The following is a 72,089-nucleotide window of genomic DNA, read 5'->3' on the forward strand; positions in this document are numbered from 1 at the left end:
TAACGTAATTAGTCTAAACCGATATAAGAGAAAGTTTTAACAATTTGCTATTTAGAATTCACCTTAGGTCTGTTATTTTCATGAAAATTTATTCAACATACAGTATATTATATGACCGCGAAACTAGTAGACAGTGACAACCAATTCGTGAAACTTGTTTTGTATAAGAAAGAGCAAGTGGAAGTGTAGAAAAAATACGTCGCAGTTTCTTCACCAATTCGTGAAACTTGTTTTGTATAAGAAAGAGCAAGTGGAAGTGTAGAAAAAATACGTCGCAGTTTCTTCAGAGATGAGCGCTCAGAGTCTGAAGATGTTGAAGTGGGTGCAGAGATTCCCAAGGATAATCTGGAGAAAACCCTAGATCATTAAAAATCTGGCAAAATAAATAAATGTAGAATTGCTTAAACTGATTGGTAGCCTAATAATAATAATGGCTCACATTTGAGTCTGTTCAACCACATACACAATACTGGATACATCCGCACAGACTGGCTGTAATTCACCTCCATCAGCCTGTCAAAGAAATCTAATTCTAAACGATGTCGTGATTAAAGGCTGTTAAATATAACAAGTCACGTTCTGAAAGAGCTTTGAAGAATTCTACACTCTCATATATGGAGAAAAACAGTACACAGTTTCAGTGAATCTCAGTTCGGTATGGAAACCAAGAAAGCCTTGATGTCTACCCAAATTTTAGTTCAAAAAATGTGTGGATAAAACCAAACTGTATTTGCTTGCTTCATTGAAAATGAACTTGGTTTTTGACAACGATAACATGATAATCTTATACATCGGCTGAAACAGTAAATATGTTACCATTGTAATTATGAAGCTGTAAAGGAACCAGGCAGCTCACACCGAATTGGAGACCATATTTTTTGAAAGAAGGTGTGAGACGAGGTTGTATCCTCCCTTCATTTTTAACTTATTCTCTGAGCTACATTTAGAATTGCCCTTGATGAAATTGACAAAAGAATCAATATCAACGGGAAGGAAATAATCACCTCTGCCACCGTGATACCTGCTGGTAATTTCGAGGACATTCAATATTTGAATAACTTCACCGAGGTAAGCACCGGATTTTACTTTAAAATAAAGCCCAGAAAACAAATTTCAGGGTAATCAGTAAGTAGAGAAACACCAACGCTGTTATCACCAAGGACTGAAACCGCTGAAAGGGTGCCACATTTCAAGTACCTAGGATGGAGTCACGATGATGAGAACAAATCTTGAATTAACATTGCAAGAAATGTGTTTATCAACATCTTACTTGCAACCCCACCCCCGATAAGAAACTCGGTGGCGTTTCGTGAATGATTATATCTTATTGCTGCTGCTTTACAGTGTCAAAATATTTCGGCAATGAACTGACTACAGGAGTTTGAAATGTAGATATATCACAGATCCGATGAGTAGACCACATCATCAAATAGGAGGTACTCTGTCGTGCCGGGAAACTGTGCGAGGTATTGTTGTTGTTTGAGTCATCAGTCCATAGACTGGTTTGATGCAGTTCTCCTCCATGCCACCCTATCTTGTGCTAACCTTTTCATTTCTACGTAACTATTGCATCCTACATCTGCTCTAATCTGCTTGTCGTATTCACACCTCGGTTAACCTCTACCGTTCTTACCACCTACACTTCCTCCAGAAACCAACTGAACAAGCCCTGGGTGTCTTAATATGTGTCCTAACATTCTATCTCTTCTTCTCGTTAAATTTAGCCAAATCGATCTCCTCTCACCAATTCGATTCAGTATCTCTTCATTCGTGATTCGATCTATCCATCTCACCTTCAGCATTCTTCTGTAACACCACATTTCAAAAAGCTTCTATTCTCTTTCTTTCTGAGCTAGTTATCGTCCATTTTTCACTTCCTTACAATGCCACGCTCCACACCAAAGTCTTCAAAAACGTCTTTCAAATTCCTATATCAATGTTTGAAGTGAGCAAATCTCTTTTCTTAAGAAAGCTCTTCCTTGCTTCTGCCATCGTTAGTTATTTTACTACCCAAGTAACAATATTCATCTACTTACTTTAAGACTTCATTTCCTAATCTAATATTTCCAGCATCACCTGCCTTCGTCCGACTGCACTCCATTACCTTCGATTTGGACTTATTTATTTTCATCGTGTACTCCTTACCCAAGACTTCGTCCATACCATTCAACAGCTTCTCGAGATCTTCTGCAGTCTCAGATAAAATAACAATATCATCGGCACATCTCAAGGTTTTGATTTCCTCTCCTTGGATTGTGATTCCCTTTCAAAATTCCTCTTTGATTCCATTTACTGCCTGTTCTGTGCAGCCTTGCCTCACTCCTTTCTGGATTGCTGCTTGTTTTTCAAAGCACAGACTGATTTTTATACAGATTGTAGATAATTCTTCGTTCTCGGTATCTGATCCCAGTCACCTTCAGAATCTTAAATAGCTTGGTCCAATCAACGTTATCGAATGCCTTTTCTATATCTACTAATGTGTTCATGGGCTTGTCTTTCTTTATTCGATCCTCTAAGATCAGACGTAAAGTCAGGATTGCTTCACGTGCTCCTACATTTCTTCTGAAGCCAAATTGATCTTCTCCCAACTCAGCTTCAACTTGTTTTTCCATTCTTCTGTAAATAATACGTGTTAAAATTTTGCAGGCTTGAGATACTAAACTAATGTTGCGATAGTTTTCACACTTTCAGCACTGGCTTTCTTGGAAATAGGTATTAAAATATTCTGCCGAAAATCGGGTGGGACGTCTCCTGTCTCATACATATTACACACTAAATGTAATAACCTTGCCATGGTGGTTTCTCCTAAGGCAGTCAGTAATTGAGAGGGAATGTCATCAATTCGAGGTGCCTTGTTCCTATTTAGGTTACTCACAGCTTTGTCAAACTTTGATCTCAAAGTTGGGTCTCCCATTTCATCAGCATTAACAGCCTCTTCTTGTTCCAGAACCAAATTATCTACATCTTTACCTTGATACAACTGTTGGATATGTTCCTGCCATCTTTCTGCTTTGTCTTCTTTCCCTAGAAGTGGCTTTCCATCTGAGCTAGATTTCCTTTCTCCAAAGGTTTCCTTGATTTTCCTGTATGCAGCATCTACCTTTCCCAGGACCATACAACCGTCGATATCCTTGCACTTCTCCTTCAGCCATTCCTCCTTAGCTACCTTCCACTTTTTATCCACTTCATTCTTTAATCGCCTGTATTCTTTCTGCCCTCTTCATTTCTAGCATTCTTGTATTTTCGTCATTCATCAATCAGGTCTAGTATCTCCTGAGTATTTATCCCTGTAAAACTTTGTTAAGCTATTTCGCTTACGTCTTTTTGAATGACAAATGTAGCCTTAATTGAACATAAAGATAGAAGAAGAATGTGGACGTGGGCGGAGAATATTATTCTGGGCACAACACCTCCGACAGTGGTTCGACAATCGACGATACGGCAACTCCGCATATGGGAAACGCAAAAAAAAAAAAAAAAAAAAAATCAGAAATAAAAATAAATTAGTCGCTAACCTTCTGTGAAGGGACGACATCAGAAGAACAAGAAGAAGAATAACTGTGTATTATTATTATTATTATTAAAGTATGAAGGCTTTCACGGCCGGTGTCAATATAATAAAATTCTTCCGGGCTGTTATGCCGTGGTCCACTCCTCTCGCTTCTCCCAGACTGGCGACTGGGCCAGCGGGATACAGGAGAGCGTATCTACACGACGCCACAGAAGATGACTACCGCAGCAGTAGTCGAAACGTCTGGGAGAAGCGAGAGGAGTGGACCACGGCATAACAGCCTAGAAGAATTTTATTATATTATTATTATTATTATCGTTATTATTATTATTATTATTATTATTATTATTACCGAGAAAGCGGCTGTGCGGTTTGGTCACGTAGCTAGCAGCTTTTATTCGAGAGAAAGTGAGTTCAAACCCCGCTGTCGGAAGCCCTGGAAATGGCTTTCCTAGGTATCCCATTTTCACACCGTGCAAATGCCGGGGCTGTGCCTTAATCAAGGCCACGGTCGCTTCCTTCCCACTCCTAGTCCTTTCCTGTCCCATTGTCACCATAAGACCTATCTGTGTCGGTGCGACGTAAAGCACATTTTTTCTTCTTCAAGTGCCATATCCGGTTGCCCAGACGTCGGCAATTACTCTGGAGAAAGTTTTTCTGTCTTCTGCCAGTCGGAAGAGTCTCTCAGTTGTCTCAATACCGGTCCACTGCTTGATGTTGTGTAACCATGTTATCTCTGGTCTGCCAACTCGCCCTTTGCCCTCTATTTTACCCTGGAGAATGAGTTTTATGAGGCCATATTTGTTTCCTCTTAATATGTGGCCTAGAAAAGTTATTTTGCGAACTTTTATAGTTGTTATTAGTTCTTGCTTCGTCCAAGCTCTCCTTAGGACTTCATCGTTTGTTATCATATCTGTCCAGGGTATTCTTAGCATTCTTCTGTGCAACCACATTTCAAAGGCGACAACTCGTTTGATACTTGTGGCTTTTAAGATCCATGTTTCTGCTCCATATAACAGTACATCCTGCGAAATGCAGCTCTAGCGTTCTCAATTTTGCATCTGATTTCCTTATCTGGATCCATACTCTCTGTTATTATGCTGCCGAGGTACTTGAACTGGTGGACTTGTTCTATTTTACGGTTGTTTAATAACAAAGTGATATTTGCATTACACATTGTAAACAAATTATTATTATTATGATTATTATTATTATTATTATTATTATTATTATTATTATTATTATTATTATTATTATTATTATTATTATTATTATTATTATTCCAGAACTGATCCTGAACTCTTCTGTTGACTGGAATGAATAATGAATCATAAATTACGTCAAATAATGGGCTATAAAAGTGTTTCTGGGTAGGGATACGTTTAACAGCAAACAGTGCCAATGGAAGCATCCTGGAAAGTAACTGAGAATGCAGTGGAAATTATTTAATGCTTACATTAAATTGATCCGTCAACAGCCCACGAAATAGACATATCTGATAGAATGCAGTCCTTGTTTAATCTCTAGTTGAAGGTTCCACTTTCTCACAGAGCAGTTTCTCTGTTTTCAATACCTGTCACCACAGACATCACCAGCGGGCTGTTGAGGCGACGAATGCAATTAAGCGAGCTATCTCACACTTGACTTGGCGACGCCTCCACTTAAAACGCTAGCTCTCGTCATCAACTTCTGCTTTCTCAGTGCTTCAGGATATTCATTACTCCGAGCAGACCTGGCCAAGCCGAAATTTATCGCGGGAATATGGTCGCTCAGGATTACACGTCATGATACAAAAATGTTATAGGCATTTGAAGATTCCAATGAAGAAAAAAAATAGGCTAACACGTAAAATTACAACAAGGGAGGTTTCAGTGTGACCTGGTAGCTCTTTTCGGGTACTTTAAACATTCTCAACAACCGATCCAAAATTTGCGCCCGATGGATACATCAGCTAACCTTCAGCGCTCATAAACAAACACCGGCTAATCGTCTTCATGGCATCAAGCAGAAATGTTGGTAAGATAAATTCCTTTACTGTTGATATTTTGACAAAAATTGTTCTCTCTGTATTTTTATTACTTTATATGACCTCTACATTAGACAAGTCTTACTTTTACATTCCAAACATATTTCCAACTTTCAAACTTCAAATTTCCACAGATATTAAGTGCTCTTTGGTTAGCCTGGTTTTCCTTTGGATCCTTCTTCCTCTCCTTCTTTTCTTCTATCGATATTCCCACATATGTGGGGACGCGGGTGCGATTTGTGGCGTACATGTGGTTTGGTCCTGTTTAACGGCCGGATGCCCTTCTTGACGCCAACCCTATATGGGCGATATAAAGTTTCTGTAGTGGTTGGTAGTGTAGTGTGTTGGCTGAATATGAAGAAGAAAGTGACGGAATAAACACAAACACCAAGTTCTTGTTGCGGAAGAATTAATGAGACGCTATTAAAATCCCGGACCTGGCCGGGAATCGAACCGGGGCCTCTCTGTACAGAAGCCTTCAACGCTGACCATTCATCCAAGGAGTCGGACTTCGTTTGGATTATCTTTGTACATAAAGGGGTATAAGTTATTTTTAACTAACCTCTTAACTTTTTGCCTTCGATCAGCCCGATTGCAATTAAGCTTGATATTATGATGATCAGTTGAGATACCATAATCTTAATGTCGGTATCACGGCCACAATTTATGACGTACGATATATAGGTTTCACTACGTGATAGGTGCAGTCAAAAGTAGGGATGTGGTCAGACAAGGTTTGAGTTTCATTAAATTACAATTGGCACGCAGCTGTGGGCTTGCATCCGGGAGATAGTGGGTTCGAACTCCGCTGTCGGCAGCCCTGAAAATGTTTGTCCGTGGTTTCCCATTTCCACACCAGGCAAATGCTGGGACTGTACCTTTATTAAGGCCACGGCCGCATCCTCCCGACTCCTAGGTGCTTCCTATACCATCGTCGCCATAACACCTATCTGTGTCAGTACGACGTAAAACAATGTTTTTAAAAATATTTCCTTAATGCATTACAATATATTTCTTAAAGATTCCTTTCATTAGGGACCGATGACCTCGATGTTAGGCCCCTTTAAACAACAAGCATCATCATCATCATCAATTCCTTTCATTAACCGAAGCGTTTCATTTAGATATTGGATACCACGCAAGACCCGACTTGGGATTTGTTTTACAGGTCGATAGGTTAGTGCCCTTCAGTGGAACAACGTGTAGTCCCAGCGAGGAAGCAATCAATTGTAACCCAGTTGACACTGAACGAGGTCAGCTAATCGTAGAAAAAGCCAGTGTCTGGTTAACCTACACCATGTGATCATAAGTTTCATATAATGTATATTCATAATGTAGTACTTGTTTTTATGTGCTTGTAATTCAGTTATCAACACTTGTAACAAAGGCATGGAGTGCGTTCTTCATTTGATCCTGTGGCCTTCAAGACAGAGCAGGAGTTACCAGAGCTGGCAAAGAAAATTCAATGCAGCCTTCACAGAAGAAGTAATAAAAACAGAATAGACATACATATTTCTTTGATTTCTCCTTAGAGCTATTAAGTTATTACAAATATAGCTCACACACATCTTCTGAACCGAGCTCAATAGCTGCAGTCACTTAGGTGTGGGCAGTATCCAGTATTCGGGAGATAGTGGGTTTGAACCCCACTGTCGGCAGCTCTGAAGATGGTTTTCCGTGGTTTCCCATTTTCACAACAGGTAATGCTGGGGCTGTACCTTAGTTAAGGCCACGGCCGCGTCCTCCCCACTCCTAGCCCGTTCCTGTCCCTTCGTCGCCACAAGACCTGTCTGTGTCGGTGCGACTTAAAGCAAATTAAAAAAAAAACTGAACCGAGCAAATGGTTGCACGGTTTATGCATTTACGAAATAGTGGGTTCGAACTCGACTGCCGGCAGCCCTAAAGATAGTTTTCCGTGGTTTCCCATTTCCACACCAGGCTGTACCTTACATAAGGCCACGATCGTTTCTTTCACACTCCTAGCCCTTGCCTAACCCATTGTCGCCATAAGACCTCTCAGTGAGTGCTTATAGTATCGTTGCCAGGTATCCCGTATATGTGCGAGACTACCCAAATCGCGTACAGTGAAACCTGCCTAAACCGGAACTTGACCATTCCAGTATGTACGTTAGCAGAGGTTTTCCGGTTTTCAATGGGTATTATAACAGCACTGCATTAGTTAACAGAAAAATGAAAAAAATAGGGTAGATTTATTCTCTGAATCTACGTATATGCTTACAGTCCCTTCCAGTGTCTCCTCACATTTCTGTCAAGTAATAACATCGTTCAAAAGGGAACGGTGTATGAGCTCCTTCACGTCGTGCAGTTAGTTCCAGAACATTTTTACAAGCAGCAAATTTGTTCATCTTCTTAAACCACTTCATCCAATATAAGCGTCTTATGTTTGGAAGATATTTTTACTGTATCGAAAAAAGACAGAACGAGGCTGAATAAATCAAGAAATCACTTGGCTATGGTTTCGTTCAATTTTTACTCTACTAATTCCTTGACAGCACAAAACTGAGATGAACCGTAACTACCCTACATTGCGCAATGCGAGACGAAAACGGTAAACAAATTAACGGTACATTGTTTATAGCCCAGCAGGGTCAGCGACCTTTCGTAATCTTCTGCAGTACAAAAGGGAAAGTTTTTTTTTTTTTTTTTTTTTTTTTTTTTTTTTTTTTACAGTTTGCTTTACATCGCACCGAAACAGATAGGTCTATTGACGACGATGGCATGGGGAAGGGCTAGGAGTGGGAAGAAACGTCAGTAGCATTAATTAAGGCAGAGCTTCAACATTTGTCTGGTGTGATAATGGGAAAGCACGGAAAAACATCTACAAGTCTACCGACAATGGAGTTCGAACCCATTATCTCCCGAATGCAAGCTGGCAGCTACCCGACTCAAACCACCCAGCCACTTGTTCGGTAGAGAATGTGCTTTATCAAGGATACTGTATTGTGGAATCTTTCAGGGTTTTTGAAGACATCCCAAGAGTGGGCTAATAGTTCCTGAAAGTCCTAGTACACTCAATCTCAAAATATTGACTTATTTGCCACGATCGTTCAAAAGTTGGGCGCGCAGCTGTGAGCTTTAATTCGGGAGATAATGGGTTCGAACCCCACTGTCCGCAGTCCTGTAGTTTTTTTACCGTGCTTTTCCATTTTCAAACCAGGCAAATGCTGGGGATGTACCCTAATTAAGGCTATGGCCGCTTCCTTACCAGTCCTAGCCCTCTCCTATACCATCATCGCCATAAGACCTGTCTCTGTCGGTGCGACATAAAGCCAATTTGTAAAAAAAAGTAGGATGGAAGTTTAGAAGCAATCACGCTTAAATTGTTTCATTCCCATCAGAATATTTACGCAAATGGCACCCTAAACAAGATCCTCTTCCGCGCCTAGATAGTTTCACGTTTGGAAGCTTTATTTAAGAAAGGAAATACCTCGTTCTGAAATGTATTTTCCGTGTTTACAGGTTTCCGGTATGTGGAAGCATTTTAATTTGATGTCCCTTAGAGTGCGTGTGCGTCAATTTCGATGTTCCCTTTTACTCTCCCAGGTGACAGAGTAAATTGGATATGTACGGGCCGAACTTTGGCGGAGTTAATTTTATTTTGTTGGGTAAACACCAAATGTGCCACCAGAGAAATGACAAGCTAACCTTATACGACATGGAGTGTGAATTCACTTTTGCCCACCCTTCAAACATCTGTCTACTTCTGCCGGGTTTGAACCCGCGATCTTGGGATCTGGAAGCCTACGTTATACGACTGATTTGCAGAGTATGATATGGAGAATACTGTTGTCTGGTGTGTTAGCTGAGGAATGTTACGACCAGCACAAACTCCCAGCAGCTAATCCAAGGCGCTTAAAGTCCTACGACCTAGCCGGGAATCGATTCTGGAATCCCGAGTACCCGAAGCTGACCAGTCAGCTAAAAAGCTGGAGTAAAATGTTACAACAGTACCTAAAGCTATAAAAATGATTGTTACAACATTGTTGAGGAGAGAACCTTATCTCTGAGAGAGGTGCGCTCTATTTACTTGGGGAGTGCAACAGGAAACATTTTTATTATAGGAAATGAGGTAATATATCAGTAATTAGCATATCAACAAAATCAAACATGGGTGAGAACAGAGTAACGGAACTATAAATGATTGTGTGCGTATCACCGTATCCCTCCAGCCAGTGCTGACGGGCGGGCGCAGCACTCGCTGGCAGGCAGGTTTTTGTCATCGTGCCGGGATTACACGTGTCCACGATCTGGCACGTGAATACCGAGTGGTTACCAAGTCCGGCGTCTTGCCGCTGAAACTTAATACTGTACGTTAGGCACTTAAACAATGCAAAATGAGCAGGAGAAAAGGGACTACAATTCAAAACAAACAAAAAAAAATTGACCATGCACAAGTCTTTAAAATCGGTATTAAAATAAATGCTATAAAGTCTTCCTTCAGCTTATCCCAGGTATTTCAGGGGCTCATTTGGGTTTTTCCCGGGGGTTTGAGGCCGGATGCCTTTCCTGACGCCACGTGATCCTTAAGATGAAAGTCTCGACCCAGGATCGACCGGGATTCGATCCTCAGCCTTCCGGGTGGGAAGCCAACAGCAAGCCACTGAGCTAATCACGCCACCCCCTTTTAAAATAAATGCCATAATTATTAATCCTTTCAAAGTTAGTAATACTACTAGATTATACGTCTTCGGCGTTCACATCTCGTGAACAAAGTGATCAGAATTTCTTTCGTCCCTCCTCCTAACTTCCTTTATACAAAACAAATATTTCCTGGCTTCTGCATGTTGTGAATGTCTGCTGGTGACACCTAGTGTTTAAAGTCTTATTATTATTATTATTATTATTATTATTATTATTATTATTATTATTATTATTATTATTATTATTATTATTATTTTTCTACCGCTGTTCCCACACATGTGGGGTTACGGGTGTGACCTGTGTAGTACATGTGGATTTGGCCCTGTTTAACGGCGGGATGCCCTTCCTGACGCCAACCATCAACGGAGGGATATAATCACTATTGCGTGTTTCTGTGGTGGTTGGTAGTGTAGTGTAGTGTAGTGTATTGTCTGAATGTGAAGAGGCAAGTGTTGGGACAAACACAAACACCCAGTCCTACGGGTCAGAAGAATTCATCTGAGACGATTAAAATCCCCGACCCGGCCGGGAATCAAACGCGGAACCCTCTGAACCGAAGGCCTCAACGCTGACCATTCAGCTAATGAGTCGGACACACCTCGTGTTTACAATGCATTTTGTCTTTTTGTATGGGCTAGAACTAATTTTAATTGATATTTTTTTGTAAATTATATACCAGTATTATCCTTACTAATACAGTAGGTACATAAATTTGAAGGTTGGTTTGTTCTTCTGGCTTCCTTTCACTTAAAAATCTACTGCACCGATTGAGTTCACATTAACCTATTAGCCGAACGTGAAGAGTTAAATCGTTATCCATTGTCCTTATTTATTCGGCTAACGAAGAGTTAACTCGTCCTTGCCTTGTAAATTATTCTCTAATGGGCGAGGCGAGCTAACATGTCCCATTATTCTGTCAAAACTAATTCGATGACCGTTTTAGAGATGCTAATAGTTTACAGATTTTATGCACAGCGTTGTGTGGTATTTTTTCTATTTCACACGTTTATTCCGTCGGCTATACTTCCCATCGTAAGGACTCCATGCTTCAAGGCTTACTATTGTAAATATTGTACTATTGTAATTTAGGCTGGGAAGACGTGCGAGTGTCCGCCTCTGTTGTGTAGTGGTTAGTGTGATTAGCTGCCATCCCCGGAGGCCCGGGTTCGATTCCCGGCTCTGCCAAGAAATTTGAAAACTGGTACGAGGGCTGGAACGGGGTCCATTCAGCCTCGGAAGGTCAACTTAGTAGAGGTGGGTTCGATTCCCATATCAGCCATACTGGAAGTAGTTTTCCGTGGTTTCCCAGCAACGGCCGCTTCTTTTCCTCCTCCTTGTCTATCCCTTCCAATCTTCCCATCCCCCCGCAAAACCCCTGTTCAGCACAGCAGGAGAGGCCGCCTGGACAAGGTACTGGTCATCCTACCCAGTTGTATCGCGACCCAGAGTCTGAAGCTCCAGGACACTGCCCTTGAGGCGGTAGAGGTAGGATCCCTCGCTGAGTCCGTGCGAAAAGCCAAACCTGGAGGGTAAAAAGATAAAGAAGAATAAGAAGAAGATTTGAGATTAAGGAGACGAGAAGCTCGACCATGTGGTGTTTTGAACTGTTAGGGGTGAATTGGCATGGAATGATATACAGTAACTAGGAGAATAAGCTTGAGTGGAGCTTTTAAAATAGGAAAGATTATATGAAGATAAAACTGGAATTCAAGAGGACAGATTGGGGCAAATATAAGGGACTGGAATACATTTCCAAGGGAAATGTTCGATAAATTTCCAAGTTCGTTGAAAATATTTAAGAAAAAGCTAGGGAAAAAATTATAAATAAATGTAAATATGAAGTAAATAATTGATAGGGAATCTGCCACCTGGGCACCTGCCATACATGCAGATCATTGATGATTGTTCATTGATTGAAACAGAGCATCGTTGGAAAAGTTAAGTTGTAATCGTTCCAGACTCCTTTACTAACTTTACAAACATACTAATCTGAATTTAAATTGAAAAATATGAAAATTAATATTCATTAAATAAAATACTCAATCATTGGACCTTACACTCACACTTGGTTCTTACCTGATTACTTACACATACGTTATTTGAAGGGCGCCAGCTACAACTCAGTGCAGCAATAAGAGAATTACATTCTTGAATATCTCTAGGGTGTGGGGTAATAAGCTTACTTTTGACAACATACCATATAAGTTCTGGGGAAAGGAGACTGGCGTTCGGTTTCCCCATTAAATTTGAGCTTATCTAATTCTGTCATCGAAATGAAACGAAAAATTACTTTGATAGAACAAAATATATTCTTTAAATTGTATAGAAAAAAATAGTAACTCTTGCTGCGATAAAACAGATGATAATATGAAATTATGACATTGCAACTGAAAGAAACTATGCATGAATTTGAATTCTTCTTGACCGGACATTTAATAATTATACACGAAATTTATACCTCACTGGTTCACTTGACTGACTTGACTTGACTGACTTCACTTCAACACTTTGAGTGTAATTACGACGTATTTCTTTGATATGGTGTTTACTGTAGATGTATCAAGCCTAATTTGGTGATTTATCCTTTTTGTTTCACTAACAACTAAGTATCCATGTGACTGTGTCGTCTCCATCGAGAGGACTTCTTGGTAAGTCTGTCCGGTATGCCTTCATGGTAAGTGTATCCCTCTAACTGAACTGACCGACTGAGATCTCACCATCCACTTGACTCCACCACTGTTCACCTTCCACTTGACTAATAACTAATGACCGATTGAGGCCACTCCATCTCGTTGACGAAATGACCGACTGAGACCTCTCCATCTCGTTCACTTAATGACTGTTCACTTATCCATTTGACTTCTTCACTGTTCACCTTCCGTTTAACTAACGACCGACTGAGGCCTCTCCTTCATGTTGACACTCCGACCAAGTGTGGCCTCTGCTTCCAACTGAATAATGACTGACGCTACAATATACAGTCACCTTATATAGACATTGGTTGACACACCTACGCAATCTCCAGGAATAACTATGATCTACTCTCACCTCGCGACAAATGTTACTCCCTATGGTGAAACCGCCGGCGGCACCCTAGGTATCTTCAAGAAAGTGAGCTCACCGCTAAATGCTCACGATAACGTAGCAATGACGCGGAAGATACTCCAGCAGTATTTCGCAATATTACAATGTCACAAGTTATTGCACACACTACATCCACATCTGATATACAGCACCTCTTACTGTGCGTGTTTTTAGTGTTAATCTACACAGGCATATATACGTAACAATTTGACTACAATCACGCAAGCGACAAGTATTGCAGAATTGAATTGAACAATAATAATAGTTAAATAATAGTAATAATATCACAGATGAAATAATAATAATAAGAAGAAGAACAAGAAGAAAAAGGAGATTGCTATTTCTTGGACACATTTACAGAATGGATGGCAATAGACTAACTAAACGAATCTTCAAGTACCTTTGGGAAAAGAAATCAACTACCACCTGGATTCAAGAAGTCAAGAAAGACCTGGAAAGGAACAACAAACGAGAAGAAGAATTATTGGATTATTATTTTAGGAAGAAAGTCTTACAAATGGAAGGATTCAAAGGGAGGAAGGAAAAGAAGACAGGCACATTGACTGAAGAAGGGAAAAAGAAACACAGTGAAACAATGAAAGAATACTGGAAGAAAAGGAAAGAACAACTAAGGAGGAACAATTGAAATTGTAACGTGGTCCTTAGAAGGCCGGAACACAAGAAGAAATAATAATAATAATAATAATAATAATAATAATAATAATAATAATAATAATAATAATAATAATAATAATAATACAGATATCACTTTGTAACGGGATTTCAACCGTTGCAATGTCCATATTGCAAACGAATGACTTACTGTGTAACTTTACGTACAGCCTTTGCAGTTTACAGTGCTTTACTTCTTACATGTTAACAATTGTCACAACATATATTCAAATATATTATAGGAATGCAGAGCATTATAGGACAGTAGCATTATTTTGTTGTTATTGTTTACTAGTGTGAGAATTACTCTCATTGCAATATACGGTAATTCAAACAAGTCGAACAAAACGTAGAATTATAGTTCGAATCATGACATATATCAAAATGTGTACAACTACCTAAATCATCTTCCGCGGACGGATGTGCGCATCAAAGTGTTGTTCGTGAGGAATTAACCCGTTTTCAGTCAAAAGATATACCCCATCACAAATAATCATTTCTTAACGGAAACTTCCAGGTAAAGAGGTTAAGCTACTTACTATCATACTGTCTCTGATAGAGAAAAGAAACTATGAAGCGATAAGAGGAAAATTTACGCCTGCGACTCCGAAAAGTGATTACACTACCTCAATGGTTAGTCCTATTATCTACCAAGTGCACTTAGAATATTCAGTTCCCTGCGAAAAACGTTAATGTGTACTGTATTTTCTTCCTAGCTCGAACAGTTTCAAGGAAAGAAGCGTTCGTGCTTTTCGGCTTTACTTCATCCAATGAAAACCAACTTAATGGGTGAACTGTTAGACACAAACAAAAAGAGTCTTCATAAATCGTACAGTGTTAAATTTCCTTAACAAATGCGTATACGAATTTTCTTCATTTCCAACAAAAAAAATTTCTTAAATGTATTTGTGTACATGTTAAAGGAGTATTTCTAGCACCGAGCTCGATAGCTGCAGTCGCTTAAGTGCGGTCAGTATCCAGTATTCGGGAGATAGTGGGTTCGAACCCCACTGTCGGCAGCCCTGAAGATGGTTTTCCGTGGTTTCCCATTTTCACACCAGGCAAATGCTGGGGCTGCACCTTAATTAAGGCCACGGCCACTTCCTTCCCACTCCTAGCCCTTTCCGGTCCCATCGTCGCCATAAGACCTATCTGTGTCGGTGCGACGTAAAGCCAATAGCAAAAAAAAAGTATTTCCAGCAAGCGACCAAGGGCACTCACATGTCCGACACAGAGTCGCAAAAACTGTATTTAGGATGCATGGACCCTAAGTTAAAAAAGCCACCAAGTGGACTGCACAGCAAATAATAGAATGTAATAACGATCAATATTCTATGCTACAATACGTTTCCTCGATCAGTATTATCTGTTTAGGAAGTGTTTAAGAAATTGCATGTCCTTTCTCCACGGAAGTTTCAGCTCGCTTGCGGACAGGTAAGGAAGAGAGTTGAGGCGGAAGGATCACCCCTCCTATTCGTGTGGTGGTGAAGACAAAGAATGAGAAAAGGTTATACCGCTACTGCAGGGTAGCGAATTTCCTTGAATCTGGTCGAGGGACTGTCATGCGTGTCGCTTCTGTCAGCTACCCTTCATACTGACAAGCTTCACACACTGTTCGCATGGAAAGCTGGAGCACTGTCGTCTCACGGGTAAGCTCGCACGTACTACAATCGGATGAAGTTCATACCAAAGTGGAAAGAATTCTGTGTGTGCCAAGCCGTAGGTAACACTAGTTATATTATAAGCTACTGATGATTGAAGAACTAGTATTGCCTCACCTTGATTACTGTAACGTACACAAGGGCTCTGGATTTGACCTACAAAATCGACTGCAAAGATGACAGAACGAATGTATGCGATATATCTGTAACTTGCGGAATTACCGGGCGAGATGGCCGTGCGCTTAGGGGCACGCAGCTGTGAGCTTGCATCCGGGAGATAATGGGTTCAAATTCCTCTGTCGGCAGACCAGAAGATGGTTTTTCGTGGTTTCCCATTTTCACATCAGGAAAGTGCTGGGGATGTGCCTTAAATAAGGCCACAGCCGCTTCCTTCCCATTCCTAGGCCTTTCCGATTTCATCTTTGTCGTAAGACTTATCTGTGTCGGTGCGACTTAAAGAAAATTGTAAAAAAATTGTAAAAACACTTGCGGAATTTCGTCATCGTTTACTCGTTTATCATGGTCTCCTTCTTTACATGCGACGCAATTACCAAGCACTAAATGCCCTTTATAAAATACTCTGCACTTCACAATCCAGACACATGAGACTTTTCCTAAAGTACCTCTCCTCACATGAAGACAAAAACATTCGATCTTACAATACCACCCTCCTAGCCGTACCTACTCACAGATATGCCATGTAAGACAACTCCTTCACTGTTTTCACATCCCATGAATGCAATTGAGTTACTGGTCATTTCATGGCTATACAAAATACAAAGCACTTCTACGAGACTTCTTGTGTGACTAAGCAGAGTAAAGCTACTAGTTGTTTTTAGATAATAAATGATTTGATTAATAAAAAGCCGCAATGTTACCCTAACTGATGTTAAATTCAAACCTACAAATTTAAGTTTATTGTATATTATTGTAAACATATATCTTTATTAATCAAACGTCATTTTATTATTATTTTTGTTTACTTGTAATCATTTAAAACATGGGGAATAGGTTCTAAAGATGACCATTCCTACACGATACAAAGCGATCGAACATCGTCATTTATCAACATCGTGAAGTCAGCGTAGTTCCATATCACCTTATTATTACATTAATAATTAATAGACTTCAACATTCAAAAGCAAATAGAAAACATTTAATAGTCATTCAGCTAGGTTCATTGCGATAAACTAAGTCATCTCCGTACAGATCATGATGAACAAACGAAGCTTCATGAGTAAAGGTTCCCATTATGGATTATCTCGGTACGTAGTAAGACGGAGTGGTTATCTCTATGCTTGACCGCCTTTAGTTCGAAAATTCAACCTGGTTCTCATTGTTAATATAGGGTCAACTACAGCGTCATATGCGCCTTCAGATGTGTAAGTCTCACTTCCCAGTTCCTCATCGGGAATCTATCCTATTTTCTTCTGGGTGACCGATTACTCCCTTACCACCATCTTCCCTCATTAGTCGCAATGATGATCGCAATCGTATCCCAAGATGTAAATGGGAAGAGGGGCCGAGCCGATATGATAGCTCGAAGACAGGGGCTCAACACCAATTATTAATGACTTAAATATGGAATTGTAAGTGATGATTATTTAGGGAAATTAGATTACTCGACTGAGTATTCAGTCCATTGGGTTCAATAGGACAATGTCCACTTGCTCTGACATCCAACTCTTATTAGGCCTGCTATCTAAAAATGTGCTCCAGACAACGGTTTGTTTTTACTCCATATCCAATGTCCCACCTGCTGGTCAATAAGTTTCTTCTATACCTATGTGAACACCGGCTTTGTTAAGGGTAATTCTTCCTTTGATTTCGAAGGTTCTTCTGTTATTATGCGTAATGGTATTACCAAGGTAAAGGTATTGATTCACTTGAGTATCCAGATACAGTGTTTGCGTTCAGAACGTTGGCTTCTTTACTAATTTCATTTTTATGTTAATGTTAAGCCTTCGATAATTCCTCAAACATCCTGTTCATTTCCGTTTCTGTGTCAGTTCTGAGTATAATACCATCCTCAAATCTAATTTGAATCCTTTTTCCACTCATATATACTCTTTTAGTTTTAGCTTTCATGATTGTAATAATGGGCTCCTCAATAAACATAATAAATTTTGTAAGAGTGGACACTTGTAGCACACCTTTTCTTTGAAGTTTTCATACTTCTGTCAACTTCTACGAGATAAAATCATCTATTATATTTTGTGATCAATCCTTATTCTTTTCATTGTCTTGAACGTGATTTTCTTCATTGAAAGTTTGATGAGTAAATGACTGAAACAGCTTTCTCAGCCACCGCGGACTGAAAAAGAACTGACACTAGGGAAGCATCAAGCATAGGTCACAATTTCGCAGGAAAGGTTCCAGGTTTTATGCCACGAAGGATTCAGTAATATATTGCTGCCGGAAATGGTCACATCCTGAACTGACTTATATCCAGACATGAACACAGAAGAACGGGAAAATACTAAGCAATTGCGTACGTGACCGACTGATATTTACAATACACTTCAGCAAGAAAATGTCTATATAAACGGTGTGGTATAAAATGAAAATTCTAATAACCCGATAGAATAAAGTAACACTGGGCAATTACAATGATATATAAAATACGGCTTAAAAATAAAAATCGTCCTAAATACTTGGTTCCAAAGTTTCCGTAACTGACTGACATAAATGTCAACGCTCTATTCGCGTGGACACGTTTCTTTGCATATTTCTCTGAAAGTTTATTTCGAATACTGATTTCCAAAATATTGTTTGGAGTGATAGGTTTAAGGTGTTCCTTCATAAAAAGAATATATATCTGAAACTCAATTTATAAGGTTGAAATAGGTAAAAATGTGATGTGTGACTGGCTGACTTCGTTATGTGACTGACTGACATCTCTGAAATTATACATTTAATACTGAGTTAGTTTACTGATTATAATTCAGTATTCACATTATTTTACTATCATACAAATTTACAGTCATCGGTTTATTGCAAAAAGACCTAATCAAAACACTGTCAATAATATAAATGCATTTCTTCACTTTGAATAACAGAAAAGAAAATATCATGAATGAATAACATAAAATAATATTTTACGAGTAATAACAACACAATGTAGCTGTCTATTAGTAAACTGACATAATGCTGTGTTTTATTTGTAGTTTGTAATTTACGCCATAACCTTCTCCACTATCTGTGCATGTTGATTGAACACATGACGCAAAATCCGGGCATATGTCACTTACACTACTGCGAGGAACGCTGCCTAGTGCAATCTTTAAAGGTAGCACTATATTGTAGGATAGTTTTTGTTTTAATTGCGAAGTTTTTGAATCCTTTTCACTAATTGTTCACACGCGCACGCAAGATGTGCATATTCTATAACATGCTCTTTCAATACTCGTACATGTGCGGCCGGAATAGCTGAAATATTATATTGAAATCGTTTTTCAAGATATCTCTTTACTTCTTCAATTTCGAACTGTGGTACGTCGTGAAAATATTTGCTTGGTCTTATTGCTCAAAACGTTAACAAAATCTTCAGCTCTCTGTACCTTCTTTCCTGATTTCACAGCCACCCACGGCATTCGTTTTACTGTATTTGGCCTCCAATTTCATCTACTGTCCCTTTTCCATCGTATGATTCGAAAAAGTTCCATTGAATTATAAATCCAAATATGGCAGAAAGTAGCGTCAATTTTATTAGGGTATATTTTTGCTTAAAATGGCTCGCTGCTCCATAAGAAAACAATTTTACTACTGCAAGGTTCGAATGAATCTCCCAACACTTCTGAAAACAATGGTGTATTTGTTAGTGTGATTAATGTCACAAGATGTGCTATTGCAAAATGTTTTCCCAATGCTTCTGTAATAAGATATTTTAAGATATATGCGGGGTTTCCCATATAAACTAAGACCGTCCAAGCGCCGTTTTTACTTTCCGATACGAAAGCTGCAGCGTACACGTGTTCGACCTGGCAAGCATCAGTCGCCAGTCTGAATCTCAGCTGTTAACGTGGTGAGACAGAAACCATTGCAACACCGTATTTTCGTATGCAAAATTTAAGTACGAGTCGGCTCTACGGGCACGCGATGCATTTGTTCAACAAATTACTGGTGAAGTGTCACCTTCACGAGCACAGATTCACGTAATTGTAAATAAATTTGTAACTACTGACTCAGTGATCAAGAAAGACTCGCGCGCACACGAACAATTTTAACAGAGAAAAAGCTAGATAACATTGGTGCAAATCTTGAACGGTTACCGAATAAATTACTCACAAAAGTAGCACAACAAGTATGGGTTTCGATTTCTTCTGCATACAGAGCTACAAAGCTGTTACACATCAAACCGTACAGGTTCACACGGACCCGTTGTTTAAAACCTACCGATCCAGCCACAAGACTGAGATATTATGAGTGGTATCTTGCATCATTGAATGATCGTTTATTGGAACCACAGCTTGTGTTCCTTCCTGGTGAGGCCTGGTTTCATCTTAACAGTCACAACTCTCGCTATTGGTGTGCAAAAAATCCTAATGGTATTTGTGAAATCCCTCATTATGATAGGAAGATTGGTGCTTGGTCTGCTGTTAGTGCAAGACGAATAATTGGACCTATTTTTTTCGAGACGACAGTGAATGCAGAGGGGGGCCAAGATTATATTTTGACGCCGTTCTTTTGTTCAATTAACGGAAGAAGAAAATCGCGTTGGTGGTGCATAAACCGCGCAACCATTTGCTCGGTTCAGTTTTTTTTTGTTCTTTTTTTGTTTTTACAATTTGCTTTACGTCGCACGGACACAGACAGGTCTTGTGGCGACGATGGGACAGGGAAGGGCTAGGAGTGGGAAGGAAGCGGCCGTGGCCTTAATTAAGGTACAGCCCCAGCATTTGCCTGGTGTGAAAATGGGAAACCACGGAAAACCATTTTAAGGGCTGCCGATAGTGGGGTTCGAACCTACTATCTCCCGAATACTGGATACTGGCCGCACTTAAGCGACTGCAGCTATCGAGCTCGCTGGTATGACATTTCATGGAATCATTCTACTATCATCACATCACTACCCAACCTCCACCCTATGTGGGTGGATCAAAAATAAATGAGACGTTTTAAACTGGTGCGGTATACTTCTACGCTCGTTAATGCAGAAACAGTTCTTATGTGAGCTCTATACTGCACTTTGGCTTCTAAAGTCGCTTAGCTTAGTTTTATCTCGATGAGTGAACAGGAGGTGCATGTCTCTGATGCACAATCAGTAATTAGCTTGTTTTCATCATTTGAGGGCTATAATCGTACAACAATCTAGCAATGATTGAGTGCACGTTTCGGAACTGATATACTTTCGAAGCTTCAAGTACACAAGTGGCAAAAATCATTTCGTGAAATTCGGGCAGTACTATTCTATACGCTTTCTGAGTTCTCATGACCGTGTTTTGGAATGATAAAGGGGTGGTGTACATCGATTTTCTACTTGAACGACTTCGTAATACTGTGAAGTCTTGGGCAAGGTCAGAAAAGCCTATCGTTCCAAAAGACGCCAAATTCTGATCCATAGCGTCCCACTTCTTCACGATAACGCGAGGTCCCACACTGTAGCAGCAGCAGCTGCTGCTGCGAAAGCCTAATTGCAAGAAATGCTCTGGCTAACCCTCAGCATCCCCCCACCCCCACCCTTATAGTTTAGTTGCCTCAAAATGTGCCTACCATATTTTAATTGACTTTATTTCTTCAAAAATACAACGAGAAAATGATCGTATTAGGGACAGTACAATCAAATGTTGACACAGTTATAATATTGATAGCAAATTAAATTAATGTTCGTACACCGCTTAGAGTTCTACAAATCACAACGTTTTCAAGGATACAATTTGTATGTTAAAAGTATGTATATATAAAGAGAATCGTACAGATAGAAATAAAACCTTATAACAGTTTAATCTTAATAGGCTAACTCCAAGGACATTAAAATATTATCCATAAGTATTTCTTAACATTTCTTTTGAATTTGTTGAAATTCTGGCAAATGGAATGACTCATTCCATGACTCATAGTTAGCCTAGATGACATCAAATAGATATGCGGGCACACTATAATTGAGACCGTAAATTATTATTATTCTTCCATCGCATTGTCAATTTCTTTATTCCTACTTCACAAAAACAATATACGGTGTACCACAGGAATCTGTACTGGGCCCTGTATTATTTATTATTTTTGCCAATGACGTTTTTGATCTTGATCGTGAAGGTAATCTGCTTCTGCTCTCAGCTAATAGCGGTCTTTGTTACTCAGGCGAAAATCAAGATAGTGTGCCACATGAGGAAAGGAATTAAATGCTGTTGTACCCCATACCAGGAATAGCAAACCTTTTCTGACTAGTGTGTCAATTAAGGTCTTGTTTATTACTCTCTACTGTCTAGTGTGTCATCGGTTATCGCCCCACTCATTTGTCTTCATTTAGGTATTTGATAGCTTGCATATGAATCCATTGGACTGAATAATTCATGAATTTATTTTGCAAACAACACTGAAAATTACATTTCAAAAACAGGTAAATTTTAAGAATAAGATACATTTTTGCTTTAACCTAATAATATTTGGGGGCTGCCTGGCCGAGGCGGTAAAGGCGTGCTCGGTCCGCCCGGAAGGACGTGGGCTCGAATCCTCGTCAGGAAGTCGTAAAATTTAAGAAATGAGATTTCCACTTCCGGAGGTGCATATGGCCCTGAGGTTCACTCAGCCTACACGAAAAAATGAGTACCAGGTTAATTCATGGGGGCAAAGGCGGCCAGGCGTAGAACTAACCACTATACCCCATCACGTGCCGAGGTTAACAATGGTGGAAGCCTTTACCTTCCACTCCTCCAAGGGCCTTCATGGCCAGTACGGAGGTACTTTGCTTTTTTGCTTTGCTAATAACATTTATAAAAAGATGGTCATAGAATTTCATAGTATTTATTTATTAAAGCGTAATGTCAAAATATGCTCTGTTGCTAGATTTTCGACCTATTTACTACGTGTTAAAAACATTAATATAAGTTGATACGTTGCTTGACGTGCCACAGAAGTCGTGTTCGCGTGTCACTTAGTGATACGCATGTCATAGTTTCGCCACCCCTGCCCTATGCAATACGCCATTAATTCAATACTTCACCGTGTGCATTCTTGGGAGATGTGAGTTTCCAGATTAGCGCGGTGCATGATCATGAACTGATGAATTATTGAAGAACTTCAGTTTTATATTAGCCCGGAGTATATTATGTATAATTTTGAAAGCAAATGTTACCAAAGAGAATTAATCGATAACCTAATCGGAGGAATGCCTGTTGATGAGTACATTACTTGTCTGGACATTAAGAATGGAAATCTATAAAGTGCTCTGAATGCTTTATTTTGAATAATTTGAAACTCCGTTGTCTGACCTTGAGCGCAGCAACGCCATACACGTTAGTGCATTATCGACGGCTATGAATTAGTGCGTAGCAAACACTTTTTAAGTTAGATTCAGGAATTATTCCACATTGTCTGTTCAGTACACCTGTAGTAGGTACTACTTTACTGTTAATAAATTGAAAATAGTGGTTCCAGTCTAGTCTGGAGGTTATAAAAGCATCTAACTTCAACTTGTTTAACAAATTCATCATTAAGAATAATTATCCAGCTCTCTGGAAAAAGGTTAGAAACAGTTTTTTGAGTTGATCATAATATAATTACAACTAAACCATTCCGCTAATATAGAGAAGACATTCCTCATTTCATGTGGTACAATATCTTGATTTTCGCCTGAGTAACAAAGACCACTATTAGCTGAGAGCAGAAGCAGATTACCTTCACGATCAAGATCAAAAACGTCATTGGCAAAAACAATAAATAATACAGGACCTAGTACAGATTCCTGTGGTACACCGTATATTGTTTTTGTGAGGTAGGAATAAAGAAATTGACAATGCGATGGAAGAATAATAATAATTTACGGTCTCAACTATAGTGTGCGCGCATTTCTATTTGATGCCATCTAAGCTAAGAGTTAATTTTGATGTTTATTTTACTGTATTAGATGGATAAATAAACCGGATCTCTCTCTGAACGATCTATGGCTGAGTTCTAATCATTTTGTCGGCTAAACATCGAACTGTCATCATAGATATTTTACAAGGTGACATTGAGTGCCGAATGGATTTTTAGTGCGATAAAAATAATTGTAAATAGTAGTAAATATATTAGTAAATATGGTTGACTGTGGAACTGAACCATTGCAGCTTTGCAGTCCCATCTCTTCATACAGTCATATTTTGAATTTCAAGCAGTGTATCATACCACGCCTTTGCATTCCCCCTAACATTATTAAGGCACATCTAACCTCCTATTTCTGTGAACTATGGTAACTAGTATAAATACAGATAAATAATTCATTCCAATGAAGAACCTAGAAAATACAGGCAAAATCGCAGATATATTTTGATTAGTCGTTTAACATGATTTTACGCAGCTTCTTCCACCAGAATGTAAATTGTTTGATTACCAATATATAATTTCAATTTCTCCTTTACTTCGGCTCTATGTATCACTTATTGGTGAACATTTCGAAACGTGTTAAAACACGTGCAGTGATCACTATGATGAAAGGAGTTGTTAAATTATTTCGGCAACTAGAAAACTAACCATTCTTCTTGGAAAACCTACACACACGTGTTCCGCTTCATTATGTTTCAACTTAAAAAATATAAATCTTCTCATAAAATTGCTTTCAAACAGCACATTTATGGCATAGTTTGACTCCATATACGTTCTACAACAGGAATTATTGCAGACCGTTACTGATAGGAAGCACTTCTCAATTACGGAAAGCCATAACGGAAACCTTTAAATGACGCTGCACTTTTAACGAGATAACAGATAAATACTGGAAAGCCATAAAGATTAAAAGGAACATTTTTTCCCCTGATAAACAAAAATCACATTCAATCTAGAATTTTTAGTTGAAAATTCCAGTTGTAATCGTTACGTCGCTTGCTAAAACAAAAAAACACCAAATATGGAATTTGTCATGAAAATGTACATCTTGTACCATTAAATACCTCGAGAGACACACACGGCCTTAAGGTTCACTCAGCCAATACCAGAAATGACTACCAGGTGGTATAGGTGATTGGGATAGGGATAATCTGTCTTTCCCAGTTAGAAGTGAATAATTGAAGCCCTAACCTTACACTTCGCCTAAGACAAACAAAGACAAAGACACCTCCGTACAGGCCATGAAGGCCCTTGGAGGAGTGGAAGGTAAAGGCTTCCACCATTGTTAACCGCGGCACGTGATGGGGTAGAGTGGTTAGCTCTACGCCCGGCCGCCTTTTCCCCCAGGAATTAACCTGGTACTCATTTTTGGTGTAGGCTGAGTGAACCTCAGGGCCATATGCACCTCCGGAAGTGGAAATCTCGTTTCTTAAATTTTACGACTTCCTGACGGCGATTCGAAGCCACGTCCTTCCGGGTGAACCGAGCACGCCTTTACCGCCTCGGCCAGGCAGCCCCTTTACACTTCTAGGGTATTCATAAGTTGTGAGCGGATTGTTTTCTTTTCTCTTCGCCCGGCTGAGTAGTTCAGTCGGTAGAGCTGTCAATAAATTTACTGACACGTACAGGAACTCCAGCGGGACAAAATTCCGCCACCTCGGTGTCTCCAAAACCCGTAAAAAAATTAATGGGACGTAAAAGAATTATTATTATTATTATTATTATTATTATTATTATTATTATTATTATTATTATTATTATCATCATCATCATCATCATCATCATCTGTTTACCCTCCAGGTTCGGTTTTTCCCTCGGACTCAATGAGGGATCCCACCTCTACCGCCTCAAGGGCAGTGTCCTGGAGCTTCAGACTCTTGGTCGGGGGATACAACTGGGGAGTATGACCAGTACCTCGCCCAGGCGGCCTCACCTGCTATGCTGAACAGGGGCCTTGTGGAGGGATGGGAAGATTGGAAGGGATAGGCAAGGAAGAGGGAAGGAAGCGGCCGTGGCCTTAAGTTAGGTACCATCCCGGCATTCGCCTGGAGGAGAAGTGGGAAACCACGGAAAACCACTTCCAGGATGGCTGAGGTGGGAATCGAACCCACCTCTACTCAGTTGACCTCCCGAGGCTGAGTGGACCCCGTTCCAGCCCTCGTACCACTTTTCAAATTTCGTGGCAGAGCCGGGAATCGAACCCGGACCTCCGGGGGTGGCAGCTAATCACGCTAACCACTACACCACAGAGGCGGCCATTATTATTATTATTATTATTATTTACTCTTTCTGTTACTAAACTACAATTGTCTGAAAAGTCCTGTGGACTAAGAGAACGGTTCATTCACGACCGAGAATTATGGACATGATATCTTTTGGGTTTATGTCATGTTTATGAAACAAATTGCAGGAAAACTGTACTTTTCGCGAAAAGTTTGCTCCACCTCCTCAGAAGTCACCACAACTGTCTAAAATTTTAATTATTCCGGCCCTTAGGCTGAATGATCAGCGTAGTGGCATTCGGTTCAGAGGGCCTCGGGTTCGATTCCGGGCCGGGCTGGGAATTTTAACTTTTTTGTTGTTAATTCTTATAACTCAGGATCTGAGTGTTTGTGTTCCACTTAATACACATCTTCTTTAATATAAAACACATCACACTCTAAACCACCGCCGAAACACCCAAAGTGAATACATCCCTCCACGGAGGCTTTACATCAGGAAAAGTGTACCAGGGATTATAGGTAGTTGGAAAAAGGGCTAATCACGCTTCCCCAGTTAGGCCGAGGTTATGGGTAGTTACCAGTTAACCCCCCCCCCCCCCTTCTCGTGTGGTCAGCACCATGACGAATCCTCTCGGCCGTTATTCTTGGCTTTCTAGACCGGTGCCGCTATCTCACCGTTAGATAGCTCCTCAATTCTAATCACGTAGGCTGAGTGAACCTCAAACCAGCCCTCAGGTCCAGGTAAAAATCCTTGATCTGGCCGGGAATCGAACCCGGGGCCTCCGGGTAAGAGGCAGGCGTGCTATCCCTATACCATGGGGCCGGCAGTTACCTGTTAACATCCACACAAAATACCGACCCCAGGTAATTGGGAACATCTCATGAAGAAGAATAATATAGTAATACAGATCATTTTTCAAACATTCTTTTCCCAAGAGATAAAAATAGGTGCTAATTGGCGAATACTAAACGCAGTATTGTAGCCAGGATCAGCCGATGAGGGGGAGGGGTGCGGGTTGGAGAGGTGTGTTAATAAAGTAGTGAATATTCAAGATAAAATATCATAACCAAGTGGTCCGCCTATTCAGTACAATATATAATTTATTATATTTAGTACATGTTTCGTCCCCTAAGGGACGTCATCACCTATAATAAATTAGCATTAATATATCTGAATACAAAATAGATAATATTAAAATTGGAAAGACACATTAAGAGACATTAAAATATTGATGTATAGTAAGGTAAGGGTTATTCTGTCCGAAGGCAGATCCGAACCTCCGCAGAGGTGTTCCTGAGCCGGAGTTTACGTGCGGTAGGGTGGCCAGTTCCTTTCCGCTCCTCCATGCCCTTACCCCCATCAACAGCGCGTGGCAAACCATCCAACTCCTGACCACGCCCAGTGTTGCTTAACTTCGGAGATCTCACGGGATCCGGTGTTTCAACACGGCTACGGCCGTTGGCGATGTATAGTTACGACATTTAAAATAAGATCTTAGAAATGTTGTTAAAATTGTAAGTCATCATCTTCATCATCATCATCTGTTTACCCTCAAGGTTCGGCTTTTCCCTCGGACTCAATGAGGGATCCCACCTCTACCGCTGCAAGGGCAGTGTCCTGGAGCTTCAGACACTTGGTCGGGGGATACAACTGGGGAGAATGTCCAGTACCTCGCCCAGGCGGCCTCACCTACTATGCTGAACAGGGGCCTTGTGGAGGGATGGAAAGATTGGAAGGGATAGACAAGGAAGAGGGAAGGAAGCGGCATTGGCCTTAAGTTAGGTACCATCCCGGCATTCGCCTGGAGGAGAAGTGGGAAACCACGGAAAACCACTTCGAGGGTGGCTGAGGTGGGAATCGAACCCACCTCTACTCAGTTGACCTCCCGAGGCTGAGTGGACCCCGTTCCAGCCCTCGTACCACTTTTCAAATTTTCGTGGCAGAGCCGGTAATCGAACCCGGACCTCCAGGGGTGGCAGCTAATCACGCTAACCAATATTGTAAGTCATACGATCTATAAAAACAGTTGAATTGTCCATTATACCCTTGTAAGTATGGTAGATCACAATAGACGTACGTGAATGACTTGTCAGTATAAGGATACTGATATAAGTACATTACATATCTGTTGGTTCTACAATTATGCCTCTGAATGTTTATTTAGTTTATTGTTTATTTTCGGTTTCTGTTCATTTTCTTTTTTGTAAAAAATCCATGGTGGGGGTTTTCTAACCCACAGTAACCTCCAGTAACACCCTGTAAGAAAATGTGAATGTAAATCTGATTAAGGGACTCGTGTTCTGGAACGTCAGGAGGACTTCACAAAGAACGCAGTTGCAGGAGATTTAATAATGAGTTTAATAAACGTTCTAGGTCACACACACACACACTTGTCAATAAGCGTTTAGGTCACCCTTGAATGGGGCCCATTCATATCGGAAATGGGTCAATCTAATGAGCAACGGAAATGAGATCATCATCATCCGCACCCTAGTTGATATTATTACTGTCAGATAATCATCACAATAATGAGTGTAATAACAGGCATATTCCTTTCTCACCTACTTTATAGTGTCTTGATATACAGAAACAGATAACGCAGTTCAGACCTTTCCTATTCAGTGGCTAACCATTAGAGATGCGAAGTTCACCAGCTAACCAGTTACTTCGACCGGCTCAAACTGCACTAGTTTGCAATCTAGATCGTAATGCTGAAATCAGACGTCGTTCTGTATCGATGCAAAAGAAGAGCTAAAACTCGCCGTGCAAAGTGTGATGTTTACCTCCTAGGAAAACAACTGTTTTAAAATGTTCACTCACGTGTGTAATGTGAAAAAAATGACCTGCTAGAAACAAAGGAAATAGAACATCTGACTGAACTTTTTCATATGAATTTTTCCAGTTATATTAACAATTTTCATCAGCATAAATTTTCGTTATTATTTGTTATCCCAGCCCCCAATGAATTAGAATTAGTTGACTCATTTAAAATATTTTAATTTTATCATTCTTTTATGGCAAATGATGGGAAAACTTGCTCAATAACACCTAAACAGCATGATTGTATCTCTCCACAAACGAACGGTGTTAGAAGGAATGTTTTAATATTTATTTTTAGTTTGCCAGACATTTATAACTTTCCTAAAAAGTATTTGTAAGGAAATAAATTCAACAAAAAAGTTTTCGGTTGGGAATAATGATGGACGAATAGTTCCAAATACGTATCCTAATTTAAAGGAATACGGTCAATAAAGGACAATACAAGAACAATACAGTTCAGGCATATGTACACTGACTGACAAAGCAAATGCAACACCAAGAAGGAGTGGTCAGAACTTTATGCCAATTGCAGGGTAGACTGACGTCACTGAGGTATGCTCATGATGTGAAATGCGCCGCTGTGCTTCGCACGTAGCGAACGATAAATGGGACACGGCGTTGGCGAATGACCCACTTCGTACCGTGATTTATCAGCCGACAGTCATTGTAGAACGTGTTGTCGTGTGCCACAGGACACGTGTATAGCTAAAAATGCCAGGCCGCCGTCAACGGAGGCATTTCCAGCAGACAGACGACTTTACGAGGGGTATGGTGATCGGGCTGAGAAGGGCAAGTTGGTCGCTTCGTCAAATCGCAGCCGATACCCATAGGGATGTGTCCACGGTGCAGCGCCTGTGGCGAAGATGGTTGGCGCAGGGACATGTGGCACGTGCGAGGGGTCCAGGCGCAGCCCGAGTGACGTCAGCACGCGAGGATCGGCGCATCCGCCGCCAAGCGGTGGCAACCCCACACGCCACGTCAACCGCCATTCTTCAGCATGTGCAAGACACCCTGGCTGTTCCAATATCGACCAGAACAATTTCCCGTCGATTGGTTGAAGGAGGCCTGCACTCCCGGCGTCCGCTCAGAAGACTACCATTGACTCCACAGCATAGACGTGCACGCCTGGCATGGTGCCGGGCTAGAGCGACTTGGATGAGGGAATGGCGGAACGTCGTGTTCTCCGATGAGTCACGCTTCTGTTCTGTCAGTGATAGTCACCGCAGACGAGTGTGGCGTCGGCGTGGAGAAAGGTCAAATCCGGCAGTAACTGTGGAGCGCCCTACCGCTAGACAACGCGGCGTCATGGTTTGGGGCGCTATTGCGTATGATTCCACGTCACCTCTAGTGCCTCTAGTGCGTATTCAAGGCACGTTAAATGCCCACCGCTACGTGCAGCATGTGCTGCGGCCGGTGGCACTCCCGTACCTTCAAGGGCTGCCCAATGCTCTGTTTCAGCTGGATAATGCCCGCCCACACACTGCTCGCATCTCCCAACAGGCTCTACGAGGTGTACAGATGCTTCCGTGGCCAGCGTACTCTCCGGATCTCTCACCAATCGAACACGTGTGGGATCTCATTGGACGCCGTTTGCAAACTCTGCCCCAGCCTCGTACGGACGACCAACTGTGGCAAATGGTTGACAGAGAATGGAGAACCATCCCTCAGGACACCATCCGCACTCTTATTGACTCTGTACCTGGACGTGTTTCTGCGTGCATCGCCGCTCGCGGTGGTCCTACATCCTACTGAGTCGATGCCGTGCGCATTGTGTAACCTGCATATCGGTTTGAAATAAACATCAATTATTCGTCCGTGCCGTCTCTGTTTTTTCCCCAACTTTCATCCCTTTCGAACCACTCCTCCTTGGTGTTGCATTGTCACTGTCAGTCAGTGTATATATTTAAAAAATAAAAATAAGCATTTGAAATAGATTTACAATTTTAGGAATTTTTTCTGGAACATTTTTGTGTTCTGAGCCCAAACCTCACCCTCGCAGGAAACGTATAAGAGAAATCCAACCACTATCTCTGATTCTCAAATGGAGTGAGGTAGCATCATAAGATAATCACCACTTGAAGAAGTAAAATATACACATACATTTTATGTTAACTTCCGGTCATAAAGAATAAAAAACGAATGTTCTGATGCAGAACAACATTGTTAAACTATAATCTACAAAAAGTTTCCCATTTTATAGCGGTAATTATACCACGAAAATGCCAACCTATATACAATTAATAGCCGACGAAGTTCTTTGTGTAGAGGTGTACAACCTAATATCCTCTCATTCTCTTTCTCGGTCCGCGGAGGGAGTCAATGACATGATAAAATGCACGTTAACGGTGTCTAAATATGAGAAGTAATGACGAAGAGTAGTTAACAAGAGAAAGCCATATGCTTAGATATGTCCCTTACAAGATCATCACCAAGCTCTGAAAGCTATGGCGCCTTGGAGCACAAGGCATTGCCCTCTTTAGTCTGTCACTATCTCCATCTCCAGCTAGTAGATCTCCGGTTCATGATCTCAAACTTGCGTTGAACATATCTGAGGGATCGATGACATAGAAGGATAGAACCCTGCTGAAATTACTATCCTCAATAATATTAGTTCTACTTACACGAACAATTTAGACTTAATTAATACAGCTTCTTAAAATATCGAGAGATATTTGCCCGTATCGAGTAAATTATTTCCTAAATTATAGCAACTTTAAAAAGCAATTTGGTCCATAGGTGCAATAATTCTTGGTTTTGAAAATCTAGCAGGTCGTCTCCAGAGGTTAATTTCTCTCGATAATAATTCTGAATTTATTTTCTCTTTCAAGTGCTATGTTTCCACTCCATACTACAGTCCGCACCACAGAACTGTAAATATTGTTCTTTGTTTTCGTACAGATTTTATCCCAAAATACTCCGTTCAATTCGACTATAGGGTTGATCCTCCTTGAAGCTGAACTACCTAGAGGGATACGAAGTTACTTTTACCATATAGCTGTTATCTCATAACTTCATTTTGAGTAACCGGTTATTCATTTATTTATTATATGGCCTTATACTCTAATTCTTCGCAAACTGTTGATATTAATAGCTTGTCATCTGCAAGTAAGAGTGGATATATTGCATAATTCTCCATCTTTACTGCCCGGTGCGACCATTCCTTAATTTTGAACTGCTTTTTAAAATTTATTTAAATGATATTTACGGTAAAGCAACAAATATCGAAGTGCCCAAAGTTGATCTAAAATGTTTCAGTCTGGAGTGAATCAAGGACCAGTTACAACAGTTGTAGGCCAGCTTGCCTCAGGAGAGGACACGACGGCTTTATGACACCCTACCCAACGGAATCAGTGCATACATCCAGGCCAAACGGGGTGCAACGACATACTAAATACCAGGTACGAACTGCCAATTTGTTTGTAAATTTGACTCGATTTTGTAATCACTGAAATAACATCACATATCCTCTCAATACGTGGTTTTATTTCGTTTCCTCCTCCCCTTCTCGATACAGTGTATCCGAGTTTCTTATGGTCGGCACTTCGTGTCGGTTTGGTTCAGTTTTACGGTAGGATACCTTCCTGACGCCATTCCTATGTGGAGGGATGAATTCACTATTGCGTGTTTCTGTGGTGATTCGGTGTGATGTATGTTGATGAAGAGGAGTGTATTGAGACGAACACGAACACCTGGTCCACGAGCTAAAAGTATTAATCATACGCAGTTACAATTTCCAGCCCGACTGCGAATCGAACTCTGGGCCTTCCGAATCGAAAGCCAGTGCGATAACCACTCAGCCAAAGAGCCGGACGAAATGGACTAAGATTTACGAAGATTTTTTTGTTTATTTTTTTCAAAACTTCAATATACTCTATTTGTAACTTTTCTTTTCTAGCAAACGTAGAGAATAATTGTATCTGTTGCATTGAGCCCACGAAGACTTCAAAGGCATTAAAAGACAAGATAAATAAAAATTTTATATTAATATTTACAGTATATATTTAATATACTAACCCTTGTCAGTGGGTGTGGTAGAATACATCCACAATATCCCTACCTGTGGTACGAGGCGACTAGAAGGCGGGTAACCCCAGGAGCATTGAAATTGGGAGCAAAGGGTCACGACCGTAGTACCCCTAGATGAGTCCGGTACTGCTTTCACTTACTTGTGCCAGTCTCCTATCCTATATCTCACCTTTCCTATCCGGCCTCCCTTGGTCAACTTTTGTTCTCTTACTATCACTACGGCATTAGTTCTGTGAGGCCTGCTGAGTCTTTTTATTTTCACGCATTCGTGGCCCTTCAATTTTTCTCCGATAATGTCATTCTTCCAAGAGTCGGATCTCTTCCACCTTTCTTTCTGGTTAGTGTTAATAGAGGATGGTTGCCCAGTTGTACTTCCTCTTAAAAGCATAATCACCACCACCACCACCACCACCACCACCACAATAATTCACTTCTGGATCCTTCACACCATCGTGCGTGGAGGACATGAACTTTTACTGCTACGAGATCACTCACCCGAATTTGAGCCTGAATAGGAGAGACAGTATAGGTGTCACGCATTAGAGGAGAGAGCATCGACCTAGGTCAGTAACCTGGGGTCAGTGGGGGAGTTCATAGACACCTTTTAGTCAGAGATCCGTTACGGTAGTGCACTGAGTTCAGTAGTAAAAGAAAACGCATTAGAAGATGTTGACCTCACAGCACGCATTCCTCAACCCTGATAAGCGCAACGAACGAGCAACAAAAGTGCGTCTCCAAATGATTTGTGTCCCATATCGACATCCCGTTGGCATTACTGAGAAGTCCATTACACATTCTACCATGGTTAGAACGCATGCATCCTGTCTGTGTGCATTATAAACTACGCAATGGCGCACGCACCACCGTGTTATCAGTTGGTCGACTTCCTATAACAACATCAGGGCCGGACGGCAAACTCGGAAGTGATGTCACTTCGACCTTCAACACGACTACTGTACACTTGGTATCAGCAATTGCTGGCTTGTTTGCTCTTCTGTCGACGGTTCAGTTCAATAGTGTGTAACGGTTAGCGCTTCTACCTGTAGGAGGTCCGGGCTTCATTTCCAATCCTTGTCCTCGCCCGTACGGCGCTACGCTTTACCAAGCGACTGCCAGTGTTGCCAACTCATATTTTCAATATCCGCTAAATACTACTAAAAATCTGCTAAAATTCCGCCAAGAAATTAGATCTCAACTAATGAGCAATACAAATGAGCAATAATAATAATAATAATAATAATAATAATAATAATAATAATAATAATAATAATAATAATAATAATAATACAAGACCGAGCTCGATAGCTGTAGTCGCTTAAGTGCGGCCAGTATCCAGTATTCGGGAGATAGTAGCTTCGAACCCCACTGTCGGCAGCCCTGAAAATGGTTTTCCGTGGTTTCCCATATTCACACCAGGCAAATGCTGGGGCTGTACCTTAATTAAGGCCACGGCCGCTTCCTTCCCACTCCTAGCCTTTTCCTCTCCCATCGTCGCCATAAGACCATCTGTGTCGGTGCGACGTAAAGCAACAAAAAAAAAAAAAAATAATACAAGAAAATGTCTGCACTCACCTGATCTGTGAGTTCCACTGAGATTAGCCCCTGCCTCGAAGCCGGCGAGGTAAAATGTGGAGGCGTTTTACTGCCGGGTGCAAACTAGGTGAATCCCCTACCTCAAGGGCCACACACAGAACAGGCCAGTTCCTTAAACGGTCTCCCTTCATAGCATAAAATAAATGCTACTCTCTCACAGTTGCATTATCTGTCGTTATTCGTCAACTAAGAGATAAGTAACATTTCCTCACGCATTACAAATTCTTGATACCATGATCTCATAATATCAGATCCAAATAACATGTTTTCCTCATGTGACTGCTAGCCCCTGACAAGAAATACGAAATAGCTCGGAGACAGACTGGAGTACAAATTTTAAAGCAACGTGAAATGGATAAAACACTAAATTCCGCTATAATAAATGGAGAATTCCGCCAAAAATTCCGCTGTCCGCTAAATGATATATTTCTCCGCCGACAGTCTTCTAATTCCGCCAAATTTAGCGGAAAATCCGCTAAGTCGGCAACACTGGTGACCGCTGGTCAGCCCGAAGTCTCAGTAAATACTATCACCGAGCTCGATAGGTTCGAACCCCACTGTCCGCACCCCTGAATAAAGGTTTTCCGTGGTTTCCCATTTTCACACCAGGCTGTACCTTAATTAAGCCCACGGCCGCTTCCTTCCCACTCCTAGCCTTTTCCTCTCCCATCGTCGCCATAAGACCTATCTGTGTCGGTGCGACGTAAAGCAACTAGCAATAAATAAATAAATAAATAAATAAATAAATAAATAAATAAATAAATAAATAAATAAATAAATAAATAAATAAATAAATAAATAAATAAATAAATAAATAAATAAATAAATAAATAAATAAATACTATCGCCCGTTATTCACGGTTTTAATGTTGAAATCATTTCGTAGCAGTTACAGTAGAGGTCCCCTTACCACGAAAATCGTACCAAGCTCGATAGCTACAGTCACTTTAGTGCTGCCTGTATCCTGCATTCCGGAGATAATGGGTTCGAATCTCACTATCGGCAGCCCCGAAGATGGTTTTCCGTGATTTCCCATTTCCACCCCAGGCGAATGCTAGGGCTGTACCTTAACTAACGCCACGGCCGTTTTCTACCCACTTCTAGCCACTTCCAGTCCCATCGTCGCCATAAGATCTTCGGTGCGACTTAAAACAACAAAACCGTAAAATTAAGCAAATTCCTCCATTGTGCCGAACGTTGAAGTCCTAAAGGGCCCATTAAGGTTTCAAATTGTGAGTTTTTGATAGCTCCATCAAACTAAGAAAAGAAAACAAATTTTGAAAATTACTTCCGGCCAAAATGCAGTTCCGGAAAAACAGCCTAAAATCGCTTGTTTTTTACTCGTTTTCTTGTTGATTCAAATCCTAGTCAAATGAACTCATTTACATAATTCTTTTTGTCACGTGTTCCTGGGTTCAATACCCTCCTAAGGTATTTTTTGATTTTTGAAAAATGCCCACACCGAATGTGTGCTTAAGAAGGGCTTAAGTGAAACTCTGCTTTGACTCACATTAGCGCTCATAGTGGTGCTAAGTGAAACAATGCACTGGCTTACATTAGCGCTCGTAGAAGTAGAAAATAGCAAACTGCTAATCTAATCGACCGGATAACGATGATTAAGATTGTAGGATTGTAATTTTTAGAGAAATTATTCTCATACTTTATTATATTTTATTTGCGTACAATTCGTAGCTCATATCCCTAGGATATTTTCAACAATGAGTTGCTTGTTTGAAGGGATAGAACTGTGGATTTTCAAGACCAGGGTCGTAATCCCACCGTCAGATATCTCTGTAATTGTAATCACCAAGGCCAGGATTTTGATGACCTGAAAATGTTTAAAAATCACCTATAAAATGACGGAAAAATCCAGTAAAAAGTTACAACAACTTTAAAGAATGAAACACTTTAAATGAATTTTTACAATCAATTTACTAATTAAGTTGTTTTAGCATATATTTATGTTACAGACATTATAATTAGATTTTGGGCTTTTGCCATGCCAAGAAACGTTTCGCAGAGAAATTTGCTCAGCGTCTTCAGGAGAAAATCTAGATCGTTCACGAGGAAGACTTCCTCAATTGGAATGTCGAAATTTCCAAGAAGTAAGTGGTGAACAAAGTAATCTGTAGTTCTCAGATTGACAAAGCGTTGTAAAGATTCTCAAGTCTCCGTCTTCATCCTCACCTAAAGTTATGATAATATCCATTACTTCTTCTTCTTCATGTACCATGTCCTCGCAGAACGTTGGCGATCAGTAGCATGATCTGTTGTTTGTTCATAGCTGTTCTGAACAGAGTAAGCTTTGTCACCCCAAACCACTGGCTCAAGTTGCCGAGCCATGATGTCCTACTTCTCCCCGGACCACGTTTTCCATTAATTTTCCCTTGGAGTATTACTTGCAGAAGGTGGTATTTAGAGTTCCGCATCATATGACCAAAGTATTCTAGTTTCCTTCTCTTGATGGTAGTGAGAATTTCTGGTTCTTTGTTCATACGGTGCAAAACGTCTATATTGGTCATTTTAGCTGTCCAAGGTATCTTAAGCATCCTTCGGTACGTCCACATTTCAAATGCTTGCAATCTCTTGCACATGGTCTCAGTTAGTGTCCATGCCTCAACGCCGTACAACAGAATGCTGAAAACGTAGCACCGGAGTAGTCGTGTCCGTAGTGAAATGGAAAGGTCACGGCTTGTCAAAAGTTTCCTAAGTCTCTGAAAAGAAGTTCTGGCCTGCTCAATTCTGCATCGGATCTCGTGAGTAAGGTCCCAGTCATCATTGATGTGACATCCCAGGTATTTAAATGTTGCCACTCTCGCGATCTGTTCCTTCGCTGTTGTGAGATTACCTCGAATGCCATCTTCATTCCTACTTATAACCATCCACTTGGTCTTCTTTACATTAAGCTTCAAGCCCATTGCGCTGCTGGCTTCAGTGACAGCATTAAGTAGTTCCTGTAGATCCTGGAGATTGGTTGCAAGTAGCACAGTGTCATCGGCGTACCTGATGTTATTTATGATGAAACCATTAACCACAATTCCTTGAGTCTTTCCGTAAAGAGCATCTCGAAAAATCTTTTCTGAATAGATGTTGAAAAGCATGGGGGAAAGAATACAGCCTTGGCGAACTCCTTTCATAATTGAGACTTCTTCCGAGACACGACCATCAACTCTTATGCCAGCACACTGGTTCCAGTAGAGATTACCAATAATACGAATGTCCCGTCCATCAAGTCCTAATTCCCGAAGAATGTTCATAAGTTCATCATGGCGGACTGTATCGAAAGCCTTCTCGTAATCGATGAAACAAGCAAAAACATCGACATTGACATCTCGGCACCGTTGGACTAATATCTGCAGACTGAATAATGCCTCTCTAGTACCAAAACCATGCCTGAAGCCAAACTGCGAGGTTCCGATATTCTCCTCACATTTGTGATAAATTCTCGCATGCAAGACTTTTAGGAATACTTTCAGAACGTGGCTCATCAAACTAATTGTTCTATATTCATTGCAGAATTTTGCATTGGCTCTCTTAGGCAATATTACGAAAGTCGATTTGAGCCAGTCTCGAGGAATGGTTCCACTGCGGTGGATACTGTTGAATAGGTCAACTAATAATGAAAGGGATTTTTCTTTCTCAAGGAGTTTCAGTATCTCGGCATACATCTCATCAGGGCCAGGAGCCTTCCCATTCTTCGCTGTTCTTATCCATTACTACACGCATAAATGCTTCAACATTCTAAAACATGTAAGAAAAAGGCCTAAAAATACAAAAATTCCAAAAAATGACAAAAAGTGACCTAATAAATTCTACAATGTGGGTATTATGATCAGGATATCCGTACAAGGTAGCAATGTCTGTTGTGATTCAATTGAAAGATGACATGTCATCAAATCACGTATGCTGAATGCACCTCGAACCAACCGTTAGATACAGGTAAAATTCCCTGACCTGCTGGGAGTCAAACACGGGACCTCTGTGTGAGAGGCAGGCATGCTACCCCTAGACCACGGGGCCTGTCATTCCTAATACTGCCAGTGATTTAATATCTGGCAGGAGGGCTGTTATCAAATACAGTAGAGACAATACGCGACACTTACGGATTTAGCCTTGTTAAAATGGGAGACAATTCGACGGTGGCGCTCCTAGTGACTTGACCTGAAAAGTCGCGCTAAATTCAAATATCAATGGAAATGCATATACGAAAATGGATAAATAAATTACGTCAAGAAAGAATGTATTATTGAGATATTAACTTCGAAGTTGCTAAAGCAATTCTGGATAAATGAATGAAGAATTATTTAAAATGTTATTATTTAAAGACTGAAATTAGACATATAAACAAGATGTGAAATGGACTGCTGTGAAATAGCTTGATGTTTCATTTATGCATTACGTTTTTTGCTTTAGCATTCCTGCCTGAACTTTTACGGTTAGATTTGTCTTTTATTCATTTAAAAACATTGTAACATCACATTAAGACACTTGTCAATACCAGTATCGGCACATTCCTTACACACATGATGCTATGAATTAACATTTAAAAGCTGGACAATTTTTCTCTTAACATGAAGCCTACCAACAGAAAGAAAATCTATAAAATCCCAGCTTTAATCTGAGAAGAGGGATAAAAGAAAGAAAAGGGTGAAAATGTTGTCGATAGTGATGCTTTGAGGAATATTTACGTACAATTAGAGTAAAAATGTAACATACCCTTGGCTGTATAGTCGAGGATTTCAAAGTCGCTGGCCTGGAAATGATCTGAACAGATCTTATATTTCTTATATAACCGTAACGTCCCTTCTTTCTTGTACACCTTATCCAAGTCACTTCTGTGACATTTCAAAACCCGCAGATCACACCTACAACAACACATCGGTATTGAAGGTTAACTGCTGCACTATACAATAGAAAATGTCTGTTAGGTCATCAGCCCAGAGGCTGGTTGGATCCTCAAATAGCATCACCAAAGGCTATGCAGTTATAGGGAAACCACAAAAACCAATGGCAGTACCAAAATGAGGCATACTAGGCAAGATGAGGAGTGAGGTAGTTTGCCATTGCTTTCCTCACTGGGTCAGACAGTGCTATTGTAGCACAACTAACCCTATGAGCAACACCTTTCATGACACTCAGACACACTGGTTGTGCTCTGAATGTCATTACTCAGCACCACCCATACCCCAGCAGCTTCCATATTGTCACAGCCATGGATGAGACTGGGACTTCAGTGGAAACTACAGTTTGCTCTGGCCTGTGCCAAGAGATGGATGCAAAAGTACTGTATCCATCAAGAAATGACAGCAGGCAGACAATAGAAAATATGCGTATTATATTTTAAGCCAGTTAAAATATGGGTCGAGCAGGTCAGAAGATTATGAAGTACTTTAAAAATATATCTTCCACTGGAAGAATATATATGCAAACACAATATTACTTACATTTTCTTGTCACGAGGGGAACGGAAGAAAGACCGCGCATTCTTCTCTACTTCATAGTTACTGCAGCCAAACACAACACATACCTTTCCCCTCATGTTGAGAGGAGATATCAAGGAATGACACACGCTACTATTTAATTATGACAACTCACTGAAAACGCATGAATAACACCAAAAACTTCACACACAAATACACGTGCTCTTATGACAGAATCAGTAGTTCTCAGGTCTACCCGCTAAAACGAGCTCTAATAGCTGTCCCTCGATATCTCGCTGAGGAAAACTGTATTTGCTGTTATGTACTTGAGGAAAACGAAGACATGACTTAACTTGACGGGCTTCAAGGGTTCAGCGTTCTCATGTCCTCGGGTTCGATTCCTGGCCAGGTCGAGGGATTTTACTCGTAAAACGATTCATTCCCTTGGCTTCTGTAGTGGGTCCCGAACATTCTTGCAACTCGCTCACCACACAGAATATTATCCTCCACCATAAATAGCACGTAGTTCCCCACACACGGCAGATAGTGCCCGCCCTCATCTGCCTTAAAAGGCTGAACCAGGTAGCAATAGACTCAAAGAATTAAAAGTTCAATAGCACTACAGCATAAAAAGAAGTTGATTTTTAGTGGAAGGATTTTAAGATATCAGCAATCCCAATGAAAATAAAGATCAACGCTTATTTTCAAATTGCCCTATGCTATCAGGTTTATTCTATGGATATAAAAACATACGGGGGCTGCTTATTCCTAAATAAAAATCCACAGCCTGTTTCCAGTCATTCGACCGGGTGAGGAATGGAATGAATGAAGCGTCCATCTCGCGGCGAGGATAGGAATTGTGCCGGCTGCCGAAGCCAGTCGCACTCCTCTCGGGCAATGATTAATGAATGATAGATGAAATTAAATTATATTGGAGAGTGTTGCTGGAATTAAATATGATAGGGAAAACCAGAGTACTCTGAGAAAAGCCTGTCCCGCCTCCGCTTTGTCCAGCACAAACCTCACATGGAGTGACCGGGATTTGAACCACGGAACCCAGCGCTGCGAGGTCGGCGCCACGGAGGCTGTATTCCGAAATGCACATTAATATTATTGTACGGCTGATGTACTAGGATTGACATACTAATTCCTCAGTTTATTAACAAATTATCTTCCGTGAAATCCTCATGTGTCGTCGGTTGAACTGGCAGCCTTCTTTGCAACGAATATATATCAGGTTTGTGTTCTAGAGATACGATAACCAAACTCCATGGAGCAACAGCTCCGAAGGGCCATGGCCTATCAAGTGATCGCTGCACATCCTGAAGGCCTGCATGTTATGAGGTATCGAATGGTCAACACGACGAATCCTCTCCACCGTTTCTTTCTTTCTTTCTTCCTTTCTTTTTTTTTTTTATTTGCTTCCTACTAGGCCGCCATCTTACCGTCAGATAGCTCCTGAATTATTGTAATCACGTAGGCTGAGTGGACCTCGAACCAGCCCTCAGATCCAGGTAATAATCCCTGGCCAGGAATGAAACCTGTGGCCTCGGGTAAGAGGCAGGCATGCTAGCCCTGCACCGCGGGGCCAGCTTCTAGGGATACAAGGGCCTAAAAATACAACTTCAGACTTGCAGCAGTATTTAACTGAGCCATTGGTTCTTCTTTTTTTTTTTCTCTGACTTTTTCCCAATTTATTGGAGCCGGCACTTCATGTATTTAGCCCAGTTTTTTCATCGAATGCCTTTCCTGATTCCAACTCTACGTTGTGCTCACCATTGCGTCTTCCTATGGTGGTTGGTAGTGGTTGTTGTATGTAACGGAAGAGGGATGTGTTAAGACCACAAGAAACACAATGTTCCAGAGCAGTAAAAATCCTAAGCCCGGTCGGGAATCGATCCCAGAACCCTCTGAGCTGAAGACTAGTCAAGGAGCTGGACTGATCTGAACTATCGATGCGTTCCTAAACTAAACGTGAAGGACGGCAGTGTGGGAAAGGTCGGTAGGGAAACACCTCACAGGACCTTCACTTCTACACAGCTCCGTAATGTAACGGTTAGCGTTATTAGTTACCGTTCTCGGAAGTCCGGGTTCCTTTTCAGGAACTGCCTGAGATTAAGATCACAGGACTGATTAGTGGGGATAACATTCCAACACCTCATTTCTCTGAAAACTGTAGAGTTAGTAAGTAGGACGTAACACCATAACACCGAGCTCGATAGCTGCAGTCGCTTAAGTGCGGCCAGTATCCAGTACTCGGGAAACAGTGGTTTCGAACCCCACTGTCGGCAGCCCTGAAGATGCTCTTCTGTGATTTCCCATTTTCACACCAGGCAAATACTGGGGTTGTATCTTAATTAAGGCCACGGCTGCTTCCTTCCCACTACCAGCCTTTTCCTGTCCCATCTTCGCTATATGGCCTATCTGTGTCGATGCGACGTAAAGTAAATTGTAAAAAAAATCACATTATTATTATTATTATTATTATTATTATTATTATTATTATTATTATTATTATTATTATTATTATTATTATTATTATTATTATTATTACCTGAACTCCATCGATCAACTCTTGTTATCTTTCAGTTCAGATAATATTAACTTTTCGAGACCTGCGGAGTTTTCTATTTTCGCGCCCTTCTCTGTCGGTTTGGAACTCCTACGCCTTAAGACAATGATGGCCAGCCAAAAGCCAACCAGTCTTCAGCGCCACGAGCACATGGCGTTAACAGACCATGACTGACAGTAGCTGATGAGAAGATGCAAACATAAAGTAGATTTATGCACATGTCAGGTAAGCCGCTTTATGTTTATAGGTCAGAAAGGCTGAACTTCTACGCGCTCAACTTTTTAAAGGAATAATAGAGGACTTAATTCGTAAGAAGCTATGTGTAAAAAAAAAAAAAACATGTCTTCGAGAGCTTGCCATAAAACTGAATGTACTTATTCTATTTCATTCTTGAGTAGCTTCTTCCTCAAGGTAATTATGAAACTGTCTGATTCGCTTCTGGAATTAATTTCCCAGTAATAACACTCTTTAAACATCATATAGTCAGCTATTTATTAGATCTATGTTTAAAAGGAATTCAAAGTAGTTTCTTTCGAGTTATATGCTGACTAGCTCATTGCACTCGTGCTTCGCTACGTAATTCTTCCTTGTATACGGAATTCTAGGAAAAATATTATTTCACGTTGCAAGTTTTAATTAGTTTGTATTGTTTTTACTGCTACCCGAGAAACACCACGGGGAGGTTTCTCATATAAAACCCGAGTTGGCCCCATTTCCTACTGCCAGTCACAGTCGAGTTTTGGAGTTTCGACTATAATGGCAGGTACCCGTGCCTACTGCCAGTCACAATCGATTTGGAGAGTTTTCATTACAAAGGCAAGCCCCTTTCCTATTAACAGTCACATTCGAGTTGGTGAGTTTTCATTATAATGGTAGCCCCCTTGCCTACTGCAAGTCACAGTCGATTTGGAGAGTTTTCATTACAAAGGCAAGCCCCTTTTCTGTTAACAGTCACATTCGAGTTGGTGAGTTTTCATTATAATGGTAGGTCCCCTTGCCTACTGCCAGTCACAATCGATTTGGGGTGTTTTCATTATAATAGCGAGCCCCCATGCCAACTGCCAGCCACACTCTACTTTGTAACTTCTCGTCTTAATGGCAGGGTCCCTTGCCTAGAGCCAGTCACAATTACGTAGCTGTCGTTATAAAGGCCGTTCAAATTATGACGTGTTCGAACCTGAGAGAGGTAGATGGGAACAAATTCAGTTCAGTATTCCATGCTGCGCGATGTCGGTATGATAACAATTTCTGGTGAAATATTTGGAGTATCAAAAACCTCATAAAAACTCATTCGAAACATCAAAACTGACACGCCTATATAGCGTCAAATCTAAATGTTTCCTCACGGTATTTGAGTTAACTTCACTAGCTCTGTCACTGAAAAGCTTCTACATAACCTAAATAGGATTAACGGCATAGCCCTCCTTGGTCTAGTATAATATTTGGACCATTAAATGTTTGTTACGTGACACGGAAATGATATAATTGGGGAAGTAAACATCTATCCAATACTTGGACTTACTTCCTCAGAGCTAATGGCCGCGCGGTTTGGGTCACGTAGCTGTCAAATTTCATTCGGGAGATAGTTGGTTCGAACACCACTGCTGGTAGCACCGAAGATGGTTTGCCGTGGTTTCCCATTTTCACACCAGGCAAATACAAGGGCTGTACCTTAATGAAGGCCACAGTTGCTTTCTTCCTGCTCCTAGCCCTTTCCTATCCCATTGTCGCCATAAGACCTGTCTGTGTCGGTGCTTCCTGAAGCAAATAGTAAAAAAAAAGGACAAGAACACGTTTGCCTTTAATTGCTGGTCCAGGGTCAATAATATCATCCTAGTCATTTCCTGAAACATTCTCTTCATATGTAAAATCGGACACCAGCTCAACATAATCTTCTTTTTGGTTGCATAATTATGACTATCATACTCATTGTATGTAGACAGTTGTTCGATCCGAACATTATTTAAAAATCACCAAGCCACCCATCCATTGCAGAAATGGTCATGTTCTAAAATGTAAACAACACATACTAAGCACCAGTGTTGCCAACTTAGCGGATTTTCCGCTAAGTTTGGCGGAATTAGAAGACTGTCGACGGAGAAATATATCATTTAGCGGACAGCGGAATTTTTGGCGGAATTCTAGATTTATTATAGCGGAATTTAGTGTTTTATCCATTTTACGTTCATTTTAAATTTGTACTCCATTCTTCCTCCGAGTTATTCCGTATTTCTTATCAGGAACTGGCAGTCACACGAGGAAAACAAGTTATTTGGATTTTATGTTATGAGTAGAGCCCGGATTTCCATGCACTATCAAATCTCAAAATATGCATGCTATAATATAGCAAAACATGCACGATAAACTGGAAATATGCACAATCAAAATTCACTTCCTTTTGAAACATTTGTAGAACAACTAATTTCTCCAAATTGCCTTGATTTAAGCGCGCCCGTTTGTCTGTCAGCACATCCTTAAGCACAGAAGTTCTACGTCACAAGAAGTGACAGTGCATAGTTAATTGAAGACATTTGGGACAAAGTGAGGTCAAATTGTACGTCTTTTGCATTTTCACTACAATACGTCTTATATAAGCTTGACAAATCAAAATCAGGATTTGAACGGATCACTTTTTTCAAATTATATCTAGTTGCCGCAGCTATACTTCTCCGTGCGATGATGGCAGACACATTTTAATCTCCTCAATAACTGGCATTGATTGCCTGCTGCGATAACAAAGTGACGAGTGAGAGTTCCCGGTAGGAAAATCCAGGATAACAACGGAAGAGGGTTCAGTGCAAAACCAGCTGCTATCTCAGTAACGCGGCGTCACAGAAGTGCGATACAAGTTTTATTTTGTTCGTCTAACACAGACGAAAGAATGAGCCGTCAATGAGTAATGCACAATTTATGGTTCGATTCATAACAATGTATAACTGGGACAATTTAATCAAACGAATTACATAGATCGACGTGGGGCCTTCCGGCTTACGTCAATGTTTACTCAAGCAGCAGATAAGAAAGTGTTTGGTTAATTAGATTATGTACTAATTTTGGTTGTCATGTAGGATGCCAGGAATACATTCTCTCCGTTTCTCAGTAATAGACATTCTGTATAACGTGGAAAAAAAGGCCCCAAATTCTGCAAACCAACATTCCTAAAAGGCACTATCATGCAAGTTAGCATTATAGATGCGCCAAAGTCACAAGAAAAGTCATTTTATGCAATATTAAACGTCCAAATATTCACTATTAAATCCAAAATCTTCAAAATATGCATTATGCATGAATTTTGTCCTAAAAAGGCCAAAATATGCAAACATGCACGGAAAAAGAACGGTTATTTGGAATCGTTAAGCCATAAAACGAATATTTGCAAAGTTTGGGAATTGTAACCAGCTTATTTAAAAACATGCATTTGCATGGAAATCCGGGCTCTAGTTATGAGATCATGGTATCATACATTTCTAATGCGTGGGGAAAGGATACTTATCTCTTAGTTGACGAATAACGACAGATAATGAAACTGTGAGAGAGTAACATTTATATTTATGCTATGAAGGAAGACCGTTTAATGAACTGGCCTGTTTTGTGTGGGTCTTGAGGTAGGGAATTCACCGAGATTGCACCTGGCAGTAAAACGCCTACAAGTGTTAGCTCGCCACCTCACAGGCAGGGGGTTAATCCCAGTGAAACTCACAGATCAGGCGAGTGCAGACATTTACTTTTATTATTATTATTATTATTATTATTATTATTATTATTATTATTATTATTATTATTATTATTATTATTATTATTATTCATTATTTGATATCGAATTTCTTGGCGGAATTTTAGCGAATTTCTCGTTGTATTTAGCGGATCTTGAAAATATAAGTTGGCAACACTGCTAAGCACACGTTAACGGGATTATAGAAAGTGGTACTAGGAAAAAAATGTTAGATTGTTTGCTTTTCATGGAAAATTGTTATTTGGATTTTCGTCCTTAATTTGATGCATGTTTAATTGATTTTGGATGACTGCAAGTATTTATACATGTGTTTAAAATGTTACTGTACAACCATTTCTCCAGATTTCGTGACCACTTGTTCAGTTAAGACAAGATATCCCGGGAACACTTTTCTCTAGAAGGCAGTAATTTATGTTGATTTATAGTGAATATACTGCTGCATAAATTGGCTACATTGGGTGCTATGATATCACTTCCTGTCTGGTGTTTATGAGGTAAGAAACGTGGTAACATCCACGTATTGAAAGTGGTTTTTACATTTTCAAGTGTGATTTCTGAAAAACTAACTTTTCTTTCCGAATGTTTCCTATTTTCTCACTGACTATTAAGCTAGAGCTCTAAAACTTCTACGTCTCATTAACAGAATTATGGATCTACAATTCTAGGGATACTACACATTTTTTTTTCTATTTGCTTTACGGCGCACCGACACAGATAGGTCTTATGGCGACGATAGGATAGGAAAGGCCTAGGAATGGGAAGGGAGCGTCCTTGTCCTTAATTAAGTTACAGCCCCAGCATTTGCCTGGTGTGAAAATGGAAAACCACGGATAACCATCTTCAGTTCTGCAGACAGTGGGGTTCGAACCCACTATCTCCCGGATGCAAGCTCACAACCGCGCGCCCCTAACCGCACGGCCAACTCGCCCGGTCACACATAGTTTGATCACAAATACTTAAAAATGAACTTAAAAATTTAAGAACTTGATTTAAGAAATCCATACCTTGATTTCTATTAAAAGTAGAAATAAGAGAGCAGATCAATAGATGTATCAGATATAAGTCTATATTCTTCTTTTTTTTTTTACCTTGGGCAGTTACAGAGAAACCGAGATGTTAATCTATTGAATTTGATATTACCAGGATAGGCCTTCAATACTCCCGTCTCCCGTTAATGCTCAACGGCGTGCGGTACTTACGCCAATGGACTCACAAAGTGAACACCACCAGGCGAGTTGTAGGCTACTCGCTTACTGAATTAAATGTATCCAATAATTTTTCAGAGGTTAACGGGATAGGGAAGGCTGTGTGTGTATGTGTGATTAAAGTACAAAACGAAGTGGGATCATGTGGGGTGTCATACTAACCCGATGAGCTTTGTAGGGTTAATAAATTTGCTTCCACCACATTCCTACTAAAAATGAAATAATATTTGAAGAACATCACTATCCCTTTCCGTACGTCAATCACAGCCCATATATTGGTAGATATTTAAAATGCGTTACATTTCATTGCGTCAAACACAGATTGGCGCTAATGTGTTTCAAGTCTGTTACTTGTCAGCTAGCATTGGCTATCAGCGAGATATCAGCTTTCTGCAGACAGCCTAGCGCCAGCATATCTCTCTCCCTTTAGGGGCGATTACTGTTTCTGGAATGGTTACAAATTCCATAAAATATAAAGGACTCTATCACATGGCATTCTACTGTACTAACAGCATGTGTGATGAAATTCATCAGCGAGTGTATGCGTAGGCAACGACGATAACAATCAAAAACAAAATTTATGTAGATATATACAGTATTGTGGTTAATCTGTGCCCTTTCTGAACGTGGCAGTGAATCTCATACCGGGTCTGGTAAATGTTTCATATTTGAAGAAGTGAGTTTCAATCCAAAGGAAAGTAAATCCCCCACCCTTTTGCATCACTTACAATATTATTATGATGTGCCGTCCGTTGAACGTAGCCGGCACTGCGATGTAGTGATGGCGTACCTGCCTGTTATCCAGAACCGGCTTCGTTACCTGACCGCGTCAGGAATCTTTTACCTTTATATGAGGGCCGGTTCGTAGTCCACTCAGCCTACGTGATTACAATTGAGGAGCTATCTGACGGTCAGATAGCGGCCTCTGTATATAAAGCCGAGAGGATTCTTCGTATCGACCAATCTGCAGGCTTTCGGGCTGAGCAGCGGTCGCTTGGTAGGCCATGGCCCATCGGGGCGTTTGGTTTTAAACGTTGAACAATAAAGCCGTAATATTTAATTCAATTACGAAAAATATCTGCCTCTGTGGTATAGTAGTTAGTGTGCTTAGATACCGCCCACGGACGCCCGAGTTCGATTCCTGGGCCTGCCATGAAATGAGGACTAGAACGGGATCCTCTCATCCTCTGGAGGTCAAATCAATACAGGTGGTTTCCCACTTATCCTCCAGGAAACGCCGGGATGGTACCTAATTTAAGGCCATGGCCGCTTCCTTCCGTCTTCCTTGTTTGTTCCTTCCAAACTTCCCATCCCTCCACAAGGCCCCTGTTCAGCATAGCAGGTGAGGCCGCCTGGGCGAGGTACTGGTTATCCTTCCCAGTTGTATCCCCCGAACCGAAGTCTCACGCTCCATAACACTGCCCTTGAGGCGGTAGAGGTGGGATCCCTCCTGAGTCCCAGGGAAGAACCAACCATGGAGGGCAAACAGGTTAAGAAAGAAAGAAAGAAAGAAAAAGAAAGAAAGAAAGAAAGAAAGAAAGAAAGAAAGAAAGAAAGAAAGAAAGAAAGAAAGAAAGAAAGAAAGAAATTTAAAAGGTCAAAAATAAATCCACAAAACGCACTCTGTTGCCAGCTCCCTCGTTTTTTACCTTGAGTACTCTTACTGAAGTAATAACATAGAAAAATACATTTGACTCATCTGTACAATTTTATTTCTTTTCCAGTTTGTGGGTCATTCATAAGAAACACTGAACGTCTTCTTGCAAACGCTTTGTGGACGTTACTTCGATCAGGAGATAAGCAGGCCTATGGTGTGCTGGTTTCCCACTTTGCATGATAATATGCACATACGCATTTATTTTTCCCTTTTGCCTTCTCGGGTTTAATGATTGATTTTTTGTCCCGATCTAGAAAGCCAAGAATGACGGCTGAGAGGGTCCGTCGTGCTGACCACACGATATCTCTTAATCTGCAGGCCTTCGGGCTGAGCAGCAGTCGCTTGGTAGACCATGGCCCTTCGGGGCTGTTGCGTCATGGGTTTTTTATTTTAATTTTTTGTGACGAAGTGTAAGTACAGTCATCACTATCCGACACCGAATACATTTCCAAAATCACAAAAACTAAAAGAAAAACACTTAATGCAACATACCTATGTTGATGCGCTTCGTGCTACGGAATAATCATACACACCATGACACGGACTAAGGGTAGGCTGGAAGTCGGAAGATGCTATAACCTGCTTCTTTGCTCTTTCAAAGAGCGTACTGTTGGCAATTCGTATCGATGGCAATAAAAATAAAATTCATTCAGATACAAAACGAAACAATTACGGGACAAATGACGGGGTACTTACAAAATACCATAAAATGCGGTACGGTTGGTTACCCTACGTGCCGGTCACATGTGGTCCAAGGTACCATTCATTGAACATTTTTAGACACGCTGCGTTTAACGAAACGTGCGGTTCGCTTCCTCATGGGAGGGTTGAATGGCTCGGATGGTAGAACGTGAAGTTATTCTCCTTCAATTCTTTTAGAACACTCAAGTCGTACTTAAATGGCCTTGGCAAAATTAGATCATGCAACATGGAGAGATTGCATAGGGTATGAAACCAGAAAGATGTACACATATGACACTTGACTGCCGTACTTTCCGTCTCTTATCTTACTCCCCCGCTCGTGATAAGTTGCCACTTTACTCAGATTATCTCTTGGATGTTTACTGTAAGCTGAATATGACACATCAATTGCTCCTTAACTTGGAATTTGAACTTATCTGAGAAAGTAATACGCAAACAGATACTTATCACAAGAGATAAGAAACATTATCTTGTTCGTGTTAACCATCTGCTAGGCTTCCTCATTAGTCATTTGGATGCACTGAATCCTGACTTGCCAGTTGAAAATAGGATTCAAATCCACATTTTTTGCCCTTCAGGCAAGCAACTCATTGTTAAAAACATCCTGGGGATATGAGCTACGAATTTAGGTAAATAAAATATAATCATCATCATCATCATCTGCTTACCCTCCAGGGTCGGCATTTCCCTCGGACACAGCGAGGGATCCCACCTCTACCGCTTCAAGGGCAGTGTCCTGGAGCTTCAGACTTTGGGCCGGGGGATACAACTGGGGAGAATGACCAGTACATCGCCCAGGCGCCCTCACCTGCTATGCTGAACAGGGGCCTTGTGCAGGGATGGGAAGATTGGATGGGATAGGCAAGGAAGAGGGAAGGAAGCGGCCGTGGCCTTAAGTTAGGTACCATCCCGGCATTCGCCTGGAGGAGAAGTGGGAAACCACGGAAAACCACTTCCAGGATGGCTGAGGTGGGAATCGAACCCACCTCTACTCAGTTGACCTCCCGACGCTGAGTGGACCCCGTTCCAGCCCTCATACCACTTTTCGAATTTCGTGGCAGAGCCGGGAATCGAACCCGGGCCTCCGGGGGTGGCAGCTAATCACGCTAACCACTACACCACAGAGGCGGAAAAATATAATATAATACAGTATAACATATATTCTTTATTTATCCGTAAAAATTACAATCCTACAATCTTAATCAACGTTATCCGGTCGATTAGATTAGCAGTTTGCCCTTTTCTACCCCTACGAGCGCTAATACGAATCAATGCATTGTTTCACTTAAGCACCACTAGGAGTGCTAATGAGAATCAATGGAGAGTTTCACTTAAGCTCTTATAACTACATTCGTGTGGACATTTTCAAAAATCAAATAACGCCTGAGGGTATTAAACCAAGGAACGCATTACAGAAAGTATTATGTAAATAAGTAAATATGGCTAGGATTTGAATAAAAAAGAAAACGACTAAAGAAATATGCGATTTTAGGCTGTATCTTCCGGAACTGCATTTAGACCGGAAGTGATTTTCTATATTTTTTTAGTTTGATACAATTTGAAAGCTTTCCGGTCTTACAAGCCCTTAAAATTTCGGCACAGTTCAGGAAATCGCTTAATTTTATCCCTAATTTGTCTGCTAATAAATGTTTTTAACATTAAAAAACATTTTAATTCCGTACCGGTAAGCAGAGCTATACGTTTTTGGCCAAACTTCTAACATTTTCTGGCTCTGATTTAGCTTACTTTATATTGAATGATGACCTAGCTTATTAAATGAAAATTGGGTTGTCAACACCGGTCGCAGGCGGTACGATCGCATCCGGCGCGACACCAACATGGAAGTCGATGATGACGTTAGAGTGAAGGGAAATTATGTTATCTGCAATACATAAGAAGGGATGTGAAGCGAAAGGAATGACGGGTACGTCACAGTGCGCAGTATGGAGTTCGCATCTTAAATATTCCAACGGCTACATTGTGAAATAAGACCAGAGTTCCTTCATTCTCTTAGGAAAGCAAAGTTAAGTGAAGTCATCTCCGTACTAGAGATGGGTGAAGTGACACTGCTGTTTCGAAACATTGGATACGGCACAGCAAATTGCTTCGAAGCAGTGTGTCGACACAGACCGTACTTTCTTTTCGGACTTCAAGAGAAGCAGTGTATCGACACACAGCGCACTTCCTTCTCGGGCTGCAAGAAAAGCAGTGTGTCGACACACAGCGCACTTCCTTCTCGGACTGCAAGAGAAGCAGTGTGTCGACACACAGCGCACTTGCTTCTCGGACTACAAGAGAAGCAGTGTGTCGACACACAGCGCACTTCCTTCTCGGACTGCAAGAGAAGCAGTGTGTCGACACACAGCCCACTTCCTTCTCGGACTGCAAGAGAAGCAGTGTGTCGACACACAGCGCACTTCCTTCTCGGACTGCAAGAGAAGCAGTGTGTCGACACACAGCGCACTTCCTTCTCGGACTGCAAGAGAAGCAGTGTGTCGACACAGAGCGCACTTCCTTCTCGGACTGCAAGAGAAGCAGTGTTTCGTGATGGCGTGGTGAAACATGAACCACGCTTCATAGCTAAGTTCAGTTAGCTCGTCGTTCTGATAACGATAAAATACGAAGTTCATGAAATATTTAATGAACACGTGTACAAGGTACAGTGTGATAAATGGATAATGTACATAATGTACAGTATAATAAGTGCCAGTATGTAGTAATAAACTGAATTTGCTTCTTCGCTACGCGCTTAAAATGATATTAAAAGTTTTATAGTTAAAAGCACACTAAAGCAGTAACTAATTTGATCATTACAAAAACCGGGCGAGTTGGCTGTGAGCTTGCATCCGGGAGATAGTAGGTTCGAATCCCACTATCGGCAGCCCTGAAGATGGTTTTCCATGGTTTCCCATTTTCACACCAGGCAAATGCTGGGGCTGTACCTTAATTAAGGCCACGGCCGCTTCCTTCCAACTCCTCGGCCTTTCCTATCCCATCGTCGCCATAAGACCTATCTGTGTCGGTGCGACGTAAAGCCCCTAGCAAAAAATAATATATATATAAATTATTATTGAATTGTCCGACTCGTTGGCTGAATGGTCAGCGTACTGACCTTCGGTTCAGAGAGTCCCGGGTTCGATTCCCGGCCGGGTCGGGGATTTTAACCTTCATTGGTTAATTCCAGTGGCCCGGGGGCCGGGTGTTTGTGCTGTCCCCAACATCCCTGCAACTCACACACTACATATAACACTATCCTCCACCACAATAACACGCAGTTACCCACACATGGCAGATGCCGCCCACCCTCATCGGAGGGTCTGCCTTACAAGGGCTGCACTCGGCTAGAAATAGCCACACGAAATTAAATTTTAAAAAATTATTGAATTGTAGGAAGAGTTCAAACTAGGTATTCTATGTGCAACAACAAACTTAACCTAATCCAGTTACACAAGCACAGTAAAATAGTAGTCTAAATAAATGAACTAACTTGAATAATTATAAAATACGCAATGAAATCCAAGAAGAGTCCGAAATTGGAAATTAACGTACATTACAAACAACTTAAACGAGATACAAATGCATGGTATGATACTTAACAAACTAAATGAACTAATTTTAATGATTACAGAATGAGTAATTAAATCTAAGGAGAGTCCAATGTCGGTAAAAAATTAAAATGGCGTATGGCTTTTAATGCCGGGAGTGTCCGAGAACATGTTCGGCTCGCCAGGTGCAGGTCTTTTGATTTGACTCCCGTAGGCGACCTGCGCCTCGTGATGAAGATGGAATGATGATGAAGACAGCACATACACCCAGCCCCCGTGCCAGAGAAATTGACCAATGATGGTTAAAATTCCCGACCCTGCCGGGAATCGATCCCGCGACCCTCTGAACCGAAGGCCAGTACGCTGACCATTCAGCCAACGAGTCGGACTCCAATGTCCGTATTGTACAGTAACAGACTTGACCTAATCCCATTTAAGAATCTACTTCAAATTGAAGTATAAAAGCATAATTTTCGAAACTTTTGCTCTTGACAAACGGGAGCGTCTTTCTATTATAGCATGCCCATGCCCAGAGAACAATAATGTCCCTTTTCTGTGTAAAACAAAGATCTTACATAGCGGAGTACATATTATTTTAGTAAATTGACTTGCGGTTCGGAATATTGTAACCGTCCAGGCTTCTCCAGCCCTACTGATTTAATATAATATCATTTTACGCGATATCATTTGATATCAAGTTGATCCGCCATCGGCAATTATTTGTAATAACATATTTATTCAACGTCAATCATTTGTAATCAAGGCTTTTTGGAATCATATTGTATATATGATAACATCGTTTTATTATTTAAATTATTATATTATGTAGGATAAGAATTCATTATGTTGTAAATACGGTCAATATGTTGAGACATAGTTGTTTTCATTTCATCTCATGTTTGTGTATACGGAGGGTTATTCTTGAAGCTTGGGATTTTGCGTGAGTCATGGGTTTATTTTATGACCAAGGCTAGTAAACAGCGACCCGCGCGCGAGGCTTGCAAGCTGGTCAGCTATATCATCGCCACGCCTTCTGGACTTGTCGAGGAGGAAGAGAAGGGGAGTTGATGCTTCGATCTATCGAATCAGATACTTCGTTGTATATGAGTTTTGAGATTGAACTGTTACCAAGAGTGGGGGTGAGCCCGGATATATACTGATTCTCAACACGAGAACGGGACCTTACGACCTTACAGCCTTACAGCCTTACGACCTTACAACCTTACAACCTTACAACCTAACTACGTGTACTCCATCACTAGTACTTCTATTGTGAACATCTACTTTGAACGACGTGATTTGATTTTTGAAACTGTGTGGTCGCTCCGCGACATAGTTACTTTTGTACAATGTGTTGTCGCTTCGGTTATCTTCTCGGATCTACGAGAAACGAAACAAGCTTATGGCTTGTGTGATATTCAGTAAATATTTTGGACGAAGAACTATGTTTAGTTCAAGTCTACGGAATTTTGGTACAAGTCTGTACCGTATAAATAGTATAGCTCAGTTGGATTGAGATTTCTACTAATATGGAAAAATTCATATCTCTGAATTTTCTCCTCATACGATCAACGCTGATCAGTTTTTACAAGTATAGGGCCAATGTCTAATTTAAAGACTAGGCAAGCAGGGAGTGCTAGTCCAGATAGCCCGTACCATATCAGAGAAGGAAGGAAGGATGCCCATGGAGCAAATTCTACATCGAGAAGCAGAGAACGAGTAACCACGGAAACTAGATGACTTCAACGGAAGCTGCAATTGGTGAGCTTCAATTAGATAAAGCAAGCAATAGTAAATTCAGTAAATTATAAATTCCTCCACGCTTTAAGGAAACTTTTCCGATTCATCTCATTTTTTTTGTATAATAAATTCATTTGTATTTTATATTGCGTTAGTTTTCTTTCTTAAGCGATACTTAATGGTTAATTATTTAAAATCCTACCCCTGTGATTTAAGTATACGTCTTTATGCTAGCAAATATAAATTTTGGTTTACAGTCTTATTTAAAACTGTAACCATGGCGCCCAAACATTACATAGAGAAATGGGGAACCATGGAATGTTAATTGTTTCTATTTGCGTGGCAATTTGCGGGCAAGCCACAAATAGTTTGTTTGATATTCATGTGTCCCAAGATAATAACTTTCATCTCCTCAAGTGTTTTGATGAGAGGGATCAGTTACAATATGAAGCGTTTATTAACGATTTTCTGCTCATCTTCAGGGTAATATCACGCGGAAAGTTTCTATCGAGAGGAGAGGATAAACAAAGCAACGTCACTATTTCTAAGCTTTGCAGTTTTGAAGCATCGATGTAGTTGGCATGTGGAGTTTCTGTTTACGCGACACGACACACGAAGCAATCTCACTGCTTCGAAACAGTCAAGCGTTGATGTGTAGAGACATCGAGACAGCTGATTGCGCTGGCTCAGTGTTTCTAAGCGTACACACACTAGTCAACTCTACACTATACAGGCAATGAAGATCCTTCGTAGAATGAAGGATGTCTACCCGCAACCTCGACACCGAGTGGAGAGAGTGGTCACTCCTATACCGGCTGCCCTTGCCCCAGGAATTAACCTGGTACCACCGTAAGTTGGATGTGTGGCTCGGACCGAGAAGCTGAAAGCTTGCAGTCGGAAGATGATGGGTTCGAACTCCACTGTCAGTAACACTGAAGTTGTTTCCTGTGCTTTCTCATTTTCATAGAAGGCAAATGTTCGGGCGTGACCGTAATGAAGGCCCTGGTAGATTCTTTCCAAGTAGCTAAAAATTTGCATTCGGGACACAGTAGGTTCGAACCCCACTTTGGAGAACACTGAAGATGATTTTCCGTGGTTTCCCATTTTAATAGTAATAATAATCTTAATAAAAATAATGGCATTATCACTACGTCCCACTAACTAGTTTTACGGTTTTCGGAGACTCCGAAGTGCCGATTATTTAGTGCCGCAGGAGTTCTTTTACGTGCCAGTGAATCTACCGACACGAGGCTGAGGTATTTGAGCATCTTCAAATACCACCGAACTGAGCCAGGATCGAACCTGCCAAGTTGGACCAGAATGCCAGTGCCTCTACCATCTGAGTCACTCAGCCCGTTGGATTCCCATTTTCAAACCAGGCAAATGCTAGAGCTGTACCTTAATTAAGGCTATGGTCGCTTCCTTCCGATTTCAAGCCCTCTCCTTTCCTGCTGTCGCCATAAGACCTGTTTGCGCCGGTGTGACGTAAAAACTATATAGCAAAAAAAAAAAAAAACAACATAAAAAACCCACCCTTTGTAGCCCTTCTCCTCTGTTCAGTTCCTAAATCATTAAAGTGTTAAAGTTGGGTTATGATTTTTCCGGACACTTGTTTATTTGTGTTTTCTTTATGTTTTATAATTATGCTATAGGATACCAACTTTTGTAAACTACATATTATAATAATAATAATAATAATAATAATAATAATAATAATAATAATAATAATACCGAGCTCGATAGCTGCAGTCGCTTAAGTGCGGCCAGTATCCAGTATTCGGGAGATAGTGGGTTTGAATCCCACTGTCGGCAGCCCTGAAGATGGTTCTCCGTTGTTTCCCATTTTCACACCAGGCAAATGCCGGGGCTGTACCTTAATTAAGGCCACGGCCGCTTCCTTCCCAGTCCTAGCACTTTCCTGCCCCATCGTCGCAATAAGACCTGTCTGTGTCAGTGCGACGTAAAGCAACTTGCAAGTAAGAATAATAATAATAATAATAATAATAATAATAATAATAATAATAATAATAATAATAATAATAATAATAATAATAATAATATTTGCCTTACGTCCCACTAACTACTTTTGCGGTCTTCGGAGACGCCGAGGTGCCGGAATTTAATCCTGCAGGGGTTCTTTTACGTGCCAGTAAATCTACTGACACGAGGCTGTCGTATTTGAGCACCTTCAAATACCACCGGACTGAGCCAGGATCGAACCTGCCAAGTTGTGGTTAGAAGGCCAGCGCCTTAACCATCTGAGTCACTCAGTCCGGCAAACTACATGTAGGTATCACAAATAAGAAAATATTACAATAAGCAGTAACCTCTCTCGGATCTGTGGTCTCCGGCTTTATCTTATTTTGTCTGTAGCTCTTCTCTTTCTTATTCCGACGTCCTCATTTTTTCAAGATTTAAAACATTTTCCTGCTTTATCGCTAGAGGTAAAACATTCAAAACTGCTGCTGCTAACAGCACTGGTAAATGACAATATTTCTCGGAACAGGAATAATTAAGGCTAGTACACACCTGGAACATTGTATGGGGACAGTTGCGAGACACTGTCCCTAGACTGTTGCGATACAATGTCCCGCGTCCACATCTATAGAGCCAGTTGCACCACAGGAATCGGCACGAAATGGCGCAGGAAATTGATTGATGTGAATGGACATAGTGAACTTTTCAGCCAGAGACTCCATTGCTTCCCTCCTTTTGTCTCTGTTTTTATACTCAGTAGACATAACATCCCAAAGACAAGGGAGGGTGTGTAAATCCTCAATGATTTTTAGAGTAGTTTCCATTGCAAAAGAACAGAACACGAAACACAACGCCAACACGTGGCGGCTATCTGCACTCTGGCATTGGCGTGTCCCGGGACCTTGTCTCGCGACACGTCCAGACTACATCATGTTGCGCAACATTTGTATCATGTATCCCATTTCGAAAGGGAGACCTGCGACATGCAACTTTTGTATCGCGACAGTCCCAAACTCGGGAAAAATGTTGCAGGACATCCCTGGGACTTGTCGCGATACACGTGTTCCGCAACTTTGTCGCTTGGTGTGTACTAGCCTTTAGACACACTTGCTAGCGAAGGAATGAACGTGACATATTCTTGAATTTTAAAACATCTTATAATAAACTTTCCTTCATTATTTTGCCTCGTAATCTGCAGGAAAATCAAAAGAATTCCCTGTCACCTGAAAAATACGAAGAACAGTTTTCATTTTATACGCAGGAGACGAGTAAGGAACAAAGGAGACGTTGCAATGTGTCCAGCGTCTCTTACCCTGCAGGTGGGGGTGATAAAACACATCCACGGTATATCTTGCCTATCACTAGAGATGACTGAAAGATGTCACTTGTTTTCGGGGAGTGAGGTGGAGTAGCCTGGCGACGACAAATTCTTACCTGTGTTTAGCATTACTTCCACCAACTTGCACCAGCTTCATCTTTCCTTTTGCCGATATCTACATTTTCCAAAGTGTTGAAGCTCGTCTTATTTTCTGATGATTACTGTCACAAGAGGATGTTTGGCCAGTATATTTCCTTTTAAAACAATACTCACCACCACCACCAACGTCCGATGTGTAAGGTGTTCGTTTACTTAAGATGATGATGCCTGTTCTTTAAAGGGGTCTAACATCTGGGTCATCCGCACTTATGGTGTTTGTTTAAATTGATATGTGTTTCAGTGGAGATTAAAATGGGTCGGTATACTGAAATGTTAATAAAAATGTCATTCTGAGCAGATTCGGCTGTTTATTCTTCATATACAGGGTGTTAGGTGTATACGTGCAGATATTTCTTGTAGCAATAGAGAACGATGTGACGAACCACTATATATCAAACTTTTAGTAATCAGCGGAAGTTATTTTCGAAAGCAAAGGGATACGATGTTTTTAGAATAGGTAGTATGCCTTGTTCTGAGAATGAATAGCTTTCCGTTGATAACAGGCAAGTCACGCGCCACCCGTGCCAAACCGGTTTCTGTTTATGTTTCTGAGCAAATGTACGACTGTAACGAGATGTTACGTAATATACTTGCTAAACTGGTTTTATGTTTACGAGCAACTGAACTACGATAACAGCTGAAGGCTGCTACCGGTGTACGTACCTACATTTCGTGTTTCTTGCCGGGCTGTATGGCTCAGACGGTTGAGGTGCTGGCCTTTTTACTCCAACCTCGCAGGTTCGAACCTGGCCCAGTCCGGTGGTATTTGAATGTGCTCAAATACGTCACACTCGTGCCGGTAGATTTAGTGACACGTAAATAGAACCCCTGCGGGACCTCATCGTCTTCGAAAACCGTAAACGTAACGCAAATACCATTATTATTATTATTATTATTATTATTATTATTATTATTATTATTATTATTATTATTATTATTATTATTATTATTATTGACTACTCGCCAATAATGTCTGCCCAGAAAATACTTCTCATCGTTTATAACTATGGATCTCGACAGTTGTATAATGTCCTAAATATGATGATTTTCAAAATTGGCTTTACGTCGCACCGACACAGATAGGTCTTATGGTGACGATGGGACAGAAAAGGTGTAGAAGTGAGAAGGAAGCGTTCGTGGCCTTAATAAAGGTTCAGCTCCAGCATTTTCCTGATGTGAAAATGGGACACCACGGAGAACCATCTTCAGGGCTGTCAACAGTGTAGTTCGAACCCAGTATCTCCCCTATGAAAGTTCACAATTTCGCGCCCCTAACCGCACGACCAACGTATTCCAAGCTCTAATGCCGGGCTGAGTACCTCGGACGATAGTTTGCTGGTATTCTGATCCCATCTTGGCAGGTTCGATGGAGGCTCAATTCGGGGGTATTTGAAGGTGGTGAAATACGCCAGTTTCGTGTCTGTAGATTTACTTGCATTTAAAAAAGTCCTGCAATACAACATTCCGGCGCCTCGGCGTCTCCAAAATCCGTCAAAGTAATTATTAGGACGTAAAAAATTACATTATTATTTAGTGTTTACAAACGAAAAGCATATGTGTAATGGTAAAATAAAGTATAACGTACTGCTTCCTTTGCAGTGCTTAATAAATTTATCAAAATAAAAGTGGCCAGTCTGAGTTACTCAGACGGTTAAAGCACTGGTTTCTTGGTTCCAACTTAGCAGGCTCGATCTTGGTTCAATCCGGTGGTATTCGAAGGTGCTCAAATACGTCAGCCTGGTGTCGGTAGATTTACTGGCACGTAAAAAGAACTCATGTGGGACTAAATTACAGCGCCTCCAGAAACAGTACGAGTAGTTAGTGGGACGTAAAGCAAATAACATTACCGGTATTATTATTATTATTATTATTATTATTATTATTATTATTCAGTCTTATTATTATCGCTACTACTCATATTGAACTACTTCTTATTACTCTTTTCCTCGTCTGATTATTATTATTATTATTATTATTATTATTATTATTATTATTATTATTATTATTATTATTCACCTGTTCATATTTTCGTCTCATTCCTCTTTTTACTTTTTACTTTTTTCGTTTCTCATGTGTCACAATTACATCTTACGTTACGTTCTGTTACATGTTTATGTTTGACCTTGTGATACATCACCTTTAATCTGCTCTGTAGCCTTTAAGAGTGTAGCATGGTCAATGACCTCAGTGGTTGTTTTGTTCACATAACTGGACTAAGAACTCGTCTCAATCGGCCCAGCAAGTTCAAGGCCAACCACTTTTCTCTGTTTGTTTGTTTGTTTATTTACCAATGTATGTATGTATGTCAACATTGTACTATGTCAACATTGTACTATGTCAACATCATACCATGAAAATTTACTCAATAAACGGGGTGTTTGGGGGGACCTCTGCCCTGGGTGGGGTGCTCTGCGGACCTCCTCTGGGGTCCGTGTTGTTGCTGCGGTTATCTCTCTGCGCGGTCAGGTATTTACTAACAGGGCCGATGACCTCGATGTTAGGCCCCTTTAAACAACAAGCATATTTACTAACGTATTCAATTCAATTTATTGTATGTACAAGACATACGTCCAACTTGAATTATTTCATCCTCACAACTCTACTTCCTTACTACATGGCCCAAGAGCTACACGCATAGCTGAAGGCCCACCCACTCCTCCACGAGGTCTGGGAATGAAATAACTAATTTGATTGAATTTTTCCTATTTCAGTAGTGATGAATATAACACAAGCATTTTATTGAAGTTTTATACGTGTTAATAATGATGATGTGATGATGATGATGATGATGATGATGATGATGATTGCTGTTTTAAGGTCATCGGCCCTTAAAAGCGCGTGCCTTTTGTTTTAACTCGTAGTGAATAAGAAACAAAATATAAATTGCTCGAACACACGTAAAAAACCAAAACCACATGCAGGGTAGAATTGAGGAACTGCCAAAATGCGTTCAAGGTCAATGTCTAGAGTTTTAACAAGCACGTCTTCCCTGTGCTGTGTTCAGCTTTCGGCACGTACAAGTCACTCGCGCACTGAAACTCTCGATTTATAATTTTTGTTACCGGTACTTCAATTTCACTGCTTGGATTTATGAGAATATCGAACTATCGGGACTCAAAATACTATATCGATACTGTACTGTACTCCCAAGCCATTACGGTGCAGAAATGGCGTAACATCTGACATACCAAAGCGAAACTCGTAGCAATTGTTCACAGTGACCACCCTGGGCTTCTCTGCAGGCTTCACTTCTCCGAATGCAGTTGCGACGCATTCGAGACAAGGAACCTGTGTTGTTCAGAATATCCTCTGGTGCCGGAAGAATATGTTTACGGAGGTCATCCGAAGTGGTTACTTCAGTTCAGTATACTTTGTGTTTCATGTCCCGCCAGACAAACAATCCACTGGAATAAGGGCTGGCCAATTGATAGTTCCACATCGTCCTGTCTACCGTTGAGGAAATGTCTGCACCATCGTGTAAAATCCACGTGGTTCGGCGTAGTCGAAGCGACACATCCTCTGAAAGCTCCAGTAACGTACTGCCTCTACAGGAGCAAGATAACATTAATAAAAAGATGTAACCGACCTCCAACTACACCCATCCAGATGTTAATTAGAACCGGTGCTGGAAATCGCCTTGTCCTATTGAATGGAGATGTTCCACAGCTCATGAGTGGGGTATAGTGGGTTCGAACCCCTCTGTTGGCAGCCCTAAAGATGGTTTTCCGTGGTTTGCCATGTTCACACCAGGCAAATGCTGGGGCTGTAACGTCATGAAGGCCACGGCCGCTTCCTTCCCTCTTCCTTGTCTATCCCTTCCAATCTCCCCATTCCCCCGCAAGGTCCCTGTTCAGCATAGAAGGTGAGGCCGCCTGGGTGAGGTACTGGTCATTCTCCCCAGTTGTATCCCCCGAGCCAATGTCTCACGCTCCCGGTCACTGCCCTTGAGGCGGTAGAGGTGGGATCCCTCGCTGTGTCCGAGGGTAAACCTACCCTGGAGGGTAAACAGATTAGGAAAAAGAAGAATAAGCCTTCTATTAGAAATGCCTGGCGGCAATTCCACAGTAGACCGAGCTCGATAGCTGCAGTCGCTTAAGTGCGGCCAGTATCCAGTATCGGGAGATAGCAGGTTCGAACCCCACTGTCGGCGGCCCTGAAGATGGTTTTCCGTGGTTTCCCATTTTCACACCAGTCAAATGCTGGGGCTGTACCTTAATTCAGGCCACGGCCGCTTCCTTCCCACTCCTAGCCCTTTCCTGTCCCATCGTCGCCATAAGAGCTATCTGTGTCGGTGCGACGTAAACCAACTAGCAAAAAAAAATCAACAGTAGAAATTTTTCCTTCGAGCAATGTTCACGCATGGTTGCAACTACGGTTTTTGAAATCTGTCTCATTAATAACAATATGACTGAATACTTACAGCTTTTTCTTTCAGTGTCCACCGTCATTTCATTGACCTGAAAAGTTTATGAATAAGCATATACAACTCGCATTGTCTATTGTCAGAAATTCATCGTAGTTTGTCGCAATAACAGCACCGAAATGTTGCGCTCATTTTTCATTTACTTATTAATTATTTCCTTTCATTTTGTCAGCTTGGATCACTGAGTAATGCCATTGACGTCTTATAAATCACACACACCTACACAATACTTGATTCGCATGTATGTGCTGGTACGTATCTTCGAGGTCACTGTAAGGATTCTGTGTACATTTCATACAGAGTACCCTAGACCGGTTTTCAAGTACAGCAAGTGGCTGGCACGTGAGTCATCCTCTCCTACTTGCCAAGCCTTTAGGGGAAGTGCACAACAACATGCGTTGGCCTGCGATAAGAAACAGGTTCAACAAGCCCTATATTTTGCTACTGTACTTCCACTACGCGTGGACAGAATTACGTAACCGGCATACCCTGCTACGGCCGTTCAAAACACATTAGGTCCTGAAATATTTGGCTCAGTTAAGGGCAAACTAATAGGACAAGGTAAAAATTACATAGCATATATTGTGATATGTCTTTTTCTTTGCCGACTAGCTTAATATCTGCACGTATACCCCTAACACCCTGTATAGGGCTCGGATGTTTAGGAAAAGTCATATTTCTTCTTTGTCTCTATTTTGTTGCCTGACTGGATTTTGGTGCAATTCAGGTGAAAATTAAGTTATTTTTATTTGTCATATAAATGCATATTTTGGCTATTTCTTGTCATAAGGTCATATTTTGACCCATTTTCGTAGAAACGTCATATTTCTGTCCTATTTCGGCGGTCTGTCGACAGATGCAACTGTGCTAAATCATCTTCAACTTATCGAATGCGAACTAGTGTTCACAATACTGCTTCTCGGCATCACATCTGCAGTTAATACAAGTGGAATACCGTTTGTATAGAATGAAGGCCATAGACTTCACTGCTCCTTTTACATGATTTAAATTTGCACCAATAATCTTGTGACATAGAAAGGAGCTTCTGTTCTTACAAGAATGTGTTAAGTGATAATCGGAGGTCTTTCGCGCCTGGTGATTTGAAGATGAATCTTTTCATACATTTCAGTTCCACCCGCGGAGAAGAATGAAAAAGGTATGTTAGTTTGCACTATAGGCCCTGCCGCCTTACCATAATGTATTGAAGGAAATCTACTTAATTCCTTTCGTGGTACTCAATTAAAACTGTTAACGCATTTAATAATATTAATGAAATCTGGGCTTGAACGTTCCAAAATATTTTTAAAAAATAGATTGATTTCTAGTTTTCTCGTATTTTAAACCACCCTGCAGGGTGCAAACAAGTTTTGATTTTTAAAATGTTGTGTAATCTGATAATCTTAGTACCGGTACTTTATAGGTATGTATTCACAAATGTTCGATCAGTGAACCAAGGACAATAGACTGTGAATAACTGCTAAACATGTACATTCAGAAAATCAGCCTAATATGAAAGTAAGAATAAAGAATTAACAAATATGTATAAAAGTAATTGCCCTTTTGAATTATAATTTATTAAAAAATGTCCAAATTTTTATTAATCATTTTCCGGTCATATTTTGTAATTTTTACGTCATATTTATCCACTTTTGAGGTCATTTTCATCACTTTTGAGGTTATATTTAATCACTTTTTAGGTCACATTTGCTTGCTTATTTGGGCTATTTTTAGGTCTTAAACATTCGAGCCCTGTCATATCTATTCTCTCTCTCCCACGCCTCTGCACACCTGGATATTTCTCAGGGAAGTATTACATACGACAAATAAAAGAAGATTCAAGTTCAAAATATAGTGGTTTCTTCCTCGTGAAACCGCACTGAAGACCACTAATGACAACATTCAAATGTCCTTGCAGTGGTATCTACGGCACAGATGTTCATTGCACATGTTATGACGTGATGGCCCTGAGGTATAACCACGACCAGGATCTAGTCCTCCTTATTGAGCATCAAGATTAAATTAATCTTGTAATTTTCGAGTAAGGTACTGGGGACCAGAGTCTGATAACGGTGACAGTGGTCTTCGGTTCGAATATGTTTTGGTGGAGTTTTTTTCTATTTGTTTTACGTCGCACCGACACAATCGGTCTTATGGCTACGATGGGATAGGAAAGGCCTAGGAATGGGAAGGAAGCTGCCGTGGCCTTAATTAAGGTACAGCCCCAGCATTTGCCTGATGTGAAAATGGAAAACTATCTTCAGGGCTGCCGACAGTGGGATTCGAACCCACTATCTCCCGGATGCAAGCTCACAGCTGCGCGCCCCTAACCGCACGGCCAACTCACCTAGTTTTGGTGGAGGTACCGGGCGAGTCGGCTTCACCGGTAAGGGTGTTATATTATAACTGTTAACACCGTGATGAATGGGGGTAAAATTTAACTACGGATTTCTTGTCCTTCGTAAAAGGCGACTGAATTCGACGGCTCACCAGAAGCTTGAGGTATGAGCGATGCTAGAAATGCAATCCCTTATGCAGCTTGTCCATGCTATGAGTGGTATAAAAATGTCAATCATAGGGGCGGTTGGCTCGTGCATTTCAGTGTGCTTGGCAGACTGATATATATTAGCAACCTTTTTGTTCGGTGAGGAAAGCAACGGGAACTACCTCACTTCCTAGTATGCCTCTCCAGTGGAGCCTAGGCCATCTATGGCAGCTGATGGCGGAGTTGTTGAAGATCAAACCAGCCTCTGGGCTGAATACTCAACATCATACACATATAAAACTGCCAAAAAATGAAATGAAATGCCACAGAAAATCATTTCAGGAATGCCCAGTAGTTCAATTCCATTAGCGCGGTCCAAGTAGGGTAGTGTTTTACTGCACCGAGCAAACCATCTTTTACAGTTGCCAGATAGTTAGAGCTGGTCAAGGAAGGTTAGACTGGAGAGATGAAAATCATACATGGAATTTAAAAAACAAGATGCAAGTAAAAGGAAACAACATGTTTCCGAGTCGTCAGGAGATATTCACGATTTCGTTTAACAATATAACATTGCCTAAGGTGACGAAGATCCAGAAATAAGCAAGATTACTATTTGTAGCGCATCAAGATAATTACTTCGCAGATTGAAAGTGTGTTAATGTCACTGTAGCCAATTTTAATGAGTAGGAGTAGTCACTAAATTGAAAATATTCAGACATTGTAAAGCAGGTGGAATTAACTTTCTGAAAGGAGCAAATTTTAGCGGTTATATTCAGGACTTTGAAAAGAGTGATTACATCATCATCATCTTCATCATCATCATCATCATCATCATCATCATTTGTTTACCCTCTAGGATCGGCTTTTCCCTCGGACTCAGCGAGGAATCCCACCTCTACCGCCTCAAGGACAGTGTCCTGGAGCTTCAGACACTGGGTTGGAGGATACAACTGGGGAGGATGACCAGTAACTCGCCCAGGCGGCCTCACCTGCTATGCTGAACAGGGGTCTTGTAGAGGGATGGGAAGATTGGAAGGGTTAGACAAGGAAGAGGGAAGGAAGCGGCCGTGGCCTTAAGTTAGGTACCATCCCGGCATTTGCCTAGAGGAGAAGTGGGAAACCACGGAAAACCACTTCCAGGATGGCTGGGGTGGGATTCGAACCCACCTCTACTCAGTTGACCTCCCGAGGCTGAGTGGACCCCGTTCCAGCCGTCGTATCACTTTTCAAATTTCGTGGCAGAGCCGGGAATCGAACCCGGGCCTCCCGGGGGGAGGCAGCTAATCACACTAACCATTACACCACAGAGGCAGACTAAAGAGTGATTACAAACGCATTTTGTACCTAATTTCAAACTACCGTACAGTTAATTGAAATGCGCCGGGCTCAGACGGTAGCTGCCTCTCGACCGGAGGCCCCGGGTTTGATTCCCGGCCAGGTCAGGGATTTTTCTCTCGGCCTGAGGGCTGGTTCGAGGTCCACTCAGCCTACGTGATTAGAATTGAGGAGCTATTTGACGGTGAGATTGCGGCCCTGGTCTCGAAAGCCCAGAATAACGGCCGAGAGGATGCGTCGTGCTGACCACAATACCCCTCGTAATCTGCAGGCCTTCGGGCTGAGCAGCGGTCACTGGCAGGCCAAGGCCCTTTCAAGGGCGTTAAGTGCCGTGGGGTTTCAGATGGTAGAACAACCAGGCTCTGTACATCACCGATTTGTTTGCACGTTGGAGACATGAAAGGAGACTTTTTTTTTCTCACCACCTCAGGCAGGTCTTATGGCGACGATGGGATAAGAAAGGGCTAGGACTGAGGAGAAAGCTCTTTTCTCTTTTGCTAGTTTACCGCCTCGCACTAGCACATCTATGGTTACGATGAAGCAAGGATGGGAAAGAGCTAGGATTGGGAAGATGGCGTCCGTGGACTTAATTAAGGTACGGACCCAGGATTCGCCTGATGTGAAAATGGGAAACAACGGAAAATCATATTCAAGGCTGCCGTCAGTGGAGTTCGAACCCATTATCTCCCGAATGCAAGCTTGAAAGCTACGTTATCCATACCACCCTTTGTCATTCCCTCGGTAAAGAATACTTCTTAATTGTTTAAAGTTGCATGCCGGTTTAGTTGTAGGCTTCGTACTCAGGAGTCTGACGTTCGAATCTCGGTCGATCCTAGGTTGACATTTTCATCTCAAAAATAACGTGGCATCAGGGAGAGCATCCGGCATTAAACTTCCAATCAAAATCAGCCTACTTGGCTCCAGCGATCTCAGAAATCGTTGGAATAAGCTGCAGAAAATGTTTAATATACCGGGTGAATCAGCAGCCCCAAATTCTTCATATTTATGCAACCCGCAGTTTATAAACTAACATGAATACATCTCCCCTCTAGTCAGATAATAAGCTATTGTGTAGGTACTCTATATGGCTTGAAGTACTTGTATTCGTTGTTGATAAACCAGCGATAATGATGTAATAATGAACGAACGCATAGAACCGTGCTACGCACATGTAAGAGGAAGACACCTTGTTAATCAGAAGCCGGCTCCATGGCTAAATGGTAAGCGTTCTGGCCTTAGGTCACAGGGGTCCAGGGTTCGATTCCCGGCAGGGTGGAAAATTTTAACCATAATTGGTTAACTTCTCTGGCACGGGCACTGGGTGTATGTGTCCTCTTCATCATCATTTCATCCTCATCATGACGCGCAAGTCGCCTAAGGGAGTCCTATCGAAAGACCTGCGCCTGGCGAGCCGAACATGTCCTCGGACACTCCCGGCACTAAATACCATACGCCATTTCATTTCAGTCAGAAACCGAGTTGACGCATAAATTCTACGGTATAAAGATATCTGTACGGAACTTCTTTGTGTCCGCGGAGGTTAGTGACCTGTTTGGTGTTTTGTGTTCGGAGTTCAAGCCTCGTGGTGACAAAATGTGAGCCGCAAAGCGAAGACAAGAAGTAATTATGATCACATATCACATTTGACGTGCTATATTCTATCTGCATGTTAGATAGCCCTCTTAGCGGCGCGCAGTTGTGAGCTTGCATCCGGGATATAGTGGGTTCGAATCCCACTGTCGGCAGCCCTGAAGATGGTTTTCCGTGGTTTCCCATTTTCACACCAGGCAAATTCTGGGGCTGTACCTTAATTAAGGCCACGGTCGCTTTTTCCCATTCCTAGGCCTATCCCATCGTCGCCATAAGACATATCTGCGTCTGTGCGACGTAAAGCAAATAGCAAAAAAAAAAAAAATATATGCCCTCAGGGGGATAACGTACTACCTCTCCTGACAATGTTAATTTCCTCAATTTTAGGTACATTCAGATTCAAAACACCTAAACCTACAGGTTAGAAAATTTGCTACATTGAAGAATAAACAAGTGGCTATTAGTTTGTGCTATGAATTTCTTTCTGAGATCCTTTAAATATTTACTAATTTTATTTTCATTCGTCCACAAATAGGCCTAACAAACAACGCTCATGGACTACGAGATTCGAACCCAAATTCGTAAAAATGCTATTCCCGCACTCACCGACCGTAAGACACAGACGTAATGTTTCGTAATAGCTACTTGACACGACACAATTTTCAATAATTGTGAATTTCCCTAAAACAGAGGGTTATTGGGCCCCTAAGCTACATATCAGTTTAAACCATTAGAAGCGTTCTTTTTATCTCTCTAAGGCACAAATAAATCGGAGATATACAAAGCATAGTGCATCCTTGTCACTTCGGTGATATTTGAAGGTGTTGAAATACGTCAGTCTCGTATCAATAGGTTTAAAGAAACAGTGAGATAAGTCGTAATATAGTAGGTGTACTTGGAAAGTGTATGTAGAATGCATGAAAGGAAAGGTTAAATTGAAACATTAAAGAATTCCTGTGACAGCTCAGCGTCTCTGCAAACCGTAGTTAATAGAACGTTATTTCATTAACCTACAACCTGTTTTCCAGTCATTGACCGGGTCAGGGAGGTAATGAATGAAGCAGATATAGGCTATTGGTACGATGGGGTCGCCATTCCCAATGTGATTTTGTACCCGCCTCCCCTTTGTCCAGCACAAATCTCACATGGAGTGACCGGGATTTAAACCACGGTATCCAGCGGTGAGAGGCCAACGCGCTGCCGTCTGAGCCACGCAGGCTCCCTCAGTAACATAATATTATTAAACTAAAATGTGAATAGGGCCTAATGGCCTGGTAATTTGTTGAGGAATGTAGGGTCAAATAATTATGTATATGAACGTATAAACTGAGCCGAACAAAAATAACTAATGGAACTGCGTAATTGTTGTGTGTCATTCACTGCAGAAGGCCATTTCTCATATCAATAAGAATACATTTGAAAGAAATTCAATAGACTTTCATCAATCGTCTAAATAATTTAATGCATGAACGATGAATGGAGGAGAAGCACCAACAATAACAATGTTAAATCCAGGATCAATACAAATTGTTGTGGAGGGGTTTCCTTTTCCATGGGACGAGTTAAAATTCCCTTTTCCCAGTAGAAAGAGAGAAATGAAGAACTAGTTGGCTACGCGGCATAAGTTGAGTAGCTGAAGGCATACTTTGGAGAGATTCTGGGTTCGAACCTCCTACATTGGTAGAGAGAAGCTCTGAACTCTTTTCCGTTGTTTTTACTCTCCGAATGATACGAATGTCAGAGATATAACCACCTTATTTAAAGATACACAAGATACTTCGCAGTCCTACGTTTTTCCTAATCAACATCGCGGAAAACCTCCCTTTGTTCTTCCGATATCCAATGGTTAAGAGAAGAAAATCCAGAATATAGAGTGACTAAGAGACATTCCTCTGGGGCTCTCAATTTCGGACCGTGGACTGGCAATCATGGAGCCCCAAGCTGAACATGGATTTGCTTCCACCTGCTTCTGATAGACAGGGGCCGCCTGGCCGAGGCGGTAAAGGCGTGCTCGGTTCGCCCGGAAGGACATTGGTTCGAATCCCCGTCAGGAAGTCGTAAAATTTAAGAAACGAGATTTCCAATTCCGGAGGTGCATATGGCCCTGAGGTTCACTCAGCCTACACCAAAAATGAGTACCAGGTTAATTCTTGGGGGCAAAGGCGGCCGGGTGTAGAGCTAACCACTCTACCCCATCACGTGCCGCGGTTAATAATGGTGGAAGCCTTTACCTTCCACTCCTCCAAGGGCCTTCGTGGCCTTTACGGAGGTGTCTTCGTCTTTTTTGCTTCTGATAGACTCTCGCATTTCATCTTTCCTACATCACCTTTCTTGACAAAGTTTACTTGTCTTCCAACCCCGACGGTATTGCGTTTGCGAGGTCTAGGTTGTCTTTCATTGTCACGCCTTTCGTGGTCCTAATTTTCCTTTCTATATACTTTTATATTTCGGAAGTGGGGGTGGGGGTCTTTTTTCATTAGAGCTAGGAGAGGGTGGTTATCTATTGTATTTTTCTTTATAAAAATCATCACCCCCCTGCAGGAGGGGGAGTAAAATACATATACAGTATACCCTGCCTGTCGCAAGAGGTGACGTAAAGAATAACTCTCAACTTAGAAGTTTGGGTTCGTGACTAACAAGCTCCTAGCTGAGCCTGACATTGCTTCCACTTACATGCACCAGCATCTTCACTTTGAAGTTTCCTGTCCGACCTTTCTTGGTCACTTATTGTTTTTAACCTCGGCGGTATCGTGTTTTGCGAGACCTACGGAATCTTTCATGTTTTCGTCCCTTGGGGTCCTTCCCTTTCTTTTGTCCATTTCGTTAGTCCGGCTCCATGGCTAAATGGTTAGCGTGCTGGCCTTTGGTCACAGGGGTCCCGGGTTCGATTCCCGGCAGGGTCGGGAATTTTAACCTTAATTGGTTAATTTCTCTGGCACAGGGGCTGGGTGTATGTGTCGTCTTCATCATCATTTCATCCTCATCACGACGCGCAGGTCGCCTACGGGTGTCAAATCAAAAGACCTGCATCTGGCAAGCTGAACTTGACCTCGGACACTCCCGGTACTAAAAGCCGTACGCCATTTCATTTCATTTCATTTCCATTTCCTTATTCTTTGAATGGTTAGTCCTCTTCCTTTTCCTTTTCTGGTTGTTATTATTAATAGAGGATAGTTACCAAATTGTTCTCCCTCTCAAAACGGTAGTCACTACCATCAGTAATACCACCAGCACCACCAACAACAATAACAATCATCATCCCTATCCAGATGCATTAGCTCCTAGAGTATCTTGTCCTAGTATTTAAAACCTGGTTTGAGGGTGAGAACGGAGTTCCCTCAGCCTCCTGGTGACAGCTTAGGAGCTATTTGATATGGCAGGCAGAAAATTCAATCGTGAAAGGCAAAATAGTATAAGGATGTTGTTACGCTGATCAGGCGACACTCCACTACCTGTAGGACATCTGACTGGGCTGCTCTATCCTGGACAGGAATAAAGATCCTCAGGGCTGTTATCAATATTAATAACATTGTACAACATCGCTTAGCGTTTAGTATACCTTGTAATATGGTCAACATTAGGGTTACACTTGAAAATTGAGCCATAAACTGTCAGACTGCACACATCGTAAAAACAACCATGTAGAAAACGAAGAGAACTTCAGTTAATAAATTAAGACTATTCAAAGGTCATTTTGCACGACTCAGTTTGCAATCCTAATTGGCACGTTTCTCAACCTTGCCATTATATTTCCAGGAGATTTCGCCTAATAACCTACGTGTTTTGACAGGATCAGTTGATCACCATCCACCGAATACAATGGATCTATTGCGAAAAAGGGACAAAATTCTACCTTGGGTTGTGAATATTATAATATACACACAATGCACCCTGTGTGTTCCAATTCTCATGGCCATCGTGGCCTTGAACC

Source organism: Anabrus simplex, chromosome 4 (assembly GCF_040414725.1).
Source record: "Anabrus simplex isolate iqAnaSimp1 chromosome 4, ASM4041472v1, whole genome shotgun sequence".
In the NCBI taxonomy this organism is placed as follows: Eukaryota; Metazoa; Arthropoda; class Insecta; order Orthoptera; family Tettigoniidae; genus Anabrus; species Anabrus simplex.